The sequence below is a fragment of the Salvia splendens genome, chromosome 3, assembly GCF_004379255.2.
Source record: "Salvia splendens isolate huo1 chromosome 3, SspV2, whole genome shotgun sequence".
In the NCBI taxonomy this organism is placed as follows: Eukaryota; Viridiplantae; Streptophyta; class Magnoliopsida; order Lamiales; family Lamiaceae; genus Salvia; species Salvia splendens.
In genome coordinates this window covers 23331608-23403696 of record NC_056034.1, presented here as the reverse complement: position 1 = coordinate 23403696, position 72089 = coordinate 23331608, and the positions used below count along the sequence as shown (strand labels likewise).

At 39.1% G+C, this 72089-nt stretch overlaps 4 protein-coding genes and 2 long non-coding RNA genes across 19 annotated transcripts; 4 read left to right on the top strand and 2 right to left on the bottom strand.

Moving 5' to 3' along the window:
* Positions 1–19896: 19896 nt before the first annotated feature.
* LOC121796760 lies at positions 19897–20343 on the bottom strand. Its single transcript, XM_042195545.1, has one exon. It carries the CDS (start codon positions 20341–20343, stop codon positions 19897–19899), a length of 447 nt encoding a protein of 148 aa, XP_042051479.1.
* A 2669-nt stretch (positions 20344–23012) lies between these two features.
* On the bottom strand, positions 23013–24073 carry LOC121796759. The gene is made up of 2 exons (XM_042195544.1): positions 23477–24073; positions 23013–23405 (listed from the first exon to the last, which is right to left on the bottom strand). Exons 1-2 carry the CDS (start codon positions 24071–24073, stop codon positions 23013–23015), a joined length of 990 nt encoding a protein of 329 aa, XP_042051478.1.
* An 8653-nt stretch (positions 24074–32726) lies between these two features.
* Positions 32727–37938, top strand: LOC121795516. 14 transcript variants are annotated; one of them, XR_006049495.1, is made up of 11 exons: positions 32731–33521; positions 33959–34087; positions 34176–34245; positions 36002–36050; positions 36155–36279; positions 36383–36595; positions 36703–36780; positions 36883–36976; positions 37059–37218; positions 37310–37637; positions 37730–37938. It is a non-coding gene; the product is annotated as an uncharacterized LOC121795516 (long non-coding RNA). The 14 variants fall into 14 exon arrangements; XR_006049493.1 differs by adding an exon at positions 35497–35622 and having other exon boundaries at positions 32729–33521; positions 36703–37218; XR_006049492.1 differs by adding an exon at positions 35537–35622 and having other exon boundaries at positions 32730–33521; positions 36703–37218.
* Positions 37939–46473: 8535 nt separating this feature from the next.
* On the top strand, positions 46474–48415 carry LOC121795515. Its single transcript, XR_006049485.1, has 2 exons — positions 46474–46922; positions 48194–48415. It is a non-coding gene; the product is annotated as an uncharacterized LOC121795515 (long non-coding RNA).
* An 8069-nt stretch (positions 48416–56484) lies between these two features.
* LOC121795514 (transcription initiation factor TFIID subunit 12-like) lies at positions 56485–60850 on the top strand. The gene is made up of 9 exons (XM_042194055.1): positions 56485–56955; positions 57103–57255; positions 57882–58391; positions 58785–58859; positions 59701–59779; positions 59856–59920; positions 60034–60069; positions 60245–60418; positions 60543–60850. The coding sequence occupies exons 1-8, from the start codon at positions 56545–56547 to the stop codon at positions 60386–60388; spliced, it is 1473 nt and encodes a 490-aa protein (XP_042049989.1). The 5' UTR covers positions 56485–56544; the 3' UTR covers positions 60389–60418; positions 60543–60850.
* Positions 60851–62696: 1846 nt separating this feature from the next.
* Positions 62697–66092, top strand: LOC121797321 (uridine nucleosidase 1-like). Its single transcript, XM_042196074.1, has 9 exons — positions 62697–62996; positions 63714–63829; positions 63940–63999; positions 64544–64726; positions 64814–64918; positions 65292–65388; positions 65489–65596; positions 65676–65811; positions 65891–66092. The coding sequence occupies exons 1-9, from the start codon at positions 62921–62923 to the stop codon at positions 65997–65999; spliced, it is 990 nt and encodes a 329-aa protein (XP_042052008.1). The 5' UTR covers positions 62697–62920; the 3' UTR covers positions 66000–66092.
* The last annotated feature ends 5997 nt before the right edge of the window (positions 66093–72089 follow it).

Here is a 72089-nt window from a genome sequence, read left to right as displayed (position 1 = left end):
AGATTTATCAAGGATTTCTCCAAGATCGCCCAGCCCCTTACCAGATTACTTCAGAATGACGTGGAGTTCATTTTTGATGAGCAATGCAAGGCTGCTTTCAACCCTCTCAAGGAAAAGCTGATATCCGCACCTATCATAAGGGCTCCTGACTGGAACCATCCTTTCGAAGTAATGTGCGACGCCAGCGATTTTACGGTAGGAGCCGTGTTGGGTCAGAAGATCGATGGGAAGAGGTACGTAATTTTTTATGCGTCCAAGACTCTGAATCAAGCCCAGCGGAATTACGATACCACTGAAAAAGAGATGCTGGCAGTGGTGTATTCTTTCGAGAAGTTCCGGCCATATTTGCTGGGATCCAAAGTCATAGTGTATACTGACCATGCAGCGATTAAGTATCTGATTGCCAAGAAGGAATCCAAACCACGCTTGATCCGATGGGTACTCTTGTTACAAGAATTTGATTGGGAGGTGGAAGATAAGAGAGGAGTCGAGAACAAGGTGGCAGACCATTTGAGCAGAATAATGCAAGATGGAAACGGTGACGAAGTGCATGATAAATTTCCAGAGGAACATTTGTGTGAGGTGATTTTTGCGCCCAGAAAAATTGATTGGGAAGAAGTGTTCAAACTTACTGGTTAGAATGATACTGCAAAAGGGAAAGAGAAGGTAGGGCAAGAGCCATGGTATGCGGACCTGGCCAACCACCTAGTAACTGGAGAGCTTCCAGAAGTACCGAGTGTTACCAAAGCCCAAAGAATGAAGATCAAGAGTGAAGCGAAATACTACTTTTGGGACGACCCCTATCTGTGGAGGGTAGGGTCCGATCAAGTGATAAGGAGGTGCATTCCTGACTGGGAGCAGCGGGATGTTTTAACCCACTGCCATTCGTTAGCATGTGGAGGGCACTTCGGGTCCAAGAAGACGGCAAGGAAGGTTCTGGATAGCGGCTTTTACTGGCCAACTCTCAACAAAGATGCGTACGAGTTCTGCAGGAGCTGTGAGCATTGCCAACTGACCGGTGGAATATCTGCCCGGGATGAAATACCGCAGGTACCCATAATAGTTTGCGAGCTATTCGACATATGGGGAATGGACTTCATGGGTCCGTTTCCTTCATCCTATGGGAATCTGTATATCCTAGTTGCTGTAGACTACGTCTCCAAATGGGTAGAAGCCAAGGCCACAAGCACGTGTGAAGCCAAGGAGGTGGCCAAGTTCTTAAAGAGTCATATCTTCAGCCGATTCGGTGTGCCCAGGGCGATCATATCCGATCAAGGTACGCACTTCTGTAACCGTACAATTGAATCCTTGATGAAAAAGTACGGTGTGCACCATAAACTATCCAGCCCTTACCATCCGCAAGCAAATGGTCAAGCGGAGATTTCTAACCGCGAGATAAAGAAAATTTTGGAGAAGACTGTGAACACTTCTAGGAAGGATTGGAGTGTAAGGTTAGAGGATGCTCTCTGGGCGTATCGAACAGCCTACAAAACCCCCATAGGCATGTCCCCTTACCGGATTGTTTTTGGGAAGATGTGCCACTTAACGGTTGGAATCGAGCATCGAGCATACTGGGCAATACAGAAAGTGAATATGGATGCTACAGCCTGTGAAGAGGAAAGGAAGCTGCAACTGCAGGAGCTTGAGGAACTTAGATTGGAGTCATTCGACTCAGCCATGTGGTACAAAGAGCGAACTAAATTGTGGCATGATCGAAATCTGAGAACTAAGGAGCTCCATGTTGGCCAGAAAGTACTACTCTTTCAGTCAAGATTGAAGCTTATGCCAGGGAAACTCAAGTCCAAATGGACAGGATCTTACATCATAACTGCACTCCGATCTAATGGGGCAGTGGAAATTTCAGGGAGTTTTCCTAACTCTGAGCCTTTCATAGTAAACGGACATAGGCTGAAACTATTTAGGGAGAATAGTGAGGTGGGTGTAGTGGATGAAATTCCACTGCAACCACTTACTACGGTGTCCTACTGATCAGTAAGATAGGAATTTGGAATTCCACGTGGCTAGTTCCTTTAGAGAATAATCTTTGCATATACTGGCCAAGTAGAATTCTAAATTGCCTATTGTAAATTTTGTAAATACGTAGTTAATCTTTGCATGCAAGATAATTCCAAAAATATTTTCGGGCCTTAATTTTAATTTGGATTACACATTGACCAAGGGATTACGTATCTGGTGCTATTTCAAATTTTATTTAGGTGCCCGTTTGAATTAGTTTCTTTTTAGGCTTGTGCAGCTTTTGCAGGGTGACAGCGGCTAGGATGGCGCGTGAGCAGAGAGAAGGGACACGCTGACCAATCAGAGGCCAGAAATCTAAACCGCCTCCCTTCTGAAGCGTCGCGACCGGCAACCCCTGATAACCAGTTACAACCACCTGCAACTGCTCTCACTCACCCAAATTAAACTCACCGTCCCAACCCTTTTCCCTCACAAACCCTCATTTTCAAATTCGCTTTCAAGAAATTCTTGTCCATCTCTCTCACGGAAACATCATTCTCAACCCCAACTCTCTCCAAGATATCAAACCCTACTTTCCACCACTAAATCGCAGATTTCCGATCATGGGGAAGAAAGCGTTCGCCAAGAAAATCAAACCGCGCCGCCAAGAAACCCAGGAGGCACAACCACAGCAAAATCCACCACCACCAGCACCGACCGCTCAGCCACCACCTATGATTTCCATGGATGCCATGATGGCATTTCTTCATCAACAGGACCCTACTCGGGACTGGACGGCGGCATTGGCTGGTTTCGGTCAAATGGGGGGCGTTGGAACCGCACCCAGTGAAATTCCACCTGCACCGGTCAGTCACGCAGAAGTACAATCGGAGGAGGGATCTCCCTCGGCGACCGCGCCATCGGAGACCTCGGTACCAGATTCGGCGGAGCTCGACGCTGTCGCCGCCCATTACGACTCCGACCCTGAGGAGCGTAAGAAAAGGGCCAGCCAAGAAGAGACAACCCATGAGGGGAGTGGCAAAACGGAGAGGACGCCTGAGGAGGAGCCGGTGTCTCATGAAGTGGAAAGGGAGGACATAGATCTGAACGAATCAGCCCAGAAGCGGTCGTTGATGATAGATGAGGAGTTTGATTCCATCTTGAACCAAGTAGGCCAAGCAGCGGAAGCTACTGCCTCGGAGGCTGAGGGTCTAGACCTTGCTTGGAAGGCAGTAGGAATGAGCGAGGAAACAAAGGGAGTAAGTGAACCAGAAAGCCCGGCATACCAGCTGGAAGAAGAGGAGGACAATACGATTACGGAAGCCAAGGAAACATGAACAGAGACAGCAGAACCAGAGGTAGAAGCATCCACCCTAGTGGCACCTCAGGTAGTAAAGCCGATTCCCATCAGACGGAAACTGGAAGTGAAGACAGACTCCAAGGCAGAGCCGGCCAAACCGCAGAGGATATCGCAACGTTGTTTGGGTAAGTGGGCATCCAGAAAGGCGAAACCGAACACGGCGGAGGATCCTCTAGAGATCGTGAGTGACGACGAACGGACAACTCCCACAAAACCAGGGGAGGAGCCCCCATCTTTTACCGATCAAATAGATGCTGAAGTAGTAGTCGAGGAACCCTCTCCGGTGCAAGTGGATCAGGGTGTGGAAACCGAGCGGGTGGCTGAGGGTCTGGACCTCGCACCCAAGTCAGTTAGGCCCGAACAACCGGCGAAGGAAGACGCCAAAATAGAGAGTAGCCCCACTACCCAGGAGATGCAACCAACCGAGGCGGAGGAGGAAACCCGATACCGAGTAGAAAGAAAGCGGAAGGGCAAGGCTGTTATGAGGAAACAGCCTAGCACCAAGAAACAGCGTGTTGTGAACACCGGGATCGTCATCGCGGAAGCAACCCAAAGAACTCCACCGAGCCAGCGGGAGTTGAGTGACAACCAATATACAGCCAGCTCTGAACCATCGTCCGACAGCAATGTTTCTCTGGACGATGAGGAGTACACGGAACAACATCTTTTGGCTGATCATAGGGAGCTCGTTCATCCGCCGGTAGAGAGATTAAGATACCGGCGGTGGACGGTCGACCTCAATGACGGCGTGATAGAGGAGATGAAGCTGTTCGACTCCAAGAAACTCCAGAACGCCTACCGGAAAAAGGACGACAAGGGCAAACAAATCAAGAGTGGAAAGGTACTTCATCTCCCCTCTTTGGATGAATTGGAGGTTCGCGACTCTTTTCTCGCTTTTTTGCGTGCGTTGGGTTTCGAGTGGCTATTGGAGAATGCGGTTATGAACATCCCGGTCAAGCTGGCCAAGGAAATTTTCTCGTCTTTTAGATTTAAAGTTACCACTGATTTGGATGAGGAATGCATCAGTTTTAAGGTGTTTGGGAGTGCGATTAGGATGAGTATAATCGAGTGGACGGTGAGGTTGGGTATGTGTACATTGGAGGAAGCGTTGAGTTCGGAGTGGCAGAATAGGGAGAGGGGAATCCCACGCAGACACGTGGAGTTCGAACCACAGGAGGCTTGGGGGGAGTTGACTCACCCAGCTTCAGGAGAGTTCCAGTCCACCCTCTCGCGGTCCATCCATTTCAACGACCCTATTTTACGCTTAGTTCAACTGTTCTTAGATTTCAACCTTTTGGGGCAGTCGAATTCGGCTGTGAGAACATCAATGACGGAGTTGTACATCTTGTGGTGTGCCAAGAAGGGCAGGAAATTGCACTTGGGATTTTGGACGGCATACCAGTGCCACCAAATAGCTACCCATCCCGCACGGAATCTTTCCCTCTGCCACATCTTGGGAATGTTCGTGAAGAACAATATCATCGTTAGAGAGGCTGAAGACCTTTCCCCGTTAAGCATGGTGGACGCCCCGGGAATGTTTGACACACCGTTGTTCGTCCGCACGAACACGGTCTATTTGAGCTAGGGTGTGCCCCGCTTCTATGCAATGGGGGAGGAAGCTTTGCCTACCGGAAGGGTAGCAGCAGCCCAGGAAGTTCCAGAACAAGAGCAGCGTCGCGAAAGGATGGAGAAAGCGATGGAAGAAGTGAAAGAAGAGAATCAGCAGTTGAAAGCGGAGGTGGTGCGATTAGCATCAGTAATGGAAGGGATCCTGAAGGAGTCTGCAGGACAGACGAGGCAGAGTCAGAAGCAAGAAGCTTTGGAGACGATTGTTACCAGGCTAGGAGAGGAAAACCACCGGTTGATAACAGAAATGGCCAGGATGGCGTCCGTGATAGACGAGATATTGATGGAGTTAACACAACGAGGCCAAGAGGAAGCTGTTGAACCAAGTGGCCATGGAGGCCGAGCTAATGAACCACGAGTATCAGAGGAGGTATTAACCGAGACGACAGAAGCAGAGCAGAAACTAGAGGCGGAACAAGAGGAAAGAGATGCCGAAGAGTCGGCAGAATCTGGGAACAAGCAATCCGAGAAGGAGGATGAGAAACCGGTAGAACCACCTGCACCACAACCTGCCCCGCGAAGGAGCAGGAGGAACAAGTGACCACCACACCTACTGACCAGTTAGTTTTTTTTTATGTTTTTAGTTTTCCGTATTTCTGTTTGTGTTTTGTTTATTTAGGTAGTATAATTTCTGTTTGTGCGCAAACCACATTCATAACACTTAGCCTATTTTATAGTCTAAGTGTGAGAAGTTAAGGGTTTGTCTTTTTGGCGCATGTGTTTGTGTTTTCTGTTTTCTTTTTCGTAAGCATGTTGGCTCACACTTAGCCCGTTGCATGGCCTAAGTGTGAGGAGTTTTGTTTATATGTGTGTTTTGTTTGTTGGTTTCTGTTTAGGTTTTCAAACTCTCCCACTTAGCCCATTCCATAGTCTAAGTGTGAGAAGTTTTAGTTTTAATATGTTGTTTTTGTCTGTTTGTCTATGTGTCCATCATACTGGCCATTACCTTTTCCACTTCACAGCCCTATCTGAGGGCAGACACTTGTGAAGTGGGAGGGGGGATGCAATGACCAGTATGATGAATGTGTATATGTGTGGTCTGTGTTTGTGCTTGTGTTAGTGTCCTGTTAGGTATAGTTTTTTTATTTTATTTTGTGTGTTGATTGGGCTTAAACTCAACTGTCTTGAGATGACGGTGAGGGGAATTGAGGGAAATAACACATGCTGGAAAACAGAAACCACCCCCCTTAGTACCTCCTAGCCAGGATAGATGATGTGAGTATGAGAGAAAAGCCCATACTTAGAGCCAAACACGAAAGCCCTCTTAAAATGTGAGTTATAAGCTTTAAGTGGAACCACTTTCCACATGTTTAGAAAAGAAAAGAGCGGCTGCCACAAATTGCCTAGGGTGAAGTGACTGCGTGTAGCAACACTGAAGGCAGTAAGAACCCCCCCCCCCCCCTCCAAAAAAAAAAACCACCTTTAGAACCTCTTTTCTAACTCTTTATACCCAGATAAATACCCCTAGCCACTGGGACTCTGTGTGTGCAAGGCATGAAGCGAATGAAGCTTACTGGCTAGAAGGGTGTACAAGAAAGCAGAATCCAACTGGACAAGAAAGTTTGGAAGAAAATCGGTCAGGGAGTCTTCCCAGGCCCAAAAAGAAGGTATAAGGGTGGCGAAGCCACGGGGGAAAGAAAGAAAAAAGAGAGAAAAGATTAAGGAAAATGGTCAGAAAAACTCGGCCACAAGCAAATGAAGAAGAAATAAGGGTGGCGAAGCCACAAGAAGCTACTGACCAGTTGGAGAACATAGCCAGAAGCGTCAGCCAAGAAAAGCAACTAACCAGAGGCCCAAATGCACACAGTTCCCCCACATCAAATAAAATAGAAATTTTGAACCTTAGAGCCTTAGGAACATCCACCCAAAACATTACAAGCCAAAAGCCCCATTACAAGCCTATAAGTCCTTCAGTAGCTGCTCGTGAGATCTAAGTCCGAAACAACTGTGGTCCAGCAATTAGAGAGAACAGTCCTAATACTCCTGGTGAGGTATGAGTGACTGAGTGAACCTAGTGTTCGGCCGAGAGTGTGGGCGGTTTTGACAAGCGGATGTACTGACTGGGAAAGAAAAAGGGGGCGGAAGAAGTTCAAGGCTGTCTAAGGCCGGATTGCACCTGATCCCGATGGGAGGGATGGTTGAAAATATAGCCCGATCTTTGTGTTTTAGTCTTTTTATGTTTGTTTGTGTGTTTTTTCTATGTTAGTTCAAGTGTTTTTCTTTGCGTCGTAGTATAGAGTCTAGTTTAGGTAGAGTCGGTCAGGGGAGTAACCAGGCTAGATTTCGACTTATTTCTTTTGTTTGTTCTTCACGCTTGAGGACAAGCATGTGGTAAGTGTGAGTAGTTTGATAAGTCGTATTCTAGGCCTTGGTTACTGGTCAGTATGATGTGCATATTTGAACTTTATCTGCAAAACAAGTTGCTTAAGCGTGCAGGTTGAGTGTTCTAGCCAGAAGGCAAAGCTTCAGATACTTCAGGTGAAAAGGGCGTCAGGACGATTACGTACTGACCAGTATACATGCAAAAATGGCTCGAGATGGAGAAGAAGGATAGCTGGGACTGATCAACCACAATTAAGGGCAAAGAAGTCATCTCACCACAAGGATTTACCCTAAAATTAAGGGCAAGCCTCCCTATAAAAGGAACCACTTGGAGAGAAAAAAAGAGATATATTTTCATCATCATCACTCTTAGGTAGAATTCTCTCGGTAGTTTAGTCCTTCAGCCCAGTCCGGAGTCTCGTTCCTCGCCACTGCCATGGTCACTTGAAGATTAAGAAGTTCCCAGAGTTCCAGACGTTCTCACCCAGTCATCAAGATCGTAGTTAGAAGTTCCATCGCCCGGCGTGGCAAAACACTTTTATTTCGCTTTCGTAGTTAAATTGCTTGTTTTTCCTTACGTTGGATCTTTGTTGCTTTTGGATATTTTCTGCTTTTGAAGTACTTGTTGAAGATCCGAACGTGTTTATGCTATGAAGTTGTTTTCTGTTCAGTTTACTTCACCGATCTCTTTTCCTTCTGCCTAGTTAGCTTAGATCTAGAGTTTCTGGTCGTTTTGAGTATCAAATCGTGTGTTTCCAGTTAGTAGTTTATTTCTTCGATTTAGCATAATCTGTTTACTTTTATTTCATAGAGGTTTGTTTCATGCAAGGTGCAGTTATGTGTTTCCTGTTTTCTTCCATGCTAATCAGTAGGCGGGATTTCAGTTTCGATGTTTGATTTTCGATTTGGAATTTTTGATTGTAGATCTGTGTTCGTGAGTTATTAATCTGTGTTTTTATGGTGCTGAATCTGGTTTGTTTTCTGATTTTAGTTTGTGTTTGCTGAAGAAGATGATGTACATATCCAAGTTTGGGACCACTTTTGCTTTTTAGATGATTTTTGCTTTTTGTCCTTCACCTTTAGTACACCCTGCAGATCTGTCAGCCTAGTCACCACAACTACCACTTATTCTCTGCTTTTCTGTTTAGCCTTTTCTAGAAACCTAGTACTTTCCGCATATTTTCTGTTACACCGCATCCACCATAATTCCACGTACACCACTACATATCGACCACCATTCACCCTTCCTAGTCAGTAGGACACCATCTTAATTTCCCGTCTAGGTAGAGACTCAACCCAAGCGTGGTAGCTAACCAAACCTTTCCAGAATATCACCACAATTCACAAAACGCATTCATCTCTGTGGGATTCGACCCCTACCTTCACTATACTACCCAGTAGAAGAGGGTTGAGGAATTATTGATACTAGGTTTTGGGCTTAGCAGGGGACTGTTTCATCCTGATCAGTAGGATACATCCTTTGCTTGAAACGACACCTACGCAAACCTGCTCTTTCAGCCTCCCCCAATTAGCTTCATACTAATTAAATTGAACCCACAATTTAATATAAGCTTATATTGGAATATTACAAGCAGCCACTACAGAAGTAATATTGCACTACCTTTCCAAATCCGAAATTACAAGTATTCCGGGTTTCCTTTTATTTGTTCAATTCATTTCTCGCGCTTAAGATAGAAACATCCATTAATTAATTAATGTCTGCTATGGACTTAATTAATTAACATATTTTATTCTCCAAGAGTGGATTTAGCAAGAAACTCTTATTTATTATTCATAGAGTAATTAAACTCCAACTAGCTAGGTTCTGAATAATAAAACCTCGTTTCGAGCTCCTCTTGTGGATGCTATCAAATGAGACTCTCCTCGCGCACGATTCAACATAATAGCAATCCTAGCACCGCTAGACAATGATCACCACTACCCAATATACCTGGATCGTTGGGTGATGAAAAATCTGCACCTTTGGTAAGTCAAAGTAGTAGATACTCAATATCGTATGCTCAATGCTAATGTACATTGATTAAGAAATTAATTATCAAGACCTCGTCTTTCAGTAGATAGCATAAAGACTCGTCTTGCTGTTAGATCAATTCAGTGCTATACCACACCAACGTCATCATATTTCAATAAGGCTTAGAAATAATCAAACTGACATTGCAACCTTTCACGATAGGTAGTCTAGGTCTATCTGGGTTGTGAAGTTCTTATTTTTCTTTGTTCAGAACTGACCGCGTACCTTAAATTGAGCGCAGCCCACAACAGGTCTACTAGAACAAAGACTTAGACTTATGTTATGTTCGCTTATATATTTAAATATGCAATAAACATCCATTAAATGTAAAACATAACAACATTATGACAAAAATAATATGTTGCATTCATTGGAAAATAATTATTAGAGTTTTACAGTATTCAATCACTCGAAAGGTGATTTCTAGTATACAAACCCTAACAATCTCCCACTTATACTCAAAACAGCTTTCGAGTATACAAAATAGTGTGCACACGTCAAATTTCTCCCACTCATACTGAAAGCGAGTTGAGGTCTTGAATGAGTCGAACTTTCATCCCTTCAACGTGGCCCTCGAACGGTTTTACCGCCAATGCCTTTGTAAAAGGATCTGCCAGGTTGTTCTCTGACGCAATCTTGACCACTTGTATGTCTCCTCTCTGCACTATATCCCTTATGATATGATACTTCCGCTCTATGTGTTTGCTCGCTTTGTGAGCTCTTGGTTCCTTCGAATTTGCCACAGCACCAGAATTGTCACAATAAACCGTGATGCTCTTGGGCATATTCGCAACCACACCTAAATCCATAAGGAAGTTCTTGAACCATACTACCTCTTTTGCAGCCTCCGAAGCGGCCACATACTCGGCTTCCATGGTCGAGTCTGCGATGCATTTCTGCTTCATACTCTTCCAAATTATGGCTCCACCTCCTAGGGGGAAGACTTTGAAGGATAATAGTCACCCGGGACTCGGGATAGATCGTCCCTCCCATGACCTCAGTTTGGTTGAGGTGGCCCATCATCTCGAGGACATGGTCCCTCACAGACAAGCCTTCCTTCATAGTCTTCGACATGATACTCCGAAAGGCTTGAGACTTAGCCGTTCGATTCTGAGTACCAAAAAGATTCTTGAGATTCTGCATGATCTCGGCGGCAGTTTCCATGGCTGAATGCTGATGCTTGAGTACTGATGACATAGATGCCAACATATAGCACTTAGCCATCTCATTCGCCTTATACCACCGTCTGTGTGCATCTCTGACTCCTACCGCAGCGTTAGCTGTTGGCACTGGAGGTCGCGGGGTTGTGAGTACAAAGATGTACTCATCTGCTGTGAGAACGATGTCCAAATTTTGTTTCCATTCTATGTAATTTTGGCCCTCGAGTTTGTTTTCTTTAAGTATTGTAGAAAGAGGATTGAACGACATATTGATGATTTCATTTGCACTGCAACATAGAATATTTACCATTTGTCATAAACTTATGTAAGAAGTTTGATTAGATTAACCATAAAACTTTTCAAAATCTTACAACAGTAAAATTAAAATTTTGTATCCTCCAGAGGAAGTTAATACGCATTAAAATCTTACAATTTTTACTGGTCACAACACCGACGAATAGTCCAGAGACCACAGAGTGGCATGGCCGCCTAATGTTGCCTAAGCAAGACCACCTCTTTAGCATTACAGAGTCTCATTTCTACAACACACTCCCATAACAATGCTTATGTGCTGATAACAAGATCAAGTTATCCCATAAATCCTATGTGAACTTCTGAATCTCGCAGTTTCTTATGATTATTGTCCCCACAGAGCAGGTGGCGATAATATTGGAAACCACATTCTAGTTCATACCATTTATATTTGAGAAGTCCGCCTTATGAACTCGCTATTTCCTCGGATTATTGTCCCCACAATGCAGGCGGCGATAATATTGGAAACAGCTTCATAAATTACAAACCAATTGGTGGAGACCATATACAAACGTTGAGTTCGTAATTACAGCTTAGATATTTTGGGTTATGGTTTTTATTCAATTATCCTTAGCCTTGAGGCAGATTAAGGCTTAATTAAATTCTGTTGGTATTTAATATGCTGGATAATTGAATCCTTTCTATTTAATTGGCGTCTTCCATTAAGAAAATAATGTTCCAGTATTTAATTCTTATTCATGTCTACTATAAGATATATCTAAAATAATTAAATTATTTAATTCTTAATAAGACATGAAAAATTAAATTCAAATTATTTCCGTGTTTAAGATCAGGAAGAGAAGATTTATTATTTAATATATTCATATCTATCCTAATTAGGATTCTAGATATATAATTATTAGGAAACTGTTAAAATATATTCTCATCCATATCATCTAGGAATAAAATAATATTATTTATTTCCATAGATATGGATAATAATAAAAATATTCCCAAAATCTAGATAAATATTAGGAAACTATTAAATTATTCTCATCCATATCATCTAGGAATAAAATAAAATTATTTATTTCCATAGATATAGATAATAATAAAAATATTCCTAAAATCTAGGTAAATCTTCCAAAAAGATTTTATTTCCATTAAATAATAATATTTTAATGATATCTTTTAATTAAAAAATTAAATAATCATTAAAATAATCTTTCACCGTTATCTCATCGTACGAGGTTCGCACGAACGATGAACGACGAAAATCCAACGAGTTCTTTGTTGGACCACGACCCACGAAGCGTCTCAGCAACCAGTGCGCAGGTGGCGCGCCAGCGTCTCGGCCAGCATCCTCTCGGCCAGGAGCCTGCATGTCGGTGCCGCTCCTCTCGGCCAGGTGCGCCCCGCCCGTCTCGGCGCGTTGATCCGTCGGGTGTCGACGCCTCTCGGCCAAGCGTGCACGCGGCGGCGCGTCTCTCGGCCAACGTCTCGATGCCTGTCTCGGCCATCCGAGCTGCCGGGGTGGTGCTAGCTCTCGACCAGCGGCGCGCACGGTGGCGCGCCCGCTCTCGGCTAGCTCCGGCCACCCTTCCTTCAGCCTAGGGCTCCAGCGCTCGGTGGTTCTCAGACGAACCACCACTCCGTGCCAGCCTTCACGTCGGCCTTGGTGCGGGGCCGCCTGGGGTTTGCGGTCTCGGTCGGCGTCGCGCTCGAGCCCACGCTCGACTGCGCGTCGTCCCGTGATCGTGATCCCTCGGCTCCCACTCAATCGACAACCCTGTTTCACGATCGCGCGTGGTGCAATCCGTCTCGGCGCGAGCGCCGACGGATCGCACGTCTCGTACGATCGAATAATTCAAGTTCTTTGATTCGATAGTTCTTGAGTTCATCATGCATAATAAATTAAACAAAACACCAAGAACATGCTTCGCAATCAAATAATACATGCATACATGAATTTCGCGAAATTTAAATCCAAATAATCAGAGCCAAAGACTGGCTCTAATACCAATTGAAGGGGTTGGCAGCGGAAGCGTGCACGAGATCCGATCACATAAATTTGATCTATTTAGCAGATTATTTAGACAAATTCTATTCGCATAATTATCACATGTATCATGGTCATAATATGAATTAAAACATGCTTTAGCATATAAAATCCCTAAAACATGCTCACTACGGAATTAGCCAATTTACCTCGTTGATTCAATCAAGAATCGATAATGGCTTGCTTCGTCTCCACGTGAAGATCTTCAGTACTCGACCTCTGATCTTCTGACTGGTGTCCCAGACTGTATACTGATATTTGTGTGGGCAAATCTCACCAGAATACTAGGACTCGAATAACGAAGACAAAACTCAGCTCACGGAGGGAGAAATTTTTGAATTCTCTCTCTTTCTCTAGAGGGGGACGAAAATTGTAGCACTAATAATTATGTTTTCTAGCTCCTTTATTCTCCTATTTATATTAAGTCACATATTGGGCCCAGTCAGGGATCTAAGGAAGAATTTGGACATGGCCTCACCGAATTAGCTTTTTCTAATTAAATTGAACCCACAATTTAATATAAGCTTGTATTGGAATATTACAAGCAGCCACTACAGAAGTAATATTGCACTGTCTTTCCAAATCCGAAATTACAAATATTTCGGGTTTCCTTTTATTTGTTTAATTTATTTCCCACCCTTCCTAGTCAGTAGGACACCATCTTAATTTCTCGTCTAGGTAGAGACTCAACCTAAGCGTGGTAGCTAACCAAACCTTTCCAGAATATCACCACAATTCCCAAAACGCATTCATCTCTGTGGGATTCGACCTCTACCTTCACTATACTACCCAGTAGAAGAGGGTTGAGGAATTATTGATACTAGGTTTTAGGCTTAGCAGGGGATTGTTTCATCCTGATCAGTAGGATACATCCTTTGCTTGAAACGACACCGCAAACCTGCTCTTTCAGCCTCCCCCATTTAGCTTCATACTAATTAAATTGAACCAACAGTTTAATATAAGCTTATATTGGAATATTACAAGCAGCCACTACAGAAGTAATATTGCACTGCCTTTCCAAATCTGAAATTACAAGTTTTCCGTGTTTCCTTTTATTTGTTTAATTCATTTCCTGCGCTTAAGATAGAAACATCCATTAATTAATTAATGTCTGCTATGGACTTAATTAATTAACATATTTTATTCTCCAATAGTGGACTTAGCAGAAACTCTTATTTATTATTCATAGAGTAATTAAACTCCAACTAGCTAGGTTCCGAATAATAAAACCTCGTTTCGAGCTCCTCCTGTGGATGTTATCAAACGAGACTCTCCTCATTCACGATTCAACATAATAGCAATCCTAGCACCGCTAGACAATGATCACCACTACCCAATATACCTGGATCGTTGGGTGACAAAAAACCTGCACCTTTGGTAAGTCAAATTAGTAGATACTCAATATCGTATGCTCAATGCTAATGTACATTGATTAAGAAATTAATTATCAAGACCTCGTCTTTCAGTAGATAGCATAAAGACTCGTCTTGCTGTTAGATCCATTCAGTGCTATACCACACCAACATCATCATATTTCAATAATGCTTAGAAATAATCGGACTGACATTGCAACCTTTCACGATAGGTAGTCTAGGTCTATCTGGGTTGTGAAATTCTTATTTTTCTTTATTCAGAACTGACCGCGTACCTTAAATTGAGCGCAACCCACAACCGGTCTACTAGAACAAAGACTTAGACTTATGTTATGTTCGCTTATACATTTAAATATGCAATAAACATCCATTAAATGTAAAACATAACAACATTATGACAAAAATAATCTGTTGCATTCATTGGAAAATAATTATTAGAGTTTTACCGTATTCAATCACTCTAAAGATGATTTCTAGTATACAAACACTAAAAAAGTGATAGATCCAAGAGATCCTCGGTCGGAAACTGAAACAGCGGCGAACGGATCTGGATTTCTCTGTCGCGTTCCTTCTCACTCTCTAGCTAACCATTCTAACTCTCTAATGGAAACGGAACTAAAACTACTGATAAAGAAAGGAAAAAGATAGATAAAAAGATCCCCTCAGCTATGGCGATGCGTCCTCTATTTATAGGTTCTTCATAACAACTTCCAGCTGTGATAACAACTTTGGCAGCGAATCTTCGTCCTTGCTGGAATTACGCTTCTTATCCGTCGATACGTGTCCCCTTTTCTGTTTCACCGTGGTCCTTGGATAACTGATTGAGGATCGCTTTCCAGCGCATCGGCTATACGTTCCCTCTTTCTGTTTTGCAGTGGTCCCCGGCTAACTGCTTGACCATCAACTTGATCAACCCACACTGTTTTGGCCCTTTTTCGCCTTCTGCGCCAACATGATCAGTTTGGCCTTGCAGCCTTGGTCAAGCGGCATTCCTGCACAATTAACACTCGCTTTCCGCGTAAAACTGATCAAGTAGCCTACATTTTACCCTCTAAACCAATGCTTGAAATAGGCCTTATCAAACTGCTTACACTTAAAACATACTTGTTCTCAAGTATAAAGAAGAAGAGAATAAGGCAAATTTCAGGCATGTTTTCTCGTTTCAAGAAAGTAGAAGAAGAAGAAGAAGAAGAAGAAGAAGAAGAAGAAGAAGAAGAAGAAGAAGAAGAAGAAGAAGAAGAAGAAGAAGAAGAAGAAGAAGAAGAAGAAGAAGAAGAAGAAGAAGAAGAAGAAGAAGAACACAAGACTCAAAACATAGACACATATTCGCATAGATGCATAAAATCGATTAAACTTCCAACAATCATACCCGAGGTTGAGGTCAATCCATTTGCCAGCAGCTTATGTTTCCTCCCTTTCACGTTCACTTGATCAAGGTGTCAGTTCGTTAAGATAGCTCAAATTTAAACAAACTGTTGGATTCACTCAGTCACTCATTTCTCACCAGAGATGTTAAGACTGTTCAATCAGTAATTGCTGCACATTTAATACCTCGAGTCTGACTGCACAAGATAGTTCCTTAAGGTCTTTGTTTTGGTTGTAATGGGGCTCAGGGTAGTAATGTGTTTAGGTAAGATCCTAGTGGTTCTAGGTTAAAATTTAAACATATAAACTGGAAAAAGAAAAATGAAAGGCACAAGAGTCAAGAGACCAAGATCTAAACAACTTTACCGGATCAAGCTGGGTTCACTTCTTTGCCACTTGATAGCTCCCTTGGTCAGGCTACGACCTTAGCTTTTAACTTCCTGGCTTATTCTTAACTATCGACTTATTGGGTCAGGTTACAAACTTTTTTTTCCTGCCCTTTTTCAAATTTTTTTTTCAACCTAACTTTTTTATTTGATCAACTCGACTAATTAACTTGATCAACCTGGCAACCCATTTATTTCGATCCATCTATCGGTATTCCCTTTTCTTTTGAAATAGTCCATCTCTCGGCCCCTTTTTCGCATGTGTTTATAAAATGTAAAAATTTGGGTTTAGGGTTTCAAAACACTGCTAAAAGTGTATACCGGCTCAACTTGGTTACTAAGGGGTGCCTTGTTTGATGAGGCGGGTTTGTAAAACGAAGGAGAAAAAAAGGCTCAAATGGTTAAGTCTTAATGCCTTTAGGCCTTACTACTTGTGCAATTTTCATATAAATATCAAAAGGCAGCCTCTCATTTTTTTGTAAAAATAGTAGAAAGTGTTCTACTTTGGCTTATAACTCACAATTTAGAGAGGCTTCACAGAAGGATTTAACTTGAGTATTTCCATCATACTTACGTCATCCAAACTGATCAAGTTGAGCAATCAAGTTTCCACAGGTAAATATGTTGTATCATTTTTCTAACTTTTCCCTAGGCATTCATGTCTTTCATTTACCCAATTTCATGCATACTGCTCTAAATTAATTCTATCTGTTTGTTTGTTTTTAAATTTGACATGTGTGATTTCAATTAGGCTAACCCTCCCCCCTCCCACTGCATATTAGCTCACCCTCGAGCGACTCGATGAAGTGGAAAAAGGGTTAGGCAACAGCACAGGTATAACAAAAACCAAGTAAAACTTCTCACACTTAGACTAGACACTGGGCTAAGTGGGAGAAGTGCTCCAAATCAAAATCATGCCGAAAACAAGAAAAACAAGAGTAAAACAAGAACACATATTCAAGAAAAAAGAACAAGAAATTCATAAACTTCTCACACTTAGACCAGACACTGGGCTAAGTGTGAAATGGATAAAAACATAGTAATTACAAACCAAAAACAAAAATAAACACAGAAAATTGTTTTGAAACTGAAACGAGCTGGGTAAGATGTTATACTATTTCCTCCTTGATTGCTGGGCAGGTTGAGTAGAGGTGGGCCTGGTAGGAGCAGTGGCATGTCTTCCTTGTGGGGAGCGAGTAGAGGGAGGTGGTGGGTGCCTTGTGCTTGGTTGTCGAGCTAGGGAACTGGATGGATCACGCACTGCCTCCATCAGCCTCTCCATGACAGTCCTAATCATGTTCATCTGCACCAGGTGGGCTTGAGAGTTTCCACTAGCTGCGCCATCTTCTGCTCCATGTGCAGCTTCCAGTCGGCGTCTCTCTGGGCAGCCTCCTCCGTTCGCTCAACCCTTGGGGTGGCCACTATCGCTAGCTGGGGCTGGCTGGGCGTTCAGTATGCCTCTGCCTTGATTCCAGCTGACCTCTTGATTGCTCACGCTAGCTGGTAGTATAGAAATGGAACCTCCCCTATCGTCCCTTCTCCAACACCTGTATTCTGAAAAAGTAATCAAGGTCAAAATGTTCAGGCGGAGGGCAATGAAGGGGATGCCGTACACTCTCCTAGTTCTCCAAATTCCAGTTTCTTCTTAAGTAGGCTCCAAGGCGGTGGCACACATTCAAGTGGCGTGCCGGGCGTGTAGCGATCTAATGAATCGAATAAGCCAACCAGAACCCTAGGAGGACCTTCAGCTGCTCCTTCATACATCACATAAAGTAGAGTTTGGCCAAGGTGATCATCGCGGTGGTGTTGGCTTGGCCCAATAGATTGCAACCAAGGTAGGCTTGAGCGATGCGGAGGGAAGGGTCAACAATGTGGTTCCCCCTGGACTCAGACACCTTGAACGCTGGAGCACGATTGTGGCTGATAGCTTGCCAGGCTGCCTGCTGGTCGAAGTCTGCCTTCTTGTTTGGGAGGCCTATGTCGCGCCCAAACCATTCACCGTTGGCCACCTGATCATTGTTGTAGAGCCCCATATGAATGGAGAACTCATTAAGGCTCATTCTTTGCTGGCGGCCAAACACCCTAAATAAGATACTCCTGACATCGAGGTCGGTTTCTCCAGTGAACCGGAAGGAGGTAAAGAACTCCTTGGTTAGAACCTCTAGAACAGGGGTTGCATCGATCTCTAGCAGCTACTCGAAGCCAATATCGGTGATATACTTAGTGAATTTCTCCTCGACCTCTATCTTCTCTAGGGTGGGTTGGTGGAGCTTCTTCCCTGACTTGAGCCTTTTCTGCTTTGTCACCCTCTGATTGACCTCCTCTTGCCATTGTGGGTTGTCAAATTCAAGCATTCGCTTGAGGAGGTTTGTGGTCAACAGCAGGGGTTGGCTCAGGCCTCCTCTCCGCGCTTCGCTTGGAGGTCCTTGTCTAGCGTAGTTTCGGCTCCCCAGTTTCACTGCCTTCTTCATTATCACGGGGCAGTAGGGGAGCTGCTTGGTCAGCTTCACGAATCAGTATCCCCTGGTTGACAGGGCGTGTTCTCTTGGGGGAAGGTTGGGCTATCTCCTTCCGCTTCCTCTTCTTCTCCCTCCTTAGCTAGCTGTCATCCACAGCCTCTTCTTCATCGATAAGGTGTCGCACACGGTGCGACCTTCGGTGTAACTGCTCCTCCTCCTTTTCAAGGAAGGGTTCATCATCTAACGTCCTCAGGAAGTTCAGGTCTGCCCCCCTGCTCTGAAGCAAGATGTCGCTAGGGAGGGGTCGTCGGGTCTCCATATCGTCGTCAATTTCCACCACTTAAATCAGCTCTGGCTCTTGGGTGTGGTTGGAGTTAGAGCCTCCACCACTCGATGGTGGCGGGATATTGAAGGCATGGGGGCCTTCTTCTTCTCTAGGGCTAGCTCGACTAGTCTCCTCGACTGGCATCTCGACGTCTGCCCCCTACAGCCTTGAGGTAGGTATGCCCTAGGCGGGGTGAGCAATAGGCTGCTCAATGTCCACCCCCTTCTCCATAGCATCAAGGTCTTCTGCCGGTACAGTATCTCCACTGTAGTTGTTCACTAAATCCATTGGGTTAGATTTGGGCTTGTGGGATTTAGGGGATGGAGGCGGGCTTTGTGTTTTGGGGGGAGATGCTGGGATTTGGGCTTCTGGAGTAGGAACTCGGTTTTGAGATCTGGGGAACACCAGATTAACTCTGAGGAGGCCGAAAGCCGTCATGGCGTCCGTCCTTATCGGTAGGCTGTCTAGGAGCCTCTCCAATTGCTCCGAAAACCACGGATCTACTGTTGGAAGTGGGGGAGGTGGAGCGGCGGTGCTAGGGCTTACAGGCGGTGCCGCCGAGGCTGGGACAGAAGTCCGTCGTCCACTGCCGCTGGTACCGGAACCGACGTTCCTTGAGGAGGTAGCTTGGTCGCTGGCTCTGTTCTTCTTCATTTTGCTGGTAGTTGTGGATTTTTCGTTGAAATCGGTGGCGATTTGGGCTGGAGTTCCTGCGATTTGAGAGAGAGAGAAAGAAAATTCGAGAGAGAAATTTGGGTACGGTTAGCGTGTGAGGGAAAAAGTGAATGACGTTTCAGATAAAACCCCTTTAATTTGAAAAAACGATTGTTGGCTTCCCCACGACGCTTCATATATTAGGCGCGTCAGCAATCAAGCGCGTCTTTTCATTTCCCTGCCTTGATCAAGCCACTACATTAGACCACAAAAGAAATCTACAATTCAACTGATCAAGTGGAAAACTAAATCCAGATGAATACTTAAGGAATAACCACTTGATCTGTTGAACTCAATATTTTGAAAATATACTTTTCTTTTTATATTTTTATGCTTTTTAGTTGTTTAACTTTAATAAAGAGAAGAAACATATTTACACTAAGTTACCAATGAGTCGACTGAGTGCCCTTAGGATGTCACTTGATCAGTTATCAATTTGAAATCCACATTTAGCTCGATCAAGCAGACTACCCAAAGGATACCCAGTTAACTCCTTTTACTTGTCGATCAGTGGAATGATTCAAGTAGTGGAATTTCTTCCACCACGCACACCTCATTCCCGTCTCTATAGGGCTTCACCTGATGGCCATTCACCAAGAAGGAAGACGAATCAGGTTCGCTTCCTTGGAGTTCGATTGCTCCATTCGCGCGTATGGAAACTATGGTATAAGGGCCTGCCCACTTCGACCTTAGCTTTCCCGGCATCAATTTGAGTCTGGACTGGAATAGCAACACCTTCTGCCCCACATTGAGCTCTTTCCTTTGAAGATTTTTGTTTTGCCACATTTTTGTTCTCTCCTTGTACCACATGGACAAATCGTACGCATCGAGGCGAAGTTCTTCTAGCTCTTGCAGCTGTAATCTCCTCTCTTCAGTGCAAACTTTGGCGTTCAAGTTCATTTCCATAATAGCCCAGAAGGCTTGATGCTCAATTCCCACCGGTAGATGGCACATCTTTCCAAACACTAGTCGGTAAGGGGACATTCAAATTGGAGTTTTGAAGGCGGTCCGGTATGCCCAGAGTGCGTCCTCCAGTCGGTGACTCCAATCCTTCCTCCTCGGGTTGACTGTCCTCTCTAGGATGTAGACAGTCGGTGGTGGACTCCATACTTTTTCATCAGGGCTTCGATGGTTCGGTTGACGAAATGAGTGCCTTGATCAGAGATGACGGCCCGTGGTACTCCATACCGAGTAAAGATATTAGACATCAAAAATTTGGCCACCTCCCTGGACTCACAAGTCTTGGTTGCCTTCGCTTCGATCCATTTGGACACATAGTCCACCGCCACCAAGATATATAGATTCCCCTCAGATGATGGGAAGGGTCCCATCAAATCCATCCCCCAAACGTCGAAGATCTCGCAGACTATCACGGGGACCTACGGTATTTCATCTCTCGCCGAGATTCCTCCAGCCAGTTGGCATCGTGGGCATCTCTTGCAGAATTCGTAGGCATCTTTATGAAGGGAAGGCCAATAGAACCTACTGTCAAGCACCTTCCTCGCCATTTTCTTTAGACTGAAATGACCGCCACATGCTAGTGTGTGGCAGTGGTCCAGTACGTCATTTTGTTCCCACTTGGGTATACAGCGGCGGATGACTTGATCAGCTCCCATTTTCCAAAGGTATGGATCGTCCCAGTAGAAGTAGTGGGAGTCGCTCTTGATCTTCTGCTTTTGTGCTCTTGTGACCTCAGCATTCGTGGGCAGTTCGCCCGTTACCAGATAGTTTGCCATATCAGCAAACCATGGCTCTCTCTGCAGGTGGATCTCCTTCCCTTGATCAACTCGGTTTATCCTCTCAGCCTGGTTGATCTCCTTCCCTTAGCTGGACTTGATCAGGTACAGATGTTCTTCAGGGAATGCGTCAGAGATGGCTTCCCCGTTATCCTCTTGCATGATTTGGCTCAGGTGATCGGCCACTCTATTCTCCGTGCCCTTCTTGTCTACTGCCTCCCAGTCAAATTCTTGCAGCAGGAGCACCCATCTTATCAAACGCGGCTACGACTCTTTCTTGGTCGTGAGGTATTTGATAGCTGCGTGATTTGTGTAAACAATCACCTTTGAGCCCAGCAAGTAGGGTCTGAATTTTTCGAAGGCGTAGACCACTGACAGCATCTTCTTCTCTGTAGTGTCATAGTTCTTCTGTGCTTGGTTGAGTGTCTTCGAAGCTTAGAATATGACATAGCTCTTCCCATCGATTCTTTGGCCTAGAACCGCTCCCACCGCGTAGTCGCTTGCATCGCACATCACCTCGAAAGGGTAACTCCAGTTGGGGGCGCGGATAATCGGCGCACTGATCAATCTGTCCTTCAAGATCTGAAAAGCGGCTTTGCAGTCATAGGAAAACTCAAACTCTGCATCATTTTGGAGCAATCTCGTCAAGGGCTGGGCAATCTTCGCAAAGTCTTTGATAAAACGTCTGTAAAAGCCCGCATGGCCCAGAAAAGCCCGGATTTCCTTCTGATTAGTTGGGTATAGAAGCTTCACAATAACAGCCACCTTGGCTTGATCAACTTCAATCCCTCTGCTAGACACAACATGGCCCAGTACGATGCCCTCAGTCACCATGAAGTGGCACTTCTCAAAGTTCAAGACCAGGTCCTTCTGTCGGCATCTCTCCAGTACTCTGTTCAGGCTATGGAGCCCTTGCTCAAATGTGTCCCCATAGACGGTAAAGTCGTCCATGAAGATCTCAATGCAATCTTCTAACAAGTCAGAGAAAATGCTCATCATGCATCTCTGGAAGGTACCTGGGGCATTGCAGAGTCCGAACGGCATTCTTCTGTAAGCGTAGGTGCCGAAGGGGCATGTGAATGTGGTCTTCTCTTGATCGTCTGGATTCACCGCAATTTGGAAGTAGCTGCTATACCCGTCAAGGAAACTGAAGTATTGCTTCCCGGCTAATCTCTTGAGCATTTGATCAATGAACGGCAGCGGGAAATGATCCTTCTTTGTGCCAGCATTCAGCTTCCTGTAATCTATGCACATTCTCCATCCAGTGACGGGCCTCGTCGGAATCATCTCGTTCTTCTCATTTTTCACCACTTGGATTCCACCCTTCTTTGGCACCATGTGAACTGGACTGACCCATTTGCTATCTGGAATGGAATAAATAATTTCGATGGAGACCAGCTTGACTATCTCCATGAGCACTTCCTCTCTCATATTAGGGTTGAGCTTGCGCTGCTGATCACGGTGGGGCTTGGCTCCTTCCTCCAGTCGGATGTGGTGCATGCATAGATCTGGGCTAATTCCCACTAAGTCCGTCAATTTCCATCCGATCGCCTTCTGATTGCGCCTAAGCACCTCCAGCAATTGATCTTCCTGCCTCTGGGTCAACTGGTTGTTGATGATTACTAGCAGCGTTTCCTTCTTTCCCAGGTAGGCCTACTTCAAATACACTGGAAGCGGCTTCAATTCATTCGCTGGCGTGGGTACTTCAGTCGGCAGAGGATTCTCGTCTGCTTCTCTTCTCAGTGGAGTGCCTTGATTAGGCAGCTTCTCGACGCTTGACAGTTGAGCTATCCCGCTTGACCCTGCTGACCGCGGTCGCTCACAGAAATCCATCACCGCTTTCGCGATGGCTTGATCATCCATCTCGCCCACTTTCATAGCGTCGTACTAGTTAGCGACTTCTTTCTCAATTTCTTCGTCTGTTGCAGAGTCTGTGAATTGTCTCTGTAGGAACTCCTCTTCTAGATACTCTTGTACCAGAGGCTCGACTGTGTCTATTGAGTGCACGTTCTCACTGTCCCTCAGCATCTTCATCGCTTCATCGATGTTGAACGTGAATTGTTGTTCATTAAAGTCCAGACTGATCGTCCCTTTGCGGACGTCGATTATTGTGCTGGATGTAGACAGGAACGACCTCCCCAACAAGACTCCACCAGACTCCTTCGCTGCTGGCTCTGTCATTTTGATGATGAAGAAGTCGGCTGGGTACAGGAAGTTGTTCACCTTCACTATCACATCTTCAAGAATTCCCTCGGGGTGAATGCAAGACCTGTCGGCTAGCTGTATCATGATGTCGGTGTCGACAAGGTTAAGCTCTCCCAGCTTCTTGTATATAGAATACAGAAGCACACCTCTACTTGAATGTCTCCAATTGAGATTGGGAGTGTGAACATCCCTGGGTCGGTCTTCTTTGATGGGAGGTCACTCCGCTGGATCACTGCAGAGACATTCTCCTCTGTAACCATCATTCCTTCTTCAGTGACCCTTCCTGCCAGGTAGTCTTTGACAAATTTACTGATAGGGGGCATATTCAACGCCGTCAGGAGTGGCACCTTGACTTCCACGTCTTTGAATAAACTGGCCACATCAATCATGGCATCTCTCTTCCTTGTAATCATGTCGCGGTAGGGGTAGGGCTTGGTCTTCTCAGTTCCATCGCCTTGACCTTCTCCTGAGGTCTCCCCACATACTTTCGCCTTTCCCTTATCTTTTCCTCCGGCGGCTCGATCAAGGGAACTGGACTCTGCTCCTTCTTCGCGGATCTGTCCAGATGTAGACACTGTGGAACTTGCAGGTGGAGGGGGTCTTTGATATACCTTCCCTGACCTCAGGGTGACCTCGCTGATGTTCTCTCGCCCAATAGGCTGCACCGTAGCAGGGATCTTTCCTTCATTTACTCTCAGTTCCCCTAGCGACATAGCAACCTGAGAAAGTTGCTTTGTAAGCATGTCTAGACCTTCCCTTTGCTCCTTCTGCGCTTCTTAGATTTCGCGCATCGCATCATTATGATGGTGCGGAGCCATAGCTTCTCCAGGACCTTCATTTGCGTGCATGTTGTATCTCTGATTCGAAGGTCCTCCACCGTGGCTGGGCTGAGGGTAGTCTTGTTGTCCATAGTGCTCAAATTGATACTGGGGCTAATGGTATGGTTGGCTCCCATGTTGCTGGTTTCCTCTTTGATGCGGCGGAATATAGCTCACCACCTGGTTGTTTGGTTGCCTCCCGGAGTTGCTTAACTGGGGGCCTTGATATCTGTATCCCCAGCTTCCCTCTTATTTTCTGCCTGACCAGTTGGGCTGACTTCAGCTGGACCAGTTACCCTGGGGTCCGCCTGACCAGTTTCCTTGACCACTCTGCCATCTGTTTCCTCCGGTGTTCGGTCTTTCATGAATTCGAGCATGCCAATTGAGCTGCCCTTCGGAGGGTTGTGTCTGCTGAATAGATGGTTGAGGCAATTGTTTTTGGCTCTGATCAGTCCACCTGAAATTTGGGTGATCTCTCCATGGAGCATCCCTTTGTTTTCCCTGGATCCAGTGGCCATCCGGGCTCCAATGGCCGACAGCGTTTACCTGATTCGGAGCTTCTGGTTCAGGAGTAAACTCGCAGTAGTAATAATGGTGCTCCTCTGGAGGTGGTGGCATATACGTCTTCACCTTAGGGGCTGGAGGTGGACACGCTATGGTCTTTTCCACTACTTTTAGCAACTTCTTCTCCATTTGCTCAAATCGAGCCTCCAACTTCTCGTCGCTTCGTGCTTCTGTTGCGTGCACCGCTCCTCTTATGTACTGGCCTCGAGAGTTCTCATATGATCTTTTTGCTTCGGTCAATCTCTCCAGAATCCTCTTTGCTTGGCTGAATGGGGTTTTGGAGAAATCTCCTTGGGCGGCTAGATTGAGATCATTCTTGTTGTCCACCGTCAATCCACCATAAAAAGATGAATAGACCTCCCGCTCTCCCATTTTGTGAGAGGCTCATCGTACTCCTGCCTCACCTCTGTAATTTCTCTCTTCAGGGCACTTGTCTTTAATGTTGGGAAGAAGCAGTCCAAGAAGATCATGCGGAACTCGGTCCAGGTTTTGATCGAGCTTTCTGGCAGCCTTGACATAAGGGCATTCCTTTGAGAGTCCGTAGAAATTTGACAATACCGCGAGCACCCCCTATTTGATTGCGATTGCCCGTATTCCTGGGGTAACTGCGATGGCATGAGTGGGCTCCTTCTTGTCATGAGCGTGTAGGGAGCCAATTCCTCAATCGTTGTCTACGACGACCATCTTTGTTTCTGCTTCCTCGAGTAGTGGTTTAAATGGTGTGGACAACTCTCCTTCCTCCTCACTGGTCAGTTGCTCAGCAGTAGATGATGATGCGGCTGCTGCTAACGCGGCTCTGTAGCGAGTGGTTACTACACCGGCCTCCTGGACTCGCCACTGAGCGTTTGTATTTCTGTAAATGAGAGGATGATTCCAGTGTCCTCCGCGGTGGTACCTTCTCATTAAAAGAAGGAAAAACAAATTAAAAACAAGAAATAAAACTATTTACACCTATGCATTAAACACATCTTTGTAATAATACCATGCTTTCCCGGCAACGGCACCATTTGGAAAGAGGAATGAAAAGAACGACGAGACCGATCAAGTTATATGGAAAGATAACCAATCGGGTGGATCAGTTTGCAATTGTCGTTGCGACTTGATCAAGGCGCTTCTCTCTCTTTCAAAAACTATTTATAACTCCCTAGCATGCATCCTACTTTAAACAGTAAGCGGCAAGTACGGGGTCGATCCCACATAGAAGCTGGTGCGTTGAGTGTGTGTTTAGTGAAAAGGGTTTTGGCTACGGCCACGCTTTAAGTTGGGAGTTTTAAACTACTGGATTAAACTAGGCAGAATGTAAACTATCTACTTGATCAAGAGACATATCATGCTAGAAAAAGTAAACTTATTAGGTAAGTGACAAACTGAAATAAATGACTTAACTACCTAAGCATGCTACGATTCTATGAGATACTTTACCATTCAACATTATGCAAGTTCAAACTTATGGATCTGGGAATTTAAGACCAAAACTAAGCTATAACCGTCAACAAGATTTCCGAAAACAAATAACTTTGATTTAAGAACAGAATTCTGAACAAATCTTGGAAAATGCGGAATACAAAACAAGAACGATTGCTTTAACTACTTAACAACACGAAATTTAACTAAGTAACTAGAACTGAAATGAAAGAAAGTGATAGATCCGAGAGATCCTCGGTCGGAAACTGAAACGGCGTCGAACGGATCTGGACTTCTCTGTCGCGCTCCTTCTCACTCTCTAGCTAACCATTCTAACTCTCTAATGGAAACGGAACTAAAACTACTGATAAAGAAAGGAAAAAGATAGATAAAAAGATCCCCTCAACTATGGTGATGCGTCTTCTATTTATAGACTCTTCATAACAACCTCCAGCTGTGATAACAACTTTGGCAGCGAATCTTCGTCCTTGCTGGAATTGCGCGTCTTATCCATCGATACGTGTCCCCTTTTCTGTTTCACCGTGGTCCTTGGATAACTGATTCAGGATCGCTTTCCAGCGCATCGGCTATACGTGTCCTCTTTCTGTTTTGCAGTGGTCCCCGGCTAACTGCTTGACCATCAACTTGATCAACCCGCATATGTTTTCTTTATGTGTAGGTTGAGCGGGATGTTGCGGCGGATGTTGAGTCGAGCCTTAAGAAATTCCGGATGCGTCGTGTCTTCATACATAGGCGTCTCCCTATGACTCTCTAGACACCTTTATTCCGCTGCCTTGTTTCGAATCGTTCTTGATAAAGTCTTTCGTTTTGCTCTACTCTACTTTATGACATTAATTACCTTGAGATTAATTGTTTAATCGATTAAAATTTTTCTTTTGAAGCTTTGTTTAAGATGTTGTCTTTCATTGTTTTCCCCTTCTTCTTCCTCGCTCCTTAGTCCTTTCCCTAGTCATGATTTCCCCGTCTTTACTATCCTTAGTAAGGGAGGTCATGACAAAGTGGAATCAGAGCCAGGTTCTTTCGCTCTGGTCCGAGAGTCTTCTTTCAGATTAAGTCTAGATTAGTACCCTTAGACTAAAAGTTTCACGAAGGCTCAACATTCGAGGCATCAAGCTCAACCACAAGAAAGTGAGGTATGTTTTAAGTTATTGAAAGAATATGGAATTGATGATGATATGATAAGGGTGTATTGGCAAGAGTGTGCATGTGTATGGAAGTTATGTGTGAATATGCTAATGTGATGATACTATTATGTGGGAACATGAGCATGAGTGACATGATGTTGTAAATGTGTGCTATGTGTGAGAAAGTGTGAAAGTACTACGACATAAGCATGCGAACATAGGAAGCCACGTGGGAGTTAGAAGATAGGATGAAAGAAAAGTACCCCGAGTTGTTTTTGTGAGACGACCAAATTTCGGGACGAAATTTCTGTTAAGAGGGGAAGGATGTAGCACCCCGGAAAATTGTGACTTTTTATTATTATTTTTATTTGATGGCTTATTTTATTTTAATTAATGTGGATGTTGAATGAGATTTTCTTTTATGGAAATTGAGTCTTTATGTGTTTGAGTTAATTATGTGAAATTAGTTGTTGTGAGTTAATGTGATTAAGCTTCCAATGTGTGAATTAACTTAAATGGAATAATGCATAATCATTCTAGCCATTTTATTTGAAATTTTTGGCCCTCCTATTTATTGGAAATAATACTTTCTTTCTTGAATTTAATTCATTGCTTTAGGATATTTATCCAAATTAAATCCAAACCAAATTATCCCTATGCTATTCTACATGATTTTCGACCCCTTGGCCATCCCTTGAGATTTTCAAAATCTCCTATTAATTAGGAGAGAGAATTATTTTTGTAGATTTAATTGGTATCTTGTTTATCCCTTTCCTTGAATTAAAGTCCAATTAAATCTTACCATATCTTGCCAAATCTCTCCATATCCTATGTTAATTAGGATTTGATTCTTTCTTTCCCTAAAACCTCATAATTTTCGCCTTTATTTCTTTCAATTACTTGTGGGATTAATTTATTTGTTACTTATTTTGTGGGAGTCTTTTCCTACAAGAAATTACCAAATTTAAATCCTATTCCTATTTGATTTGAGGATTTGAGTATTTTTCCTTGATTTTTCCCATTATACACGCCCTTTTTTAATTTTTTCTAAAATAAAAAACGCCCTTTGTGGGCGGGAGGTTTAGGTAGACCTCCAACCCATAGATAGTATCAAAATAAAATGTTCTAACAACATGATCTTAGCCCAAAAGTGACTAGGATCTAAACAAGAACATGAAGAAGCCAAATAGAGGTCCCACAAGTCGAGAACCTCCTACACGCCACTTTTTATTTCCCCACTTGGAGATGCTTGAATTATTTTGTTACCTTATTTATGAGATACTCAGTATCTTTTTACCTATTTTGTGAATATCTTTCTCTCTAAGTAAATACCAAATAAATATCTATGCTAATTAAATAGCAATTTTCGAAAATTACTCCCCCACATACTGCACGCCTATTTTCAATTTAATGGTGGGATTTATTCATTGACCTCTATTTTTTTCTTCCACAATTTTAATTGCTTTATTGTGGGATTTATCCTAGACTATAAATTAAAAGAACCCTAACCCTAGCCCTCATATTTTCGCCTCCCTCTTCTCTCCATACCACACGTCTCTCTCTTCCTCTCCTTCTCCACCAATCCTTCACCAATTCCTTGTTCTTGAATCATTGTGGAGTTGGAAATTCAAGATTCATCGAAGAATCGCATCATTCGTCATTCCTACCGATTATTTTTTCAAGAGAAAGGTATACATTGATTCATATTTCTCCTTCTTACCATTGAATCCATGTTTCTTGATATCCTCATGCATATAGTGAGTGTAGAAATCGTGGATCTAAAAACCAATCGGTTGGGAAGGATGTTTGCATGAGAAAGTATGTGTATGTGCGTGTATGTATGTGTGTGTGAGTTTGTGGATGATTCATTGGTGAATGCTATGTGTAAATAGGAGAACATGGTTGTGATGTCGTTTTTGAAGCGGGAATATGTGTTGAAAACATGGATATGTATGTGTGGATGAATGATAGACAAACCCTAGTTTGTAAATGTTGAGCATGAAAAATGTAGTGTTCGGACAGTAGGTTCCGACGAGTGTTTGGCCGACCAAACGATCTTATTTTGGCACGAATTTTAACTGAGTGAAATTTTAAATGTCTTCTGTGTTGTGTCAAAATTTCAGCCTCTTTTGATGAAAGATGAATTTTTAACGAATTTTTCAATTGAACTGCGCAGTCCTGTCAGAATTTGTATTCTCGTCCAGTGAGTTTCGTTTTTGTTTTTGACCGACCTAAAGATGTGAGTTTGGTGTGTATTATTAACTGGATGAACCTTGATGTGTCTACTGTGTGGTGACCAAAATTTAGCTTCAAATGATATCGGATGGATTTTTAATGATTTTTACAAAACGACTGCGTTGTTCTGCCAGATTCATGTCTTGATTGAAATAGTCTTGTTGGCAAGTTTTAAATGAAATACATGATACATGTGTGAGTAAGAACTTATCCTATGATGTGATTATACGTTTCACGTTGATGTATGCCAAAGGGTTTCGTATCGTTTATGATGGTGAACGTTGGGATGGGCAATATGAGAAAACGATGAAAGGAACGATAGGGCATGAGTAATGTGTTGATAGAAAATTGATTGTGTTGTATTATGTGGTTATGATGTTGATAAGGGTTGTTGTGCGTACGTGGGTACGAAGAGCAAGGATTTCAATAAAGTTGTGAACCGTGTTTGTAAGCAATCGAGGTGGGCTTTCTTTACTAAAACTCTTTTACGTTTCAAAATTATGATATTGGAGATATAAGGGTAGTTTAAAGTGTTATGTCATGCCATGATTGTTTTGATGTTGAGATTATTGCCTGATGCCTAGTTCGTTTGAGCTTGCTCCGTTAGGCTATAGGGCTATGTGTGAAACGAATTCAGGTCTGAGTAGGGCCGCAAACCCTATCAGGTTGTGTACACAGGTGGGATCAGGAGCCGTCCTTGCTAGTCGGCTGGTCTCATGGGCGAATAGTGTGGCCACACTTTCATCGCACTATGGTAAGAGGATGTGATTGATTGATTGTGGAGAAAGTGGGGATATTATTTTGACTGGCCAGTCTACGAAAATGTTTTGTGATACTCGATCATATTCTTTTCTAAAATATTAAAACTCGAGTTCACTATGGTATGGATGACATAACTTTTATCAAATATTTTGGCGTGTGTCCACTAAGTATGTCAAGTACTCAGCCCTGCATATGTTTTCTTTATGTGCAGGTTGAGCGGGATGTTGCGGCGGATGTTGAGTCGAGCCTTAAGAAATTCCGGATGCGTCGTGTCTTCAGACATACGCGTCTCCCTATGACTCTCTAGACACCTTTATTCCGCTGCCTTGTTTCGAATCGTTCTTGATAAATTCTTTCTTTTTGTTCTACACTACTTTATGACATTATGAGATATTAACCCACTGCTTAATTGTTTAATCGATTAAAACTTTTCTTTAGCTTTGTTTAAGATGTTGTCTTTCATTGTTTTCCCCTTCTTCTTCCCCGCTCCTTAGTCCCTTCCCTAGTCACGATTTCCCCGTCTTTACTATCCTTAGTAAGGGCGGTCGTGACAAACTAGGAGAAGGATGTCCTAGTCGGTGGTGCCACAGCCAAATTTCTTGTTTCATGGATCTGTGAGCCAGCATCGCACTGCCATGTTGAGCTATCTCGTCCACGTAGTAAAGTCCTTGCTTCTCAGTGCCACGCCTAAGAATCCTCCTCGTCTGAATATCCTGTAATATACAGAAAGTGGGATGCATTAGAAGTGTGCAGTTCAAATCTCTAGTCATATGACTTATAGACATCAACCTTTGAGAGAGGGTGGGAACATGTAAACTATTCGATAATCGGAGAGTAGGAGATATATCAATGGTTCTCGATCCCACAACAGTAATTAATTTCCCATTTGCAGTCCTAATATATGTGTTAGTAACTTCATCAAAGCTACTAAAATCATTCTTGTCTGGAGTCATAGTATCTGTGGCTCCACAATCGAAAATCTAACTCATATTGCAGTTCTATCATCATTATACACATGAAATGCAGCGGAAATATTCTCTAAAGGTGCAAATGAGTTATATGACAAAAAACTGCAAGTATTTGGGGCTCCCTGGGTATTTGTAAAAACATGGGGCGGTTTCTGATATGTCACAGAATTTGGGGGTTTGGTTTTTATTTTATGGGGTTCTTTCTGCAATATCCCTAAATTATGGAGAGGCAAATAAAAGGATTTAAAAGACCTAGGGTTTGGTTTAAAACCAAGCCCTATACCTCCAGCAACGGCGCCGTTCTTCACCGCTCCCCCGCACGCCGCCATGGCCGGTGGAAGCATATGCTCTCGGCAGTTTCCCCTGTTCGGTCATCGTCTCTCTGTTTCCAGCACCATTCTGCCTCTGTTGCCCCCTCTCGTCCACTCAGATCGCAAGCTTTGCTTGTGCTCTCGATTTCTGCTTCTCCTCCCACCATTCTGGGTACCCAATTAAGAGGAAGCATTCCTCTCGGGCGTGTCTCGGTTTCCCGCAGTGAGAGCAGACCAACTGGGATTTCCCGGTCGGTGCGTGGCTGCAGTGGGTCGTGGTGGCCCGCGATGGTTAGGGCGTTGTCTCTGGACGGCTAGGAGTCGTGGAGTGTTGCATGATGTCCAAGAACAATTGTTGATAACTTCTGCCAGAAATGCTCAACAACAATTGTTGATTTCCGTCATCAAATATGATAGCTTAACACATTTAGAATTTTCTCTACAATAACAAATATTGTATCACAAATTTCACGCGTTGAGGACATTTTATCTTCCAGCTCATACACCTCTAAATAAAATTCGCCGACTCCCATTTTCCATCATATTTTTCTTTAAATGTGTTAATTGAATGGGTTGTTATGTTGGTGGACTATTATTTGGGCCTGGGATTAATTCTGGCCCAGATTGTTTGGGCTTCTGCTTTGCCCTAGCCCGTTTACTTGGATGATATACACCCCTCACTCCACTCCACCGCCTTATCTTCTGTCTCTCACTTCTCTCTCTCTCTCTGCTTTCTGGCGATTTAGTTTCCCTGGTGTTTCTTCTTCTCTGATGATTCTCTGAGTGTTACATGATGGTTTATCACGAGTGTTTGAGTGATTAAACGTGTGTGTGGGTGGGAGATAAGCAACTGCTTAGGTTGCTTGGGTTCCAGTGAAGTTAGGGTTTCTTGTTGAGAGGTTTCTTGTGAAGTGAGGTTCTGAGAGTGAATAGATCAAGTGTAGTGGAGTGGTTTGGGGTTGGAATCCGTGGTTTGTGAAGTGTTTTCACGGTTGGATTCAATGTTGCTCCCTTGGATCGTGGTTTTGGTGAATAGATCTGTACTATTAGCGGGTGGCTGAGCCATAGCTTCAAGATCTATGCGATTCCTTTGATTTCTCTCTTTTTCCCTGCATTATTGTACTTATTTGAATTTGGGATCCTTCATTTCTCTTCTCTCTATTATTTACCATCTTCTCTCTTTCCAATCACAAGCCTAACTTACCAATTTTGGTTTCCATCCAGATCATTTTTTGGTGAAAGAAGCAATTAAGCCTAACTTTTCAACCCATTCCTCTGACGTGCAAAGTGCTGAGGATTGATTTCCACCGTTCTCTTCTATCTTTACCATTTTCTCTGATTGCAATCAACCCAATGTTGGAGTCCATCCATCCATCCCTCTGCTAATTTCATTTTTTGGTGACAGAAGAGAAACCAAATTAAGTTTGCCAAACCATATCATTGCTTTTAAACCATTATAAGTAGAACCATAGCTTTTGCATTCTCTTTGCCATTACACTCCTTTGTTGAAGTCATCGATTGCCAAGGTAATTACTGAAATCAAATCGCCGCCCAATTTTGTGTTGTTCGCTGCATTTTTTTCCTAAGTCATTTGAATATTAAAAGAAAACCTAAACTAAATCGCCATTCCTACTTCCTTTTCATCTTCTTCTTCCCCCTTTCTCTGCATTCGGTATTCTGCTTCTCTACTTCCTCCTCTAAAAACTTTTCCAGACAACAATTTTTCCTTAAATCAGGTACGCATCGAAAATACACAAAGCAAGATGGATATAATTGTTATTTTCAAAAATTCAAAAATGGGGTGTTCCTGTTCAATTATTTGTTAGAAACTGTGCTTCACCAATTTCCAGTTAAATTGTAGTAGAAGAGGCTGCTTGTTTGGGAACTTTCCAAACCATAATAATTACTACTACGGTCGAAGCCTAACAAATTGGCATTTGCTATCTTCAAAATTTCAGAGTTTTCCATCCACTGTTTGTTGAAGGTAACTACTGTTGGATTTCCTTATCGTACTGACTTTGTTACTTGTGTGCGAGATTAATGTTTCCTACTATGCTTTCTGCCAAATTTCATTTCTGTTAAGTTGGCCTTTTCACAAACATGGCTCTTTGGTTTCACTTTAAAACTTTTGTTAAGTGTGTTTTTTTTTCGTAATCATTTTTTTATATAGTTTCTACCCTTCAAATTATATCTGCTGCTGAAATCAATTTACAGTTTTTATCTAATTTTATTTGGCATAATATTACTCTGCGTGTTGCTATTTATGGAATATGAATCTGCTGTGAATTTTTTCCTATGTCACGCTATTATAGTCACATATCGTATCTCAAAACTTTGCAGCATCAATATGAAAATATGATAACTTGTTTAATAATGGCTTCAATACTATTAACTTGAAATTCATTTTAATTCATTATGCAGAATTCAAGTGAGAAGTCATCATGGCTGAATTACTATTAGCGCATATATTTTTGTTAGGTGCTTTCGGAATTGTCTGTGCTCACTTTGTTAACATAACTATTTTGGAGACTGCAATTGCCAAAGGAGCAGGTACATGCATGCATATATATGTATATTTATTAATGGTTAGGTTATTATATGCTTATCTAACTAAATTATAATTGATTTTTTTTTATAGTATGCTACCCCTCCGGGCTTATAGCCGAGGGTATGGAGCGGAAATTGACAACTGCCACATCTATTTACAGGTACTCAAATATGAACAACTTCCTCTTAATTAATATTGTAAATTTATATGTGTCTTCAATTTATTCCATATTCTAGTATACTAATTACTTGTACAATTTTTTTTACCAACTATAAAACACAATGGAGTATTTTCTTATGTGAAACACGATAGATAGATTCATTAAATTAAAACTTATATCCTGCAACACAAATTCACTTAGATATTAAATTAAATCAATCGTGTGATATTCACAATATAATATTAAAAATAATTCATAAATTATATTTTAAACTTTGATTTTAATTTGATCAATAGGAGTGTTTATTAGTAAAAGTATTTAGGAGTATTGTTAAATTCTCTAAATTCTATCCCACATCGACTTGGTGAAGATCACATCTAATCTATATAAGTGTGGATAACTCTCCCCCTTATGACGCCTTTTAAGGGGTGAGTGGCCCATTTCTAATATGGTATCAGAGCGGGCCCAAGTCGATGATGGTTCTCTCTTTATCTCTTATCTACCTCACGAGTGGAAGACCGATGTCCTTTCCGGCCCACATCGATGATGGTTTCTCTTGCACCACGTGATGGAAAACCGATGTCCTTTCCGGCCCACACGTGAGGGGGCGTGTTAAATTCTCTAAATTCTATCCCACATCGACTTGGTGAAGATCCCCGAGTGGAAGACCGATGTCCTTTCCGGCCCACATCGATGATGGTTTCTCTTGCACCACGTGATGGAAGACCGATGTCCTTTCCGGCCCACACGTGAGGGGGCGTGTTAAATTCTCTAAATTCTATCCCACATTGACTTGGTGAAGATCCCATCTAATCTATATAAGTGTGGATAACCCTTCCCATCTAATCTATATAAGTGTGGATAACCCTCCCCCTTATGAGGCTTTTTAAGGGGTGGGTGGCTCATTTCTAATAAGTATGAAAGTGGATAACCCTTCCCATCTAATCTATATAAGTGTGGATAACCCTCCCCCTTATGAGGCTTTTTAAGGGGTGAGTGGCTCATTTCTAATAAGTATGAAAAGAAAAAAAAATCATTATTTTACAAAAGACGAAGAATACAGAAATTGAGGAATGGAGTTTGAGAGGAAATTATATATGGAGAGGCGTGGGCAATTGTGGCCTCTGGTTATGAAACGTTTCATGGAGTATTTAATATGAACAAATTTTTTTTAAAATTTTATCTTTACTTGATAGATAAAGAGTAGATTGATAATTTTAATTAATAAGACTAACAATATGGAGTTGCAAGGGTGGTGGGTGATGTCGGAATGTTCTGACTGCCTTGCTAGGTCAAGATCTGCATTAGGAAGTGGTCCAAAACCTGACAACATATCTTTCGACGGGATGCTTGAAGATAATTCCACCTTTAATCGCGGTATATGTACATAGTTAAATCTACCTTATTTCCACTATATATATATATATAAGGTTTTAATCTATGCAAAACTAGATTTAAATACAGAAACGCAGAACAATATCATGCGTAGGGCATGTTTAGGTCATTGTTAGTTTATGTTTAGGTCATACTAACAAAGCATTACCTAAAATGATCTTAACATGACATTAAACTCAAATCTTATAATATGACCTAAAACTGTTTAATTATGACCTTCCGTGTTTTTGGTTAATTATTGACCATTAGATCATCTAATCATGGGGCCAAGATTTGGGTTGCATTTCTTAATTTAAACACATACTTGTTTTGATCATCTCCCTATATATATATAATTAATTACATTGTTGCACATATATAGGCCCACAACCTGACTTTTAGGGGTGCAAGAATCTACAATGCCATTATGGGTGAGCTACTACGGCTCGGACTCAGAAATGCTAAGAATGTATTAAATTATTACTAAACTTGGGTTAATTTAATTATAATTGACAATTTGATATTATTTGCCCAGGTGTTATTATCAGGTGGTTCAGCAGGGGGACTTGGCACAATCTTACATTGTGACAAGTTCAAAACATTATTGTTGATACTACTAGGGTTAAGTGCTTATCGGATTTAGGATTTTTTTATTCATGGGTAAGACTCTCAAACTTAGTTACGTAATTGTTACAATACAAATTTTATTAAACATAAAGCAAAAACCTTGTCGTTGATTGAATTTTTTTTGGATTTCTAATAGAGAACATTTTGTTGGGGCTGGCTGGAGAGAAAATTGTTTCTTCGACGTGATATCAACACATTTATATATTCTTTACATTATTTCAACCCACTTTGTTACTTAATCAAGTACAGTATATTTGATCAAAATTTTCCTCATTTTTGCCATGTGTATATACAGGGTTTGACGAATTTGTTGCCTACCTCATGCACATCCAAATTTAGTCCAACTCTGGTAAGAGTATACTAATGAACTTATGTTCACACAATTATAAATGCATTCATTACTTTTCCAGAAATAATATAATTAAGTAATCCTCATAATCATATCCATGTTTGTAGTGTTTCTTTCCAGAAAATTTGGTCCAAGATGTCAAAACTCCATTATTTCTAATCGAATCGGCATTTGATCGATTTCAGGTATGGGCAATCTTATTACTTTAATATTCATTAATTTCGTTGCTGTCACTATATATATGTATATGTATATGTATTCTTTTCCATTCTACTTTCATGTTATAGATCTTAGAAAATGTGTTCCGAGATAAAACTTCAAGATGGCACAATTGCACATCTGACTTGATGCATTGCAATTTAACTGAGATATTTATGAAGGGTATATTCAAGATTTTTTTCACTAATTTGGACTTAAATTAATAAGAAGCAAACTCTCATATTAATTTCTCTATTTTGTTTAGGTTTTAGGAATACATTCCTAAACACTTTACGAATACATTTGCTAATAGCTCATCGAGAATAGGTTATTTTGTACATACCTGCTATGCACATGGCCACATATGTAGCAAAGACTATTCAACATGCTCATCATTTTCTGGACACAACGCGCTTGATAATAAGGTAAGACATAATGCATAGAAGTGTCTAATTAACATTTTATCTCTTCATTGTCACGCACGCTGCTTATTTAAAATTAAGTGTATTTTTTCAGACGATAGCACGAGCCGTGAGCGACTGGTTCTTTGACCGGAGTGAATTCAAGCAAATGGACATTTGCAACGATATGCCACGGAACTGCACTGTCTTTAGATGGCATTCTTTTTTGCAAAAGTGTGCAGCATGGAATGCCATAAATTAATAGCCTTTGGATTTTGATTTCTATTTTCTATTAATGAATGAAGGATAAAGTTTTCAATTAAATGCAGCTTCTTAACTACAAGTTAATTGCTCTGAATTAAGATCGTGATAATAGATACATATGTAGCAAAGACTATTCAACTTGCTCATCATTTTCTGGACACAACGCGCTTGATAATAAGGTAAGACATAATACATAGAAGTGTCTAATTAACATTTCAATCTCTTCATTGTCACGCACGCTGCTTATTTAAAATTAAGTGTATTTTTGCAGACGATAGCACGAGCTGTGAGCGACTGGTTCTTTGACCGGAGTGAATTCAAGCAAATGGACATTTGCAACGATATGCCACGGAACTGCACTGTCTTTAGATGGCATTCTTTTTTGCAAAAGTGTGCAGCATGGAATGCCATAAATTAATAGCCTTTGGATTTTGATTTCTATTTTCTATTAATGAATGAAGGATAAAGTTTTCAATTAAATGCAGCTTCTTAATTACAAGTTAATTGCTCTGAATTAAGATGGTGATAATAGATACATATGTAGGTTACTACTTACTATTAATGAAATCTGAAGTGAGTGATATCTATTTAAAAGCTACAAAATCAGAAATCAGACATGTTGATGGTGATTATGATAATGTAAAAGTCGTCCTTGCAAAAAAAGTCCTCCTTGGAGACTTTTATGCAACATGAAGCAAATATATATTCATTGATCGAGTAGGCAAAAAAACCAAGCTTCCATAAATTATAAATTAAAGGTGTAGTAAGGATCGAAAAAGGGAGATCCACGGACTAAGATAGTAGTCCATTTAATATCCACAAGTACATCAATCTGGGTATAAAAACCCTCCATACACCACAACACTTCCTCTTCCACATACTTTGAAATACATTCCTGAGCAATCACAAATCGGCCCAAGAAGTTCAAATAGTCCTCAATAGTCAAGTAAAGATTTCTCATTGCTACTGCCCAATGGAAAGAACTCAAGTAGGAATTTGATAACAAAGAGATAAACAACTTAGCTCTTAGCCTTTGAGCGACGACGGAGCTCCGAGAGGATATACTGAATGTACTATATTTACGTAACATTCGCACTATAAAGGTTCCAAAAGCTTTAATCTAACTCAACATAAAATAAAAATGAACATGAAGTCAAAATCAAAGATGATGATTAAGATTGTGTTTTTCCTCCTACTAAATGAAGCCTTATTCTTGAATTTAGGTTTGGCCGAGAACTGTTATAGTACTATGAATCCAGAGTGTCAAAAGGGAACTCTCGAAGCTTTGCGTCAGGACTTTCAAGCCAAAGTTGGACCTTTAATTAGCTATACTTGCTGCGATCAAATTAATGCACTTGCAGACGGGTGTTTCACTGTTAAAATGGTTGATGAATCGGTGGATCACTGCAAAAAGGACTGAGACAAGGTTTGGATGAGGATGAGCCATATTTACGGACATTGTACGGGTGATACAATGATTAGTCAATATTAATTTATTTTCAACTGAAAATGTTAATTACATTTTAGCATCATAGTTTATGTAACAACTAATTATAGAAGCAATATTTTATTCTACCCTAAAAATATCATTAAATACAAGAAAATTTGTCAAAAATAGCAATTAAGATCAAACTTATAGAAAGACAATCTGGCTAAATAGTTTATAATCTATGTAATAAGAGCTGAGTATAAACTAACTAAACTTAAATAATTAATCTATATTAAGTTATGTTTAAAATGTGAAAATCGAAAAGAGAAATAATTTTTTGGCATTATGTCAATGTCATAAAGGGGTTTAAATATTAATTGTACATCATAATTAATTTTTAATTAAATTTTCATTTTGTATGTTTACTTTGTTACCCTTTATACTAAATTGTGCATAATAATTAGATCTATTTAAGGATATAGCTTAAGCCTTGGAGTTATGTATGAGAGTAATTTGCTTTGGTAACATGGGACCCACATATTTATGATGGACATTTTTTATTTTGCTTCTTTCCTTTTATTGCATTTATTTATGGATACTTTTTTATAGTTTTAAAATATTAAGTATAATTTAATTGTATATATAAGTGTACATTTTGTTCACGAATAATATAATGACGTACTAGCATTTAGCAAACGAATAATGAAAAGTTCTAATTAAACAAGTCTTCATAAATTTTAGTTTAAATAGATTAATAATTTAGTAAAAAGAATATAGTTCTTAATTTGCTCTAGTTTTTCACTTACAATTTGAATTTATTAATTTGTTATTCCATTGTTTACAAAAGAATTTGATTCTCCTGACAAGTTTTATATACCATAAAAATTATTAATTTCTTATTAGAACAAAATTATTTATTAATAAGAATAATAACTTTTATTTACAACATTGCAAATTTTATTTGCAATAATAGTACTTTTATTTGCAATAACAATAACTTTATTCGGAAACATTAACTTTTATTTACAAGAACAATAAATTTTATTCACAAGAATAATAACTCTTACTTATTGGGAGCAATAATTTTATTTTACTAGAGCGGTGGCAGGAGCGGTCATGATGTGTAAGAACATCCACAACCGTGCTCTTGCCAGCGAGCACGGTTGTGGGCCCGGCACCACTATTCCTGCCTGCTCTCTGACAACAGCACAACACCCACAGTTGTGCTCTTCCGCAAGGACGAGCACAATTCAATTTAAAATTCAATTAAACAAAAACATTTCCATAATATTAAAATTCATTAAAAAACGACAATAAATATTACAAATTACAAATAAAATAAAAAAGACATAATTAAAATCCTAAAAATTAAAAATTACATAATTAAAATACTAAAAATTAAAAATTACATAATTAAACTCCTAAAAATTAAAAATTACATAATTAAACTCCTATAAATTAAAAATTAAAAAATTACCCGTGGAAGACTACTGATCCGGTGGCACTAACCCCAATTATTTTTGGAGACCCAATATCATGGCCTAGTGCGTTTGAAGTTGTGTGGGGGTCATAGTTGACCTATCGGCCATATTGAGTTGGCCTAAGAGCATCCACAGCGAGTTGTTCGGGGGTGGAGGTGGCGCATAGGGAGCGGGTTCGAGAGCGGGTTCGGCGCGACGGCGGTTGGCCGCCGCCTTCTTCCTTCCTTGCGGTCGGCGTTGGGAACCGCTCGGTCCAGCGTCGGGGCTACCCAAGTTAGCTCCGGCGAGTTGGCTAGCCACTTCTTCAGAGCCGGCGTCGAATAGGGATACCGACCTTGACCGTTTGGAGGAGCCGCTAGAGGAGGATGTTACGCCTCTCATATACTTCGGGTGCGTCCGCGTATCCTGCCAAACTTTGAGGTACTTGAACGACTTGCAGTGCATGGATTGGTAGGTGCTCAGCGCGGCAGTGATGATGTCGACCTCGCTCCGGCCGCTCCCGACATTCCGCTGTTCCTGGAGTAAATAGCCATTGAACTTGCCAATTTCATCGTTGGCTCGGCCGATGGCGTTGCGCACTATACTCTCGTTGGGTGTGAAAGTGGGGGTATTAATAGATGAAAGTGTGTATTTTTAGGGGGAAAAAATAAGAAAAATTAAAAAGTGGTAAAAACGGTAATAAACGGATATATTTATTTTTAGAAGTAAATTTTTTTAAAATTTTTAATCAGTTTTTTAATTAAAAATCGATTTTTAATAATAAAAAAAAATCAAAGGCAACGGCTATGTCGTTGCCCAATCGCCGTTCGCCACGTGTCCTGCTCGCTGGCACGGCGGCGAGCCTCGTCCTTGCCAGCGGCGCGGACGGACGCAGGGCCCGGCACCACCGTTGTGCATGCTCTAATAGCCATAGCGAATTACCCGAGATTTTTGAAATAAAGTTGGAAATTTAGAAAGCAATTTCATCTCTTTGATTAAATAGTGTACGATGAGTACGATTCTTAGACTTATAAGAAACATGATACAATTCATGAGGAATACTAAAACTAGAATTTTAAAGAGGAAAGACGAGAGAGTTTTCGTTTATTTCTTGAGTAAACAAAACACACACTAACTAGCTATTACATGTTGGAGAAGAAATTACAATAGAACTACTCTGTTACATTATGGAGGAAAGAAAAACTAGCTCTGGGCCCCTCCTTAGCACGGGTTCGGCCAGATTCTTCGACGGCCCGTTGGGCTGAACGGGCGAGGTGGTCGCAAGATGAGGAGACCAGCCTCTTGTCCCTGCCAAATACGAACCGTTAGACTAAAAATGCTTAGGGAAAAAGAGAGTTAACAGCTTGTACCAAGGAGGGAAAGGAAAAACATTACCTTTCACAAAGGAAAATGAAGAGCTTGGCTAAAAGAAGAACAAGGCCTCGTACCTCCACCTCACAGCTGCCATTGCCGAGAATATTGCTTAGAAACCCCTGCCATTCAGTTGTGCACCTGCCACAGAAGACAAATCCTATAAATGAACAAAGTATCAAACATTTACAAGTGTTAAATGCAGTTAAAGGGGCTGCAGAGTGCAGCGGCCAAAACAGAATTCCCACGAATACACAGCCTGCAAAGCTGCAGGAAGGCCAGCCAGGCTTGCACAACCTAAGGGTCCCGTTCGACTGCATACATATGCAGCCTTACAAGCTTTCAGTTACAGCCTTACAAGGTTTCAGTTACACATATAGAGTATAGCCTCAGCCTCACCCTCCTTCATCACCACAAACTATTCAAATCGGTGAGCTAAGGACTGAGAGAGGGGCTGAGTTAGAGACAGGAAAACAGAGCAACGCAGGAGGGTAATCTCCACCCCCCCCCTTCTTCCTTGTCTCCAACTCAATCATGAATCATGTTAACATGTAGAAACATAGCATGATAGGAAATCACAGTATGTTAGACTAAGAGAGAGCACCGTTACCCCTCACCAATAAATACTCAAAAGAGGCACATCATGTTAGGAATCAAAAGACTCATAAGCTGCTCTTAGTTCAAAATCATAAACAAGCAACTTAAACTCGTTCCAGTAGGTAGAATTTCACAAGATCAAAGCTTGATCAACAACCATAGTCAATACTCTTAAATCATACTTTGCTGCCGGAATTTCAAACCGATTAAGTGAAGTAATAGAAGAAGGAGAACTTAGCTTAGACCGTGAGGTTGTCCGTTACAATTGAGGGAGCAGACCGACTGTTCCCGGCGGCGACTTCGTCAGGTGAAGGGACTCGACGGAGGCGTGAGCAGCAACGTAGAGCGCTGTCGCTGCCCAACCAGAAGCGGAACGGCGTGAGCAGCGCCTGAAGCGTTTTCGCCACAGCGAGATAAAGGCAGCAGCAGCTCGCTAACTTCGAGCCAAACCGACGAGAGGACCAGAGTCGACGGCGCCGGGTCACCGTGGAGTTGCCGAAGGAGGCGGCCGGCGGCAACGCCGCGAACCGGGACGCGATGGAAAGAGAGCTATTAATGATACATCATGTAAGCAGCCACACGTCCATGCAGCCGTCCATGCACCTCACCACACCTATGCTACAGCTCTTAGCTGTAGCAGTTATTCTGTTAGATTTTGTTAGTTGTTAGTTGGTGCCAGCTGTTGTTAGTTAGCTTAGTTAATCATGCACCGAGTATATAAGGTGTATTGTATGCTTTGTTATTCATTGAATAAACTCTCAACTTTTCTCTCAACATCAATCTTCATCTTCTTCGTTTTCTGTTGTTTCATGATGCTGACATTCATCAGTTTATCAAGAGCGAAAATAGGCGGATGTCGCTGCCTTTTCCCACTGATCATGAACCATTTCCAATTAGGGATTTGGTCTCAACGAGCAAGGGAGTGGAGAAAAGCTGAGAAGAGGAAGGAGAAATCCACCACGGATGATGAACCGCCGGTCGGGAGAGGAAGGGTTGTCGGCTGTGGAGAAGAGGGAGATTAGGGATTTGAGAAAATGGAATTTGGGAAAGAGAGGGGAAGAGCCGATGAGAGAGAGGATATATTTTTATTTTGGGCCTCCCTCATCAAATTCAGTTTGGGCCAATTGTGTTTTAAAAGTGATTTGGGCCATTCCTTTTGTTAAAATTGAATTAGGCCTCCTTTTAAAATGGAAACGGCCACTACAAGTAGATTCCTCTTGGGCCACTGCCCTAAATAAATTTGAGACAAGGAAATTTAAATCCCTAAGCTACGGAAGAAAAGGAAATGTTAGTCGTGTTGAGCTAGTGACCAATAAGTAATTAAGCGGACTTTTTAGCCCAAGTAAGTATTCAAAAATACTTAAGGAAGATAATCCAGAAATTTTTGTACACGAGCAGTTTGGCAAGACTCCGAATAAATTAAATCGCTGATTTAATTAAGGATTTAAGAGTTCTAAATTTAGAAAGAAGGAAGTAAAATAATAAGCACACACTTAGACATGCATACATGCAGGATAAATAGATACTTAAAGCCTAATTTAAGCATATTATTTGTTATAAAGGAACGTCGTCGCACGAGGAGTAATCTCAAGTCAGGAAGCGCCCGTTTGAAAGAGCTAAGCAAACAAGGTGGGCTTTTCTTTCAAAGATGTGATTTATGTGAAAATATGAATATTTTGAATGAGTTGTCATGCCCAGTTTTTGTTTTGTGATTGCCTATCTGTTGGCTATGCCAAATCAGTTAAATCGAATTCGGGTCCCAGCAGAGCTGCAAACCCTACTCGGACTAGTGTACACATAGGGACCGTGTGCTAGCGCTAGCGTTGGCCGGTCCAGTGACGTCGTGGAATGTGGCCACATTCCCGGTTCACACAAATCAAATATGGTATTTCATGAGAAGTTATACTGCAATCTACCTTCAGAAAGAAATAAGAGTTTTAGTGACCGGGAATTATTTCCAGAAAAACCCCGTGTTCACTCAAGTTTGGCTGACAACTAAAAGAGAAATATTTTCGGCATGAGCCCACTGAATATATCAAGTACTCAGCCATGCATATTGTTTTCTTAATGTGCAGGTTGATCGGTGTCGAAGCAGAGGAGGTGTTGGGAAAGAAAATGAAATAATAAGTAAGATAGCTGATGTAGTATGTCTTCACACGTATTACATCGTCTTGGTACTCATCCGCTGCAAGATCTAGAATTTGCTTTAGAAAAGACTATGCACCCAGTAATTACTCTGATTAGATATGGTTGTACCCCTTATCACATTCAGACAAATGTTTCCGTTGAATTAAGTATTATCCATGATGAGTTTGAGACTATTTAGTAAGTTTAGTCGCGAAATAGCTACGTTTTCTTTGACTATGGAGTTGTGGTCGTGACATGATGGGGTTCTGGGACCAGCACCGGCCAAGCCCTCGCTGGAGCGGTGGCTTGGATCACGCTAGGTCTGTAACAGCCTGAAATTTATGAAAATTTAAAATTATTTAAAATGGGCTAGAAGTCGATAATTAAATTAGAAGTCTCAATTAGTGAAGTTTTGTGTGCCAGATTAGTAGGAAAATAAATAGATTAGAAATGTATTTATATTAATATTAGAATACAAAATCTAGGTTAAGGGTTTTGAATTTTATAAATGTGATTTGAAAAATGATATAAGAAATGAATAAAAAAAAAGAAAAAGAAAAGAGAGAAAGAAATTAGAAAATGAAAAAGGGATGAAATATCTTTATCACCCCTCTAGAACTTACGGGAATTATCATTCTTCCCATTCCTTCTACACTTCCATTTACACACATACATACACTGCCATGGAGATACACACACAGAGCGATGTTGTCATCTCCTTCCGGCGACCGGCGCAGCGCACTCATCTTCGTCCCTCCCTCTCTTTTGCTGCTCAACACACACACTCCGGTTTCCTTCCTTCTCTGGGTCGCTGCTGCCCGGCGGATTCCGGCGTGTCACCGCCATTTTTCTGACAGCTCTAGGCTAGACTTATCTCTCCTGTGCGTAAGCAAGTCTCTTACACCTCTTACTTGTATATCTTCTTCTTGAATTTAAAGCTAGGGTTCATAATTAAGATTTCCCCCCAATTTGAATTTTGACCAAATCTGGCGAAACTCTAAGCTTTTTATAGCTAATTTCTGCCTAGAAATAGTTAGAGAGATGAAAATGGAAGTTTATCTTGATGGGTGAATGTAGGGAAAGCTTAGGATTATTCTTTTTAGTTTGTGAAATTTGTTATGCTACTTGGATTGATTTTAGAATTTATCTCATAAGTATGATTTACACCAAATGAAGGGAAATGAGTATTCTTGGCATGATGAAGTTTGGGACAGCCTATAGCTAAGTGTGAAACTTGATGATGTTGGTATACTTTTGGTTAAAGATGTTCACGATAAGTGAGATATAATATTAACTGTAAGCTTAAGTCAGAGTTGGTGAAATATGGTGAATCTTTATAGTATCTTATTTAAATTGGTCTTAGAACTCAAGTTTCTAATGCTTTAGCTATAATTGGTCTCAAGATGTAGGTTTGGGATTTTGAGCATGTATAATATTTTTGATAAGCTAAGTATATAAGTGGTTAAAAGAAACTAAGAGGAGAATATGATTCATGTTTGAAGTATTCTATAATGATGTTGATATATGAAATATATATATATATATATATACATATATATATATATACATGTGAAAATGTAAGGTAACACGGACAAGGAGGAGCAGGAATCTAGGATTTCAATGTCAAGACTCTTTGAGCTCGAGGTAGTATATTCTTTATTAGATCTTAATTTCTGAATTAAATCTACGTAATTGCATACTCCATATAGTAGTGTGTGTTAATTAGTGATACAATATATGATCTGAATATGTTGCTTTTGGCATGCAATATGTGAGTTCTGGATATGTGAATCTGTTATGGTATTGAGAAAGTTGGAATTTAATCTGTTTACTTGACATGATATGGTGTTAAAAGAAGTTGTTGATCTGTTATGTTAACGATTATTGGAATTAAGAATTTTGATGAAAATGAGGGTACTTGACTGTGTTTACACCCCGTGCTTGAGTGTGTTCTACGGGTACAATTGGCATTCCATAGGACAGCAGCGCTGCATTTTCTGTGATCTCTCATCTTCAGGATAACCGAAGCGAGGATCGTCTCTGTCTCTGATCTCTGTCTCTGATTTATCTGGTATCCAATGTTTGTAAGTCGTCCGATATATCGCGATATATCGCGATATATCGCCTGTATCGGTAGGCCAAGGGTCGATACACACCCAGATGCGACTTAGGCGACTAACATTCGAGTCGTCCGATATATCGCGCGACTCGACCGATTAGTCGCCTGATCGAGTCGAGGACGACTTAATGGGCTTCACTCCAGATTGGGCCAGGCGGACAGGTAGGTGTCTATTGAGCCCATTAGGGTTTCTTTATACATCCCCCACACCCCCTCCCCACGTCCTCCTCCTCCAGAACTGCAGCCGCCGCCGACGCTCCCTCCACCTCCAGAAACTGAAGAACGCCGCCGCCTCTCCTGGACACGCCTCCGGCCTGCCTCATCCGCCGCCTCTCCTCATTCAGGATGAACTCTAGTTCCGGTAATGCTCCAGTTCCTCTTCCTCTCTTATGTCTCTCCTCTCTCGTCTATTATTTGAGTTCCTCAAGCGCTGCATCTGGTCTCTATTGTTATTTTTTAGGGCAACTTCAATTCTTGACTGTTCTGTGTTCTATTATGATTTGTTAGCAGTGTTGCATATGTTCTTTTGACTCTTCATTTTCGCTGCATTTGATGTATTGTAGATGATGCTGTGCTTTGAGTTTGCTTAATTGCTTGTTAGTTGTTATCATGCAAATCGTTGAACATGACTAAATCATTGAACAATATGATGCTGTGTTTTTTCCTGTTGTAATTTGAAGTATATATTGCATATTTTACATGTGTAAAAGGGCAAGTCGCCCGATATATCGATATATATCGGTCTTGAGGGACCTGGACGACTTGTCTGGTGAGTCGCCCGACTTACTATCGATATATCGACTAAGTCGACCGATATATCGACTGAGCCGATATATCGGTCCTATGGCGACGCGGTTCGATTCACCGACTTAAAAACATTGCTGGTATCTGCGATCTCTGATCTATGTGTCTCTGCTTGCACCCTAAATGGATGGTGGTGGTCTGTGCGGAGTCCTCTCGAGGACAAAATTCACGTATGAATCTGATTCTGTTTCTGATCTGGTCCGCGTACCCTAGTACGTCACAAAGCACCTAAGGGGCTATATTTGTTCGTATATGTGAAAATATTAGTGATCTGTTATCCGTATGTGTGTTTATATTTGAATAAGATTGTAACGTATTCTTTGAGTTTAATTGAATAATTGGTGTGGTTATCTGGAATCAACTAGCTTATTTTTTATTTTTTTATTTTGAATTTTGTCTTATATATTTTACGAATGGATATGTGATTATTGATTATGTTGTAAATTTATTGAGATCAATGGCGACTATATGAATGTGGAAGTTAAATGGTTGTTGGTTTTGGTAAAGGTTAAAACTATGTGAGTGATAACCTGCATTCTATACTATAACTCGGATATTTCAATGAAGTGATATATGATTATGACTTCGGTAAGTCTCAGAAAAATCAAGAGAGGAAGATATAAAGGTCAGATGTATTGTTGTTTATTTTTTTTAAAGTAAGCATATGTATATGGATATAAGGATGTTGATTATGGAGAGAAAAAATCATGGTAATAATTTTTTTAAATATATAGGTTGCATAAGGTTTACTTAACTCCGGAAATTAAGCTTTAATGTGGGTATACTACTGGGCTTGTTGAAGCTCACTCCTTTCTTTTCCCCCTGCAGATTAGATGATCGAATTAGCTCTTTTTCTTCACAGCGGCCCAAGTCAGGTCACTAGCCAACACTTTTCCATTTGGGTAATTCTTTTGAATATGCTAGACGTGGCATGTCTAGAAAGTGTAATGTTTCTTTTACTTCCAAAACTTTTGTTAGACATGCATATTTGTAAATAATTATGAGTTATCCAGGTTGTTTAATGTATTTATATGCACAAATTTTTGGGAATAGGTTTATGGTCTAATTCTAGATATTACATACCAGGTTTTTTTTCTTGTTTTGCTAAGTAAAGGGAAATAAGGTGTCTATATATAAAAAGAGGATTTTTTCTATTTTGTACCAAAATGTGACATCATTTATTCGATTATTAAAATACGCGGGGGTAAGGGGTGTTACAAGGCTCGTCCCTGTCTTGTTATATAGTGATTAATGATTCATATATTTATTCACGGTTTTTATAAATTAATTGTAACTTTATTTTATCAAGACATCATATTTAATGAGTTTTAATTGTTATGCTGAATGTAGGATATTTATGTAACATTCACACTATAAAGGTTCCAATAGCTTAAATCTAACTCAACATAAAATAAGAATGAATATGGAGTCATAATCAAAGATGATGATTAAGATTGTGTTTTTTCTCCTATTCAATGAAGCCTTATTCTTGAATTTAAGTTTGGCTGAGAACTGTTATAGTATTATGGATCTAAAATGTCAAGAGGGAACTCTCGAAGCTTTGTGTCAGGACTATCAAGCCAAAGTTGGACCCTTAGTTAGCTATACCTGTTGCAATTAAATTCATAGACTTGTAGACGGGTGTTAAAATGGTTGATGAATCAATGGATCGCTGCAAAAAGGATCGAGACGAGGTTTGGATGAGGATGGCTCATATTTACGATATTGTACTGGTGATATCTATGATTAGTCAATATTAATTTCTTTTCAATTGAATAGTGGAAATGTTAATTACATTTTAGCATTACAGTATATGCAAGTAATGTTGCTCTAATAACTAATTATAGAAAGAATATTATATATTCTATCCTAAAAATATTATTAAATACAAGAAAAATTGTCAAAAATACCAATTAAGATCAAACTAATAAAAAGACAATTCGGCTAAATAGTTTCTAATCTATGTAATAAGAGCTGAGTATAAAACTAACTATACTTAAATAATTAATATATATTAACTTTTTTGTATGACAATTCGGCTAAATAGTTTCTAATCTATGTAATAAGAGCTGAGTATAAAACTAACTAATAATAAGTTGAGTCTCCATTTATTAATATACTGTCCCCACAGTAGCGCAGCACAGTACACTTTAATTTAACTTCTAATACAAATAATCACTATTAACCAACTCTCAAGGCATGTTTGGTATGATGGAATGTGATTCCTACTTTCATTCTATTCATTTGCTCGGTACAAGGAAATTGAATGAAAATATAAAGAAAATCCAAAAAAATTGTCATTTCATTCCTACATTCGTTCAATTTCTTCATACCAAGCATGACCTCTCCCCAAGTAGTATGTGTTGTCTGGGAACGCAATGAGTGACGCGAGGATGCGTTGTATGTTCTGTTGGGTCACAACATTTGATGCGGACTATGTTCGCGTGCTCGAAGTTTTTCCTATCGTGCATGATACAAAATAAAATAGAAATTGTTATAACATGATGAATCATAACAAATATCAAGCATGACCTCTCCCCAAGTAGTATGTGTTGTCTGGGAACGCAATGAGTGACGCGAGGATGCGTTGTATGTTCTGTTGGGTCACAACATTTGATGCGGACTATGTTCGCGTGCTCGAAGTTTTTCCTATCGTGCATGATACAAAATAAAATAGAAATTGTTATAACATGATGAATCGTAACAAATATCAATTTTGAAAAATGAGGTTGAAACATGAAGCTCTAAGTCGTTGCAAATTGAACAGAGTTAAAGTTGAGGGTACGAATGAGCGAATTTATGATTATTGTATATATACTTTCGATTAAAAAGTGATCGTCAAATATTATCACCTTAATTCCTTTCTTAGTTAAAACTAAGAATTAAATGTTAACTACAACAAATTAGCCCCACCACTTATGTAATAATAGCAATATTGTTCTCAATAACTCATTCTAATACTATGACAGAGTTGAATGTTAAATCAATATTTAAGTGACATTTATTTATAATTAAATGTATTTGTACTATAAAATTATATGAGAAATATATTGATAAAAAAAGTAAATTAATAAAAATATTTGTTTGCGCACAACAAAAAAAATGCTCATTAGTGACGGATTTAGTGACAGCGACAGACAGCTAAAGAATTTGTGACAGATAAATGACTTGAAAGCGGTAGTCACTAATTATTGACAAATATGGCCGTCACAAACGCGAAACTTACCATACTTTATCCGTCATTGAGTGGTTAATGATGTTAGTGACAGATTCATTGAGTGGGTTAGTGACGGATAAATATGTCACTAAAAATTTTTAGGGATAACCTTTTTAATGACGGATCTGTCAGTAGTAAATTTGTCACTAACCGTGTGAAGTGAAGAAATTTCGCTAATTAGTGACGGATAATTCTGTCACTAAATAGCGAGTTTTTTGTAGTGACGATAATTTTGGTGGCGAGAAGGGTCACGTCTGGGAATGGGAAAATTATGTGGCATATGTTAAATTTGGAGAATTGAAAAAGCAGAGAAGAAATCTATGGAAGAAATTGAAGAAACTGCCATGGAGAAATGAGAGAAACCGTCGGTGAAAGAGAGAGAGGGAAGAGAAAGGGAATTTCATTAATGACTACATTGTGGAAAAGTTGGTTTACAAACTACATTAATTTGCCTTATATATAGGCTGGAAATAAGCTAACTAACAATACTCTAATAGCCCCCCTCAAGATGGAAGCATCTTGACCACAAACGCAACAACAAAACAACTACAAACTACTAAATTCTAATTACATTTATTCTCCAATTCTAGTATATCCAAAATAGCATTTGATTGTTGATATAAGAGAAGTCGGGAACTGCCGAAAAAAAGTTTAAATCAAGCGCCACCCCAAATTTAAGCAGCAACTTCATAGACTTGAGTCACCTTCATCACAAAAGAAACTTGTGTTGCAGTTTGGAGTTGTAGGAACCTGCATTATCAGGTGCTCTTCCTCCAATTCAAACAAAAGCCAAACAAGAGGCTAGATAACAGAGATTTGAACTTGAAAACTTGGCAGAAAGTGCCTAGCAACACCAACAAACAGCACCAACAAACCAACATGTTTATTTGCCTAGCATCACCAACAAACTGATAACTCCAAACACTTGAGAAAAAATACAGGAGCCTATCTAAAAAAGGAGAGAAAATGAGCTCTGGTAACACCAAAATGGTGAAGAAGAGAGGAATTGAGAAAAAGAAGAGAAACCGATTTTTTTTATCGGTGATTTGAGATTCATAGAAAAAAAAACCGACTCAAACATCGGATCTGAGAACTGAGATTTCCGATACAAACATCGGAATTAAAGAGAAAACCGATTTAAGATGAAAGGAAACAGATCGGTGAACATAGAGATTCACAAACAATAGAGATGAATTCAACCGAAACTCGGTGAATAAAAACCAGAAACTGAATTGATATTTCAGATTCATAGAATCCTATTTCAATTGATATTTCAGATTCATAGAATCCTATTTCAATTGATATTTCAGATTCATAGAAACCTATTTCAATCTGTGAGAATTGAGAAAACCGAATTCAATCGGTGATTGAGATTTGAATAAAAAAGTAGATCGGCTGAAATTTCAAAGCCAAAGAGAGAGAATAGAAAAACCTGGAGCACCGGTGAAGACTGAATCCGGTGAGAGACTTGGCGAAAAACTCTCATGAATCAAACTCACAAACCCTAGCTATGGAAAAAAAATGAAAAATCAAAACAAAAGATAGAGAAGATAGAGGTAATCAGAGGCACGCAACGGATTTGCGCTCTGATACCATGTTAAATTTGGAGAATTGAAAAAGCAGAGAAGAAATCTATGGAAGAAATTGAAGAAACTGCCATGGAGAAATGAGAGAAACCGTCGGTGAAAGAGAGAGAGGGAAGAGAAAGGGAATTTCATTAATGACTACATTGTGGAAAAGTTGGTTTACAAACTACATTAATTTGCCCCATATATAGGCTGGAAATAAGCTAACTAACAATACTCTAATAGCATATTAAGCCAACCCACCCTTTTACATTTTATCACATTACCTACATTCCAATTTATAGTGATGTTTCAATTCGCGAATTCATGCCTGAGATCGATGTGAAATGGATGGGGAGAATTTTGCACTCATAATCTTTTAGTTAATTTTTCTTTTCTTTATCCAAACTTGAAACGGCAAAAGTGTGGCGACTTATGTTAAACAATATTGTTATACTCTTTTAAAACAGGGGTGGGACACAATACGTGAAAATCGAACATCCCAATCAAAAAAGAAAATTTAAAATTTGATAGACTCGTCTATGAATTTCGGTAAAATTTGGTTTAAATTTTTGTTATACTTCGATTTCACATAGATTTGGTTCGAGAAAAAAAAAATAAAAAACCAAATGTAGTTTTCATTATGTAATATATGTAAGCACGTAAGAAACCTTTTCTTTGAAATATTTTATGGACAATCGATAGGCTAACCTACAACCGGACCGGATCAGCCCGAACAGGCTGGACCGAATAACCCGATTTTATATCCGGGTTGCAATTTTATTCCTAGCCCTATAATTTTATTGGGGTTATTCGGGCCGGCATACGAGTTTTGGATTGGATTGACATCCCTATATAAATATCACTCTTTTTTATAGTCCTTAGAGCATCCACATCCGTGCTCTTGCCAACGAGCACGGATGTTGGCCCATACCCACTTTTACTTCCTGCTCTTAGGCAAGAGCACAACACCCACATCCGTACTCTTCCGCAAGGACAAGCTCAAGGGTCCCACCATTCTATTATTCAATTTAAATAAAAACATTTCCACAATATTAAAATTCATTAAAAATAATCGAAATAATATTACAAATTACAATAAAATTAAAAATTACATAATTAGAATCCCCAAAAATAAAAATTACATAATTAAAATCCTAAAAATTAAAAATTACATAATTAAATTCATAAAATTAAAAAACCCACTACTCGTGGCTGAATTTCTCCAAATGTATTCTTGTTCTTCGCGCTCCGCTTCCGCAATGAGATAAGTGAAATCCATTTGAGGGTTTGAGTGAGAGATGAAGGTGTAGATAAGTTGTATGAAAAAATATGAATGAGAGATGATTTGATGTGAAAAATGGATGATGAATGTGTGTATTTATAGATGATTTTGGGGATAAAAAAAATAAAAAATACAGAAAAAATACAGAAAAACGGTAAAAAAACGGCCATTTTTTTGGGATTGTGAATTTTTCTTTTTTTATTCTTTGGTATTATTTCGATTTTTTTTTTTAAAATTGAATTTCCAACGGAAATGCCATTGGCCAATCAGAGCGCGCCACGTCGGCTGCTCGCTGGCACGGACGTGCTCGATGCATCGAACAGCGCCGCGCCAGCTGCAAGAGCGCAACGGCGGACAGCAGTGCCGTGCCTCTGGCATGGACGGACGGACAACATTGTGCTCTCCGTCGTGGATGCTCTTAGCCTATATAAACATCACTCTTTTTCAGATATTGTTATAGCGAAATGATAATGCTAATAAGATTATATTATCACATCACCGATTATTTAGAGTGATAAAGTTAATATCTCTCGATTCTGACAATATTTGGAGTTTGAAAGAAAAATGACAAAGGATTCGTGGCATGGTGAAAAATTAATTTCCTATAGCTACAATTAGGGGCGAGGATAATACTTGAAAATCAAATATCCCAATCAAAAACAATTTCGAAATTTGTTACGACTCTTTTTCAAGTTTTGGTAAAATTGATTTAGTATTTTTTTTGTTATATTTCGATTTCACTTAGATTTTATTAAAGAAAAAAAATGCTCAAATTTAGTTTTAATACTACTATAATATGCATATGGGTTGATATGATTACTTTTAGATAGATTCTACTCCCTCTGTCCATAAAAAATAGAACACATTGTGAATAACACGGGTTTTAGTGTGGAATTGGTAAAATAAGAGAGAAGTAAGTTAGTATATAATGCGAGGTCCATATTACTAGTAAGAGAGAAGGGAAAATAGTAAGAGATAAGAGAAAAAAGTAAGAGAAAAGTAGTGTTAGTGGAATGTGAGGTCTATATTATTAGTAAGAAAGAAGAGAAAAAAAAGTAAGAGAAGAGATGTTGAAAGCTTTCCTTTTTAAAATGTGCTCTATTTTTCGTGGACAATAAAAAATGATAAATGTGCTCTATTTTTTGTGGACGGATGGATAGAAAATAATTTTGGATTTTCACATTTTTTTAACATTTTGGATTTTTCAGTGTGATTGGACCTAGAAATAGATTACAAATAAAATTAAAATAGATTATATTTTTGTGCACTGGGCTTTGTTTGATTGGACCCAAATTTCTAGGCCCGGTTATAAATGGGAATGGGCTAACACCAATGATGATAAGACAATAGTATTAGATAATTATGAGAATTCATTAAAAAAATACAGTAACATTTTACTCATATTAAGCGATAGAAAATAAAATAAGTTAGATGGAAAAATATAAACAACATTAATTTTAGAATGTCGAAAATTTAATCCTAGATAATATTGAAAAAATATAAAAGGCAGAAAATTGCTTAGAAAATGACAAGGGAGTACTATTGAATGCAAAATGGCTACGTAAAGCATGTAGCATGAACGAAAATCGCATAAGTAAGAAACTTGTAAACTTGAAGATTTGAAACCGTGCGCTTGAAAATGTAGAAAAGTTGTAGATTTAACTAAGAAAGCAAGTAATGAAAGCTTGTAAATTTAACTAGGAAAGCACGATAAATCCAAGCCCCTTGGCCTAGCGGTAAAGGGTGCTGGATACCGCGTCCATCCTGGAGGTCTCGAGTTCGAACCCTGGGTGGCGTAATTTGTCTTTCCTCCTTGTTATAGGAGTTTATTTGTAATTTCCTCCTTCATATATATGATATAAATATATGAAGTTAATTTTTTAAAAAAAAAAAAAAAAAAAAAAAAAAAAAAAAAAAAAACTAGGAAAGCACGATAAAGTTTAAAAGCAAGATCTAAAGCTAACTAAATTTAACTAAGGAAAATGATAAAAGTCTTATTCTAAAAGCACAAGTCGCTCTTTTATAGAGTTCAGCCAAAAGGTAAGGAGTCCGGATCACGTGCGTTGCACGTGCCATAGAGAGCACAATCTTTGAGAAATCTACTCTTTTTGTATCCAGTTGGAACCGTTTGCTAGATTGAGTTCATGTCCTAGGTTGACCAACTTTCTTGGCTTGAGCACATGGAACCACCTGATCATCTTTCATCATTGTGCAAAACCCTTCAACCTTCTTCTCTACTCGATTTCAGTTTCTCATTTCAAGGCCAATTGGTTAAAATTGAATAATCGGATTATATAATTAAATATAAAAAATTATATTTAATATTTAAATAATCTTAGACCAAATGCCAAGCTTGATATTAACTATGGAATGTGTAGACAGTTTTTTATGACATATACTTTCGTCAAAGATTAAAGTGGGACAATTTAAAAAAGAGAGTATTTGCCTTCCTCTAACTACATTTGGAATGTTCTCAATAATCTCGTTCGATAAAATTTTTGATCGTGCTATTTACTTTGTTGATGTAATTTAATTGTGGGAGGGTTAGAAAATGGATTTAGTATTAGATTAAAGTTGGTAAAGAAGTTGATGATCGTCAATACTTTGCACCAATTATATCTTAATTTATGAAATATATTCATCTTTTGTTTATTATGCTATATTTACAAATTACATAATCTACTTTTGTTGTGCTAAATTTTAAAATTTTGTTATGGTTAACGGACAGATTTACCAATTGACAAATCAAAAATTTTAGTCGGTTAACCGATTATCCAAACAACCAAATTGAACGATTAACCAACCCAACCCAACCCAACCCAACCCAACCCTAATTACAACAAATAGGACCTCATTTTTCTCTTGAACTGCAATGTACAACAATAAATTCCCTTTTGTGAGTGTAGAAAATGGGGAATCCAAAATTTAAAATTCCTTTTACAACTACTCAAATTAATTTAATAAGTAAAACGAAAAAAGTAGTACTAAGTGAATCAAAAAATATTTATTTGAGCAGAGGATAAAAATATTGAAACTGTAATTATATGTTTGCCCTCACTCACCTCCGTAGCGATTTCCCCCCTTTCGATTCGATTCGATTCGATTCGATTCGATGGATCAAACGCCTTCCACTCCGCAACCCACCGACCCGCCGCCGCAAACTACAACCGCCACCTCCTCCGTCACATCCGCCGCCCCAACAACCACCACCTCCTCCACTTCTTTCACATCTTCAAACCCCACGCCATCCCTAAAACCTCCTACCGCCGCACAATCTAACAATTCCCAAACAAGGCCGCCGTTTAATACCCGGCCATGGCAGCAGCCGCCCTACTCGCACTTCTCTCTCCCCTCCCCGCCCATGCCTGCTTCTTCCGCCTCAACATCCTCTTCGATTTCCGCTCCGCCACAGCCTCGCCCCGGAATGGCGATCGGAGTTCCTGCTCAGCGCCCCTCCACTGGCCCCCCTTCGCCTGCCTCATTCTCTTCACACACTCCTCCCGCTTACGCTCAGCAGCCTCAGGTTTAATTCCTGCTTATTTGTTAAACATTGAATTACTTTTACCTAGGGCTCCAAGGCAATGTATTTTCCCCCTTTTCATACTTTCCGATGTTCAATTGATCATGCATTTGGGGAATTTGGTAATTATCGGCCTTGTTTGTACTACAGATAAGGCAGCCGGTGCAAGGAATGGGAATGACTGGTGCACTGGGCGCCTCGTCTTCAATGCGACCTGCAGGCGTGTCTTCAAATCAGCTGAGGCCTTCACAGTCATCTCTTAGACCGCAATCGAGCCCAACGAACCAGTCTCCTGCTGCACAGGTCGCTAACATACTGGTCATTGGTAGTGATACAGAAAAGAAACTGATTATATTCTATTTTATGATGCCTGATTATTTACTAGTGCAAGATAAATAATGTTTCTACTATGCTCTTGACAAGTTATCCTCATTGTTTGTCGTGCGTAATTGTTGTTCTTGAAAACTTCACACCTTGTGCAGCTTTTGCTTGAGCTTTGCTTTACTGATGTGTTTGCACAACCCTCTGTGACTTGGGAATTTTTGTATTTGTAGGTCAAATCTTCTGTTCTGCTTATATTTTGCTTGTGTTGTTGGCATTATGTAATGAAGAGATATTGCCTTTTGCAATAGAGTGGCTCCTGTGATGGCAAAGGCTCTTGTACCAATTGAATGGCTTGTGTATGCTCCACCTTCCACTCATATGTCTCGTCTCTTTTGCTTTGATAAGTTTCTGTTTTGAATTCTATGCCACATTGTCATTTCAGCCGTGTGTAATGCTTGGTAATATTGTATCAGTGCTAATTGATTGAAGCTTGCCATCTCCAGACATTTTTTATTCGTGACAGAACCAAAATATGTGTTGATTGAAGCTTTCACATTGAATAAATCATGCTCATTGCCTCGTATATTGTTATTGGTTTGTATCAGAATTTTCAAGGACATGGCATGCTCAGAGTTTCCTCACTTGGATCTCCTGGGGTACTGTCACCGAGTAGTTCTCAAAGTCCACAGACCCAGAACCAGCCATGGCTGTCTTCTGGAACCCAAGGAAAACCTCCTCTACCAACCCCGTCTCTTCGGCCTCAGGCAAGCCCTCAATCATTTCAACCGAGATCCCACATTACGCAACAGCATCACCATCACATGCCTACCACCCCGCAACAACAGACAATTGGTTCCAGCCAGCAGTCTCCACAACCCTCAGCCTCAGGCCAGGCACAGGATCATTTTAACCAACAATTTCCTCCCCCCCGATCCATTACTCATCAACAACAGATGAGCAGGGGACCAGGAATTGGAACCCAAAGGCCACCTCTTGGCATGAACGTGTCCGGTGCATCACACCCTGGAGCCCTCAATAAACCTGCCATTGCAGATACTGAAGAATCTTCCAACAGGATTTTAAGTAAACGCAGCATTCAGGAGATTGTAAATCAGGTAAAGACGTCTGTCCTGTTTTTTTTTATTCATGCTTGTGGTCATCCAAATTATTTTATGTTTTATGTAATGAACTCTTGCTACTTAAGGGTCTGTGGTATGTCTGATTTGTTTTCTAGTGCTGTATGGTTCATAATGTTAATGCTAGGCACTTGCTCTTGTTCTCTTCTTTAAATATTATATTTGTCTGTCATATGTCTCTACTTCTGCATCCTAATGGATTATGCATCAACTGAATTAAATTCAGTTTGTTGGTTATTCTGTTTTTCGTGTGTGTCTACTGTTTTTTAAAAACTAATTCCTTATATTATTGAGTCATCTGTGAGCAGCCTGTGGTGAGCATTATGTATCAAAATACCGTTGAGTAAGTTGTTCCCTCCTTCAATTCTCCAGATTGATCCATCTGAAAAATTAGATCCTGAAGTTGAAGACATTCTAGTCGACATTGCTGAGGATTTTGTGGAATCAGTAAGTTGGAAACTTCAGATTTATACCGGCTTCTCAGTTCTCACTAATACCAAACTGCATTACAATTACTGGCTAATAGAATGTTGTAAACTTCTAGTATATCAACCTGAAAATATTTTATTTCTGCATGACTTATGTGAATCTGTCAGATGAACTTGTTTTTTTTGTCAGTCACACATTGCTTATTTATTACTCTAGCTTTCAAATGTATGAGTTGTCTAGACTGTTCATTCTTTTGTTAAGGTATATGCAATTTTTTTATTAGAATACTATGCGAGTAAAATTTAGTACTATTTGAATATTCAGCCTCATACACATATACCTTTGCATACTACTCCATCTTTCTCCCATTAATTGAAGCCGTTTACTCGGCTCAGGTTTTAAGAAATATAGTGGAAAGTGGGTTGAAAAAGTTAGTGGAATGTGGATCCTACTTTTAAATATTAGTTTTATAATAAAATGTGAGTGGGATACGTTAGTGGAATGCGGGGTCCATTAACAAAAGTAGTAAGTAAGGGTGTCAACTAATCGTGAATGGACGAAAAAGGAAATTGGTGTCAATTAATCGTGGACGGCTGGAGTATCTTAACCATTTTTTTTGGGGGGGGGGGTGTCTAAAATTTGGGGTCGTTTGCTTGTACATATAAGAATGGCATTAGAGGGAACTGACAGGTCTTCATATTTTCATCTCATGGCAAGGTCTTGTTCACTTTGGGTCTTATCTATTTTTACTGCTCAAGAAGTATCGTTTTATGACACAAACACAATTCATGAACCATTGTTGTGTAATTTAGATTTGCTCTCATTCCTTTTTCATTCTTATTTGAACACTACATAACAGATTACAACATTTGGTTGTTTGTTGGCGAAACACCGAAAATCTTCCACTTTAGAAGCAAAAGACATACTCCTGCATCTGGGTTAGTTTTCATGCGAACCTTATAAGTTCCTTCTCTTACAAATTCATACTAAAATTCTATTTGTACCTGGAATCAGAAAGAAATTGGAATATGGCTCTCCCTGGGTTCGGCGGAGATGAGATAAGAATTTTCAAGAAACCAGTAAGATTTAGTATATAATTTAGTTTCTACAAGTGTATCCAGAAAATTGGTCTTTAGTTGTATGTTCAGTACAAAAGGTCGATTGTTTTCTAACGTACTGGATCTGTCCCCAGCATGTCAATGAGCTACACAGGGAGAGGCTTGCTGCTGTAAGTTTTTTGCATCTTTATTTTCATGTTTCACTTGTCACCATAATTCTATAATTAGCAGTAGAGTGAATTTGTGTGAGAGACGAGGGTGTTTAATTCAGTAAATAATACGAGACCGATATCGTTTTATTTGTGGTTTGTTGAACTTTCTATGTGCTGGTTCTTCTCTTGGCAGGTAAAAAAGTCGATGTCAGCTGCTGAAACAATATTCAGTAAGAACACAAGCGGAGCATCTGGGAGTGCTAAAGGCCATCTGTCAAAAGGAACTGCCAATACGATTAGCTCTCCTCCAAATGCTAAAATACGTGAAGCTGCATGAGAAATTACCGGAGCCAAAGTTTGTCGTCTGGTATTACCCCAATGGAAATAGTATAGCTGATGATTTTGCATCTGTTACATTATCATGTTACAGAATGAATTCTGCTTTTGGCTGTTTTATCCCATGGCCACTTATAATCCTATGCCTTATGCAGGTCAGTTGGGGCAGAGATATTTTGTGCTTGTAACCCTGTGAATTTGAAAAACAGGAATAGCAAATGAACATGTTAAGAGGATTGAAAAAAAAATATTCTCAGAGGAAGAAATGTCACTTTGAAGGTAGTAAGGTTTCTTCTTTTTTTTTTGTCTATTATGAAAAGAGCATTTTGTAAATTTGTAGGCATAAGAAATTGTGGGATTAGGTTTTTATGTCAAACATTGGTAAATTGTCGCCACAGCCACATGAGAACCCATACTTATATATTTCTGATGTGGTTTATCCAATATTTGTCTAGTTTCACGATTTTGTTGATTTCATTCCACTATAAATTTAATACTATTAGAAGTCACATATGAAGTTTATATAAAAAATGGAACATTTTAATCCTTCTTTTACTGTTTGTCGTTTATTAATAATCCTTGGGTGGGTGTAGGATTTATTCTGGTTTCTTCAAAAGAAAAAAGAGACTTTGTTTATAATTAAAAATATTCAAGTGCATACACGTGAGCGGACTGTTTTAAATTTGCTCTTATCTGTTAAAATTGATCGACAAAAAGGTACGTAACGGCCTATTTCTCTTGACCCATATGCCTCATTATTTTTCTCTTCAAAGACACCTTACCAAATTCTTCTTCTAAAGTTAGGCCGTTGAATGCGACCATACATATTTTTCGTGCGAAAAGCCAATTGACAATTCCCTTACTATTCTACCAATTAAATCGTTCAATTGATATAGAATTTTCAAATAAATTTACAAATTCTATTCTATACTGTAGCTAATTTTGTAAACAATATTTTTATAAACGTATAATTTAGTTAAAAAATTACAAAATATATTCCTAATTTTTTTTCAATTGTTGAAATTCCCCATCCAACGATCCAAAATGGGGCTCTCCTTATCCCTTTAGCCATACTTCCCACCGTTAAATCATCATTCCTCTCTTTTGTGACAGATCATCCCCCTGACTATACATCTCACATTCATTTGCACTATTCATTATTTTAACTTCAAATAATTGTTAAATTGAAATCCAAAACAATATTAATAACTAAATTAATTTATTAAATTCATAAAAATACAAATAAAATTTAAAAAGTGCTTAAGTGTTGTACGTTGTGTCCAAATTTCTTCGAGATGTAGTCTCAGTGGCGAATTTAAGTGAGAGCACAACGGCGGATTTAAGTGAGAACAAAGGGGTATGAATGTTCCCCCAAATCACAGTGGTGCAGAGGTAAACGTATTACCTTGGCCTTGCCATCCGCTTGTCTGGTGTTCAACTCCTACGATCGGCATTCTTATCTATACAATGTCTTCTTCTGTGTTTTATTTTTATTATAACATCTTTTGTAGAGCATACAAAAATTCCTGAATCCGCCGCTGTGAACGCCTTACGTCTAGTAATTGTATATTCTATCTCCCTTAGGATTAGTGACAGTGCCTCCCCTCCATGTACAATTTGCATAAAAGCATCTAATATGGCATGGTTGTTTGAGAGAGAATTTTTGTGGGAGAAAGTAAAAAGATTAAAAAACCACCCCACCCGAAGTCACGCTCACAACCATTCCCAACCCTATACCCATCCCCCCTGCAGCCGCCGTGACACAACACCTATCCTATCCTATTGTAGATGCTCTATGTACATATTATTAAAGCAACTAGAAAACAAATATTAATCTCATCATCAAATCCCCAATTCCTACTTCATTCTTTGTGATCATTCATTTAGAAATTAAATTACTCCCTCCGTCCCCGAATAAAAGTCGCTAATTTCCTTTTTGGGCCGTCCCCCATTAAGAGTCACTGTTCATTTTTACCATAAATGGTAGTAGGTCTCACATTCCACTAACTCACTCCACTCACATTTTATTATAAAATCAATATAAAAAAGTGGATCCCACATTCCACAAACTTTTAACCAACTTTTCTTTACATTTCTTAAAACTCGTGTCCGGTCAAACTTAGGGGACGTAGGGAGTATTTTTTTAGAAATACTATGAGAACAAACACAAATTTGTAGGCCACACAGTACATAGTACATAAACAAGAAGCATAAAATCGAATATCCAGAAAAGCTAGCTAATCAGCAACTGCCACCTGTACCAGCCACATGTAAGGTTAAAATCAAATTAAAAAATTGTTTTCATATGAACAATGGATCACAATCACATGGCGTTACGAATAATGATTCGTTTCTAGACAGACAGCAATTGCAGCTGACTGTTTGTTTAGCTGTGCATTTTATCTTTGTTTTTTTTACTTTTCAATTACGAGATCTTCCAAATCCTTACGCTTGTATATAATCTCCAAGATTTATTCAGAGATTTCACCTTTTATTTTGATAGTTTCAATCGAATCCGCCAATAACAGTGTAGATGTCGAGCGTGATTTCTGGAAATTGTTGTTCCACGAAGCGTGAAAAGCTTATCATCGACACCGATCCCGGCATTGGTTAGATTCTCAACCCCGCTACTGTTTATGATTCTGCTATTCGATGACTTTTTATTGATGTTCAATGTCTTCCAAATGTGCCATCTTTCCAGTCCTATCTGAGTTCGGATTTTGAGGTTCAAACTTATGGCTTTTTGATTGCATTGCTCCAATAGAATCTGTGTGTGTGTGTGTGTGTGAGAGAGAGAGAGAGAGGGGTCCAATTCGCCTCTGCAAAAAGTGAACTAACTGATACTGAGAGATAGATAGAACTCCATGTGGATGTAGGGTAGATCAAATCTATCTAATGGAAGATATGCGGTACCAGCAGTATAATTCAATTTTGAGATGTTACCCCCAATTATTTATCTTACTAAAAGTAGTAAGTACAATTTAAATTGAGAGACAATCTCTTCACAATTCTGCTTTCCAGGCCACTAATCTACTAGTATTAGCTTTTTGAGTGGAGATATTGAGATTTAGTTGATTTCGCCCTGCACATATATGTGTATATATGGCTCATGTCAAGCAGTTAGATATTGGAGTTCACAAGCATGTATAACAATCAGACGTTTGTTTTAATTTCTGAAATTCAAGCTTCCTCTTCTTAAGTAAGTAGGGGATCATTGAGTATACACACTTATGTTAAAAGTCCAAAATTGAGATGGTTTTTTAATTTGGGCGCTCAATACTAAACTGTAACAGCTTTGTAACAAAGGATGTTATATTGAATATCAGATGATAGCATGGCGATACTAATGGCATTTCAGTCACCTGAATTGGATATATTAGGATTAACAACAGTATTTGGCAATGTCAATACAGAGGATGCGACCCATAATGCATTGCTTCTGGTATGTCCCGTCATGTATTAAGCTTCATTATCCTTCTTGGGTGCATGCTTAAGTACCTTATGTTTTGGATGTGTTCGTGATCGATCACTATTTGTTGTGCAAAATGATAGTGTGAGATTGCCGGACGTTCAGATATTCCAGTTGCAGAGGGTAGTTTTGAGCCATTAAAGGTAAATTAATGGCTTCATTTTTATGTGATTTACTATCTTAATTATCAAATTCGTAATACTTGAGGTTTCATTTTGCATTTTTAATTAATTATTTTTGCCCCATCACACTACATCTTTAAGTGTATTTATTTTTTCTCCTACTTGACATGTAGTCTCTTATACCATTTGGTGTAAGCTAATTTGAGGATATTGTCTATAACTAATTAGAACAGCCAAAAACCAAAACGAGGAGCTGGGATTGATGCTATATATTATGAATGTTTAAGAAAGCTCCAATGGAACGGGACTGTCCTGTGACCAAGTAGTTAGTGTGGAACTGTTCAGTACACGTCTGTTTTCTGACACTCTTTGTTGGGAAAAGGTTGGGTGTCAGCCTCCATTTTACAAACTCTATCTCGTGTAACATAAATTGGCTCAATATCTGTGACTGTCATACTCTGTGAATTACCAGTGATCACCAATTCACAAAGTATGCTTTGATGTTATTTTTTTTATAAATGTTATAATATGCTCAACAGCCTGACCATAATGAAATATGATACAGAGAGGAAAGCCGCGCATTGCTGACTTTGTCCATGGTTCAGATGGATTGGGGAACATTTTTCTCGATCCTCCCAAATCTGGGAAATGTGACAAATCTGCACCTGAATTTTTGGTCGATAAGGTTTCTGAATTTCCTGGTGAAATCTCTATACTTGCTTTGGGACCTCTAACAAATATTGCTTTGGTAAGTGATCTATTTGTCATTGATCCATGAATGTTCTGATCGACTCAATGGTACTTTATAAGCAAGTCTTCTTTTTCCTCTATTTAGGCTATAAAAAGGGACTCGTCGTTTGCTAGTAAAATTAAGAGACTGGTGATACTTGGTGGAGCTTTCTTTGCATTAGGAAATGTTAATCCCGCTGCTGAGGCAAATGTATGTAATCTGCTCCTTTTATTATTAGTTGATAAAGGCTAATGTGGAATCGAGTTATTTTGATGTGTGTAAATTCTGTCTTTTATTTACTCCCTCCATCCCATAAATATAAGTGCAATGAGTTGGCACGGGAATTAAGACCCTTTTTCGGTAAAGTAAGAGAGAGGGAGAAGAATGATATGGTAAAGTAAGAGAGAGGAGGAGGAGAATAGTAGTTAAAGTAGTGTTAGTGGATAGTGGGACCTACATTATTAAATTGATATAAATTTCAAAAATAGAATGCACATATTTTCGTGGGACGGACAAAAATGAAAAGTGCACATATTTTTATGGGACGGAGAGAGTATTTGATTTGCTCCCATGTGATTGACAGATATATGGAGATCCAGAAGCAGCCGATGTTGCGTTCACTTCTGGGGCTAATATCGATGTTGTTGGCATAAACATCACGACGCAAGTTAAACTGACAGGTTTCGATACCTCTCTAAAAATCGACCAAAGCTTCAACTATCTCACTGTTTCATTATACTCCTATACAAGTAATATCCCCTTTGAACATCTCGTCTTCAGACATGCACCTTGCAGAGCTAAGGAAGTCGAGTGGAAGGCACGCACAACTTATATGTGATATGTGCAAGTTCTACCGCGACTGGCATGTTAAATCTGATGGAGTTTATGGTAATCCTTCAGTTATAGCATACAAATTAGAATTGATAATTGAGTTTCATTCTGAAACTAGAAATTCATTTTTATACAGGAATTTTCCTGCATGATCCTGTTAGTTTCATTGCACTAGTGAGACCTGATCTTTTTACATTCAAGAAGGGAGTTGTAAGGGTCGAGACACAGGGCATCTGCGTCGGCCATACCATAATGGATCAAGGACTAAAGAAGTACGTTGCCTCTTTGTTCTTCGTTTAAAAATGCATTCTTTGTGAGGTTATCTGATTGTGTGGAAATTATTGAATGCAGCTGGAATACGAGCAACCCATGGACGGAGTTCACCCCCGTGTCTGTGGCGTGGGCAGTTAATATAGAAGGAGTTCTGAACTATGTAAATGAAATTTTAACGAAGCCCTAGCTCTTCACATCAATATTTTGTTGTACATTGTGCCAATTTATTGCAATTTGAAAAACTCTCGAACGCAGAAATTCATTTCTAGTGCTGCTGCAACTTTATACTCTTGATTTTCATTTGCCAAACATGTTCTCTCTCAGCTGTAAAGTAAATACTATTCTTCAACATGATTTTTCTTAATTTTTAACACTCATTTTCCTCAAGTGTGAAGTGAAGATGCCTATTAATGGCTGCACGCTTACTGTACTTAGGAATGAAAATATTTCAGTTTTAGATGACTAACTTTTTTAATATTTAACAAGTACTCATTCCCTCCCATAATAGGAGTCATATTTGGTTTGGGCCGGAGTTTTAAGAAATGAGTGAACTACATAAATAGTACCCGATTTTTCACTTTCGCACAAAAATAGTACCTGATCTTTGTTTTATATCGTTTTTGGTATCTCATGCCAAAAATAACCCTAGGTTTCAAACATTTGATTTTGAGTCATAGAGGGTATCTTTGGAAATTTCAATTAAATGAGTACCAAATATGTGATTTTTTTTCCTTTCTTCTTTCCTTTTTCTTCTTAGTTTCTATTTCATCTTCTTTCTTTTTTCTTTGTTTTCTTCTTTTTTTTTAGTATTTTATACGTACACTTAATTGACATTCATAATATAAATCAAAGACAAAATACCTAATTAAATCAATTGTTTATACTAACTAAATCAGTTGAATATTTTTAATTTTAAATTTGTATATCATTTTTGGACTAAAACACCTAATTAAAAATATTCAATTATTTTATATCGTTATAAATATAATTTATAATTCTAAATTTTATAAGACTATATTGATTAGATTATAAGATAAAATAATAATGATTATTATTATTATTATTATAATTTAATATTATATAATTCATATTTTAAATAAGTATATTATAATTATTTATTAATTACTACAAGATATTCATATTATAATAATATAATAATATAATAATAATATAATAATAATAATTAAAATAATTAAAACTATAAATATAATTAATAATAATAATATTAGTGTAGAAGAGAAAGATAGAGAAGATATATACTATCATTTTAGGTCCTCTTTTCATGTATTCTCAAAAATTTCCTCCATGGCAAAAATGTGAAAATGTGATTTTTAGGGGATATTTTAGGGTGAAAATTAGCATAAGGTACTGAAATGTGATTTTTAGGTACCAAAAACAATATAAAACAAAGAACATGTATCATTTTTTTGCGAATGTGAAAGATTAGGTACTATTTATGTAGTTCACTCTTAAGAAATTTAAAGAAAAGTGGATTGAATAAGTTAGTGGAATGTGGGTCCTCCGTTCCATGTTAATTGAGTTATTTTTCAATTTTAGGAAGTTCCAAGATAATTGTGTCATTTCTATTTTTGGAAACAGCTAACTCTATCTTTTACTTTATTCTCTTTTTTCCTCTCTTATTTTATTCTCTCTTATTTTATTTATTATTCATTTAAAACACTATTCTTAAACTTCGTGACGAAAAGAAATGCTTCAATTAACAAGGAACTGATGGAGTATTAGTTTTATATTAGAATGAGAGTGGAATAAGTTGGCATCGTGACGAAAAGAAATGATTCGGTTATCATCCAAATAACTGAATTAAATATGTGATGTCATTTAATACTAACTGTATCAGTTAACAAATTGCGCCTCCATGCCTAATTTTGGCCCAAATTCATGAATCACAACTGAAGTGATCAATCTAAGATTACTAAAAATTGGGTAAGGTGAATTATATTTCAATTTATGCCTGAATGTTTGGGCCTCATATTGCTGATTTAGCAACTTGTTTTGCTTGAAAGGAAAAACCCCATTCAATTCGTCTCTTAAAAATAGACCACATTTATCATTTTAGGATGTCCCTTAAAAATAAACTAATTATATTTAAAGAAATTTTTCTCTTTAATGAGGTGGGTCTCATTTATCACTAACAATATTCCGATAATTTTTTCTTTCAATCTCTCTCTTATTTTACCAATTATAATGTTATCTATTTTTTAGGAAGAAGGGATTACTAATTTTGGGGGAATCATGTGGGAAAGGGGCCAATTTTGACTCGTATCCTCAATTTGTCAATGATCATTTTCTCTCTCAAATTTCATTTACGTAAGCTATTTTACAAAGTCTCCTTATTAGAAGGCAATAAATAAAGTATAGTTAAACAAATATACATGTCAACCAACTGCATCAATATTTTGACTCCGACGTTGGAGCATTTCAACCTCTTTCGTGATTTTGATCGTCAATATTAGCCACAAAAAAAAAGTGTTGATCGTTTCATGGATTAGTAGTGTACTACAATTTTGCTGGGAATGGGAAGATGAATTATTAGAATTATAGAGTCAAACAGATAGTGGTGGCTACACAATTATTTAATTAACACGTCAAGTATTATATGAATTATATGAAACAAGTCAAATGTCAGAATTATTATCGTCGCGCCAATTAATAAAGCAGTTAAACCACCTCTCTTTTTCAAAAAAGTTTGGCAAAAATTTACATGGCCCTAAAATACTTTGAAATTTAACTCAAGTAATTGACATAAAAAATGCATTAATTTAAAGGTAGTTAGTTGCTATATAAATATATAATGCAAACTCCTATATATTGTACAAACTACAAACTCTAAATTATTATCTGGATCGCCAGATTTCGAGATTTGATGTTGACAGATAATAAATAACGTCAACAGAAAATGTCAACTTTTTCAACCGATTGACATAGTGTTGACATTTTCTGTTGACGTTATTTGTCATTTCAAATCTTTAAATCTAACTGTCATAATTATAATTTGAAATTTGTAAAAAAATGAAGTTTGTATTTTATCACTACCTTATGGATATACGTGGTTTATTAATTTAATTAGGTACATAGAGTTGTGCGAGCTGTGAAGTAGTAGTATTTTCCAAATTCTGCCTTACTCAGATTATCTTATCTCTAATCTCATTGTTACACGTACAATAAGTTTTCCTTTCAGTAAAATTGAACTTATCATAATTAAATGCCATTTGTTGACAGTTACCAACCCATTGAAAAATATCAGTTTGAACGCCCGCCAAAACACTTTAAGATTATCAGATATTTATAAATTTAATTTTTCAATCAGCTAATCACCTTATACATTCGTTCTAATATTTGAAAATTATTACTCCCTCATTCCCATAGTAGATGACATACTTAGGATTGACACGAGATTTTAGGAGATGTTAGTTTGTGTGTTAAATAGAGAGAGAAAATATTATATTTATATTAATGTGAGAGAGAGTTTTTTCTAAAAAAAGAAATATGATATTTTTGTGGAATAAACTAAAAATGAAAGTGTGACATTTATTATGGGACGGAGGGAGTATTAATTAATTTGGTATTTTGCTGAAACCCATGGAAAATGAACATATTTATGATCCCACTCATACAAGTATAGCATCACATGTCATTTTTCAAAGTACCCAAAACTATAGTATTCGAAACAAATCAAATAGATGGTCATGTATCAAATCGATGTATTGATTTCATTATATTTAAAGAATTAGTAAACCATCCATAAAATGGCACAATTAATACTACTTGAAGCAACTAAACTGCACCCACTTCAACAACTACCCAAAACCAAAACCAAAACCATTAAATCAAACAAAATCGCACTACAAATACCCCAATTAGACCTCAATCCCAAACACCAAAACCATATCCAAGAAAAAAAGAAAAGAAAAGAAAAGACAACATCCTAATCAAACATGAGGTCGTCTACAACGTTAGCCGAAGCCGTTTCATGGTACACAGCACTATTGTTGGCCATGATGCTAATGCTAAGCTGCTGCGAGCCCGGGGAAGGGGGCCATACGTTCTCGGACAGTAGAGGGGGTTGCGACGAAATATACGTGGTGCGACAAGGAGAGACGCTGCACACGATAAGCGAAAAGTGCGGCGACCCGTTTATAGTTGAGGAGAATCCACATATCCATGACCCGGATGATGTTTTCCCCGGTTTGGTTATCAAGATTACACCTTACAAAAATAGGTATTAATTATTAGTATTAGTATTAGCTTAGGTAGAGCTTCTCCATCTCTATACATTCTTATTACGTCTTTCTCTTTTACTTTTTCTCATTTTCTGCTCTTGTTGTTTGTGTATGATAGCCTAGCGTGTGATCATATTGAACCTTTTTCTTACTTATTTTTTAATCCACAGTTTTAAATTGATTTTATGCATCGTAAAGGGGTTGTGATCTATGCAAGATTCAATCTTATTGCACAACACAGAACCAAACATATGGAGGTCATATTTAGGTCATTGTTAATTTATTTTTAGGTCATTTTAGTAAGGTTGACCTAAAATGATAGTATGAAAATGACTTCAAACCCGGATTTTTAAAATAACTTAAACATTATTAATAACGAAATTCTATATTTTTTTATTAATTATTGACCGGTTGACAAATCTAATAGTTTGGATGTTTTGTATTAAGACCAATTTTTGTTTTGATTACTTTTGTTGTAAACGGATATTAGCTAGTTCCTCGATAAAAGAACGAAATATTCTTAAAATTCTAAGTTACTCGATATCATATCGTTTAAATCTACGTCATCCTCAAGATCAAGACGCTTCATATAAAATGGTACTCCATGGCCTATTGTTTAATTTACGTCAGCCTCAAGATCAAGACACTTCATATCAAATGGTATTGCTTTATTTGGTGCATAAAAATACAATAAGTACTATACATATTAAATTATATAGTGATACGATCCATGGACCACAAATTTTACTAGTGAAATGTCAATTATCTTTGTAACTGGAATTGCATGATTGCAGATATCATTCTCATTTTCGGTTCCTAATATTTGAGACAGAGATGCATAATAGAGTGATCACCACTAGTTGCATGATTGGGATTATATAAGTTTAAAAGCATTTTAGCCCATTGTTTTACCTTAATCTAGATTGCAAATTGAAGCCCCCTTTTAATTTTATTTCCGAAAGGGGAAGTCCAAGACTCAACATTGAGATTTACAGCATGCGTGTTCGTTTTTCGTCTTCGAATTCTAAACATGTGGTTTTTATCGTTTCTATCAGACGTGCACATAGGGTGTAATTTTATTAAACTTTTTTTTATCAACATGACTAGCCTGAAAAAGTAAATTAGCTCAATTTACAAGGGTAATTCTATTGAGTACAAAATAAATGATAATCACGTAAATCTCAACATTTCCCACGAGCAGCTTTGAATTGTTGTATTAATTGGGTTATATTTTGAGTATATTATCAGAAAGCCCACGAGGATTCGCTTTAAAATAAGCCCAAGTATAAACAAATAGGGTGAATGTAAGCTCGGTCATAATCTGACTGTTCGTTCTCAAAATTTAAAATATATTAGTACAACCTATTCCTCTCATTTTTTACTTCACACATCCATATCCACATCCAAATCCACACCCACATTACAAATTTTCATCTCTCTAGATTTTAATTTACTCAAAATGCAAAGCCACGAGAGTGATTCTCCCAGCACTGGAGAATCGGGTGTTGGGGTTTGGTGCCCCTTGCACAGCGGAAGACTTGTACAAAATAAATAAATCAAATAAGGATCTATTTGACCGATTATGCGATTAATCAATTCACATGTTAAATAGATAATTGCATGCTAGAACACAAATTATTCATGCTTAAAGAATATAAATCAAACATGATTTTTACGGTTTAGACCTGTAACATCCCAAATTTTTGTGACTCTTCTTATATGTTATTCGAATTTTGGATTCTTGGAATTATGAAACTTTCGTTTCTATGTGATTAAGTGTTTTGCGTGAAATAAATTTTCGTGGTTAATGTGGAATGATGAGCTTGATGTTTTATATTTTCCAATGTGGGGAAATAATTAATAGGATCATGCATTTATTTTTTTCGAGCCAATTCATTGGAATTTTCGGCCCTTTCTAATTATTGAAATAGTATTTCATTTCTTGGATTTAATTAATTGTCTTGGGATACTTATCCAAATTAAATCCAAACCAAATGATCCTAAATGGTACTACATGGAATTCGAACTCCATTTTT

Coding starts and splice junctions, on each gene's coding strand:
- LOC121796759 (XM_042195544.1), bottom strand. CDS start 24,073: ATGCTTACAAAGCAACTTTCTCAGGTTGCTATGTCGCTAGGGGAACTG. Junction 23,406..23,476: donor TTGGAGACATTCAAGTAGAG/GTGTGCTTCTGT, acceptor ATCATGATACAG/CTAGCCGACAGGTCTTGCAT.
- LOC121795514 (XM_042194055.1), top strand. CDS start 56,545: ATGGATCAAACGCCTTCCACTCCGCAACCCACCGACCCGCCGCCGCAA. Junction 56,956..57,102: donor CTTACGCTCAGCAGCCTCAG/GTTTAATTCCTG, acceptor TTTGTACTACAG/ATAAGGCAGCCGGTGCAAGG. Junction 57,256..57,881: donor ACCAGTCTCCTGCTGCACAG/GTCGCTAACATA, acceptor GGTTTGTATCAG/AATTTTCAAGGACATGGCAT.
- LOC121797321 (XM_042196074.1), top strand. CDS start 62,921: ATGTCGAGCGTGATTTCTGGAAATTGTTGTTCCACGAAGCGTGAAAAG. Junction 62,997..63,713: donor CGACACCGATCCCGGCATTG/GTTAGATTCTCA, acceptor ATTGAATATCAG/ATGATAGCATGGCGATACTA. Junction 64,727..64,813: donor CTCTAACAAATATTGCTTTG/GTAAGTGATCTA, acceptor TCCTCTATTTAG/GCTATAAAAAGGGACTCGTC.
- LOC121796760 (XM_042195545.1), bottom strand. CDS start 20,343: ATGTGCCATCTACCGGTGGGAATTGAGCATCAAGCCTTCTGGGCTATT.